The sequence below is a fragment of the Adiantum capillus-veneris genome, chromosome 11 (genome assembly GCF_014529385.1).
Source record: "Adiantum capillus-veneris isolate H3 chromosome 11, ASM1452938v2, whole genome shotgun sequence".
NCBI classification, from domain to species: domain Eukaryota; kingdom Viridiplantae; phylum Streptophyta; class Polypodiopsida; order Polypodiales; family Pteridaceae; genus Adiantum; species Adiantum capillus-veneris.
Genome location: NC_140941.1, coordinates 55,087,984 through 55,151,618, shown reverse-complemented (window position 1 = coordinate 55,151,618; position 63,635 = coordinate 55,087,984). Strand labels below are relative to the sequence as shown.

At 44.0% G+C, this 63,635-nt stretch overlaps 1 protein-coding gene across 1 annotated transcript; it reads right to left on the bottom strand.

The window, feature by feature from the left end:
- Window positions 1–2,894: 2,894 nt before the first annotated feature.
- Window positions 2,895–57,267, bottom strand: LOC147447258 (protein CHLORORESPIRATORY REDUCTION 6, chloroplastic-like). The gene is made up of 4 exons (XM_086523105.1): window positions 56,939–57,267; window positions 3,808–3,939; window positions 3,451–3,674; window positions 2,895–3,322 (listed from the first exon to the last, which is right to left on the bottom strand). The coding sequence occupies exons 1-4, from the start codon at window positions 57,210–57,212 to the stop codon at window positions 3,131–3,133; spliced, it is 822 nt and encodes a 273-aa protein (XP_086379231.1). The 5' UTR covers window positions 57,213–57,267; the 3' UTR covers window positions 2,895–3,130.
- Between the last annotated feature and the right edge of the window lie 6,368 nt (window positions 57,268–63,635).

Sequence of the window (63,635 nt, the reverse complement as noted above, 5' to 3'; positions counted from 1 at the left end):
TAGAGGAATAACAAATCATTGACAATGGTCTAGTCATAATCTACAGTCTACAGTAGACCATCTTCTTGCACTGTGGTCTTCAAGTCTTGTCTCCAAATCACTATGCTGATTCTAAAGCTGAGATTGCTCTAAAGTCTAGTACGTTGTTGTATTTGATACAAAGTATGGACTCTTGAGGTTCAACCACTTGCTCTCCTGCTACTTTCTACGGGGTTATGTTTGTTTTCATTGCATTCTATTGTTACACTATTGTCTTCTGTAGTCTATTTGTATTCAAGTCTATTGTTACCCTATTTTTCCTTCTTTTTTTTGGGCGGGGGGGGGGGGGGGGGGGGGGGGGATTAACTACAACAAAAAATTCCTATCACGTGGGACACTAAGAGCACAATACACATATTTCAGCCACAAGTCTCAGTGGCTATTTCCTTGCTTTTGTATGTTTTAGCCGCTCGCACATTAAACTGGGGACTAGTGAGCCTCTTTAAGTGTTTCATGATAGCAAAAACTCCTTTACTAACAATAACATGGATGGTGGTCTTTTTTGTAGGCAAACGTGCTAACATGCTTGGTAAATCTCAGTGTGAACACCATCTTTGTTTCTGCAAGTGCTGCATACGGTATACTAGTACTCTATTCAGTGACTTTGGTGGTTGATATGGCTCTCATAAGGATCCTTCGCCTAAAGATCAAGCTTTGATGGCATTCACATTTGATTCGTTGTGTGAAATTTGCGGAATTGAGTCGGCATGCACATGAAGGGTGTTTGCATGAACTGCATTTATGGCTTTTATGGCATCTTAAGGTTGAAAGCTTATGTTGCATCTGTTGGATGCTAGAGCTCTAGAAATTATCAATGGTAGAGACATAGTTGTGAAGAAACTAATGCTCATCTAAATCTGTTAACCATGCAAATGTAATGTAGTTCTTGGTGGTTGAGCTACTAGGTAGTTAAAGCTTTCAAGAGGCACCTTTTTGCAATTGAATTTTATCAGTGCAATAATCAGACAAAGAAGTAAAGAAATTTTAGGGAGCGCAAATGCTTGATATGGTGTGGTCAAAACTTGCTCCTTGCTCTTGTCCTTGAAAGTATTCAAGAGAGATAGAGTTATTGTAAACCATTGATTGTTCCTCACTTTCCACAAACTCTTTTTAGGTAGTGGTAGTGTACCCACAAACTTTGATATCAAATAGCCTCACACCAATGTCTCATCAAGCAAATACCTACCCAATTTTCCCAAAGAGCGTCTCTCTAAACAGATCGATAATTTGGTCTATTGAAAACTTATAGGTTTATTCAAATCTTCAACACAAGTTTTTATGAAAATCTAGCTAAACTACGAAAGTTTTGTAATTTTTCCGAAAGTTATATTTCTCAACACACAAAACAAATGTGAACATTGTATCTTTTGGATCTACAATTTGATACCAATATAAGGATGATACAAATACTAACAAGCGCAAAAAAGTGGCTCTAATGCAAACTGCTTTTTGTTTCCATCTTTGTTATTGCAAATTGCTGCTATAATAGCTATATTAGTTCCCATCTTTGCCTTTACTAGTCTCTAAAAATAAAATCATCCCTTGATGTCAATGAACAACTTGGGAGCACTCAACAACACAACAATGATGAGTATCCCCAGCAATGTGCCCAGCTCGCTCACATGGAATCGGTGGTTAGTCCTTGTGCAACTAGGGACAAGTGGAAGGGGCTCAAGGTTGTGAGCCAAGGTACCATGTGGACCTAGTGTACAAGTGTACTAGACCAAAGTGTCCGTCACTTTGGTCCTAAGTGTTGTGTGGGCGAAACCATACCAACGATACTGTGTGGACCATGATTTGCCAATGCAACTATGTGGGACAAAAGAGTGTACCTATAGAACCCAATATCTTTGGTGGGTAGTAGCTAACAATTCAACTAGCATTTCAGTAGTATGCATCTTTTGATGTCTAGAATTGTCTCTTCTTGTGTCTCAATGGTCTATGGTGAATATTATGATGACGTGCAACACTGCACTTACTATAATGACTCCTCACTGCTGTATAGCATTATTTGGCAAAGCACAATCTCTGCACAAACTGAGTTGGATACTAAAAAAGGGCTTCCTCTTACATTACAAAGAGGACCAAAACTGTCATATGTTGGAACGAGGTACTCCTGTTGTCGAAGATAATTTTGTTTCCAACAAATCCCATATTCAGACGAGGTGTAATCTCCCTGGCAACACATAAAAGCACAAAACCACCACCGGCTCTATTTGCACACTTGCCCCATTTTGAGAGCAAACAAATCAGCCCTGCATCTAGCTATAAAACTATGTGATAATATTTCCATCAATGCAAACACTCAGAAAATATATTGAATGGACTTCCATCCCCTCAAGAGTTGAACATGCAATGGTACTAGTCACAATACTCATTATTTCAACCCCACCAATGCAACATTGTCCCCAGTCTACTTCCCCCTTCCATATATCCCATTGATGGCTCTCCACACTGTTCAATCTTAAACGTCACGTGCCAAGACAGTTTAGTTAAATTAGACCAGAAATTTTCAGAAGAGCCCAAGCTTGCAGCAAAATCCCCTCTGAGCTCTCCCTGACACGCAGCAGCCACACCATGACCATTGTCTCCACCTCGTCACCCATGAATACTGAATACTAACCTTAAAAAGCTTTGTCCAGAGCTATAAGTGGTCAAGACGCAGATAACTTTACTTTCTTGGTTGACAGGTCTAAAATTTAGTCACCAAGTGCCTCGGCCAGCACACACCTTCTATAGTGTGCAATCAAGAGCATCAACAGACTCAATTTAGAATTGTCAAAGTAAATGCAGAAAGTTATAAGATCTCATTTCATGGGTGCCAGCCACAATCATTCTCTCTTGAAAGACGAGCATAGCAATATCACTTTAAATTGTGCCACAGCATGCACTGATGTACAATGTCCACAGCATGCACTGATGTACAATGTCGAAATAGCGCATAGCAACATTACGTTAGAGTGTGCTACAGCATACGCCGAGTCTGCTCAATGAAACATTTTGATGACAGCAATTTCAACTTAAAATCTTTACAAGGGGCCCAAATCTTTCGAGAAAGAGCCAATAAGGTCACTTTCCTTTCATCACCGTTTTATCCTGATTCGAGAAGCTGGAAAAGCTCTGCATCAATCGTGTAACCCAAAATTCGCAACATGTCATTCACCTTGGCATCAGGCTTTGCCACCTTTATGGTCTGTAGCCATGGATATACGGTAAACAATTTGCTCATTACAAACAGTTCCAGTGCTTCTGGATTGAACGCAAGACCCTCTCTCCTCTTCATCTGCCACATAAACACAATATAAACTTATCAAAATCAACTTCCACTTGGTGTACAAGTTAAGTTTTGATTGCAAACGAGCCTCTTCGCCACTCGGGAATGAAACTCTTGAGATGGGTGATGAGGACAACCTGATGTGGCACCAACATGGCAGTATACCGGGCTAGTTCACCAGCTCTCCAATCCAGTACAACTGGGAGCCACGGGTACATGGAATCTAGGAGAACAAACCACAGCCTTACATCTGGCATTTCCGATAGCTCCCGCATATCGTTAGGATCATCCCATTCGTAATTAATCACAAATCCCACCGTTCGACGAAGTAACTCTTTCGGATCTTGCAGGGTCTTATCACCTGCAAGTCAGTGGCATACCTGCAATGAGAACCAAAAGAAGACTCAATCCTACACCCTAAAAAAAATTGTCCGCACTTTACAAAAAGTTCTTAAAAACCCATTAAATAAAACAGCATTCATCAAAGATGTCACCTTTTCGATGTGCATAGCCCCTAAGCATTGCATGAGCGGGTGACAAGTCCAACTGCTGAATTATAGACTTGTTGATGACGATGTCAATGCGACCATCTGTCGGAGGCGGTGCCGGTTCCATTGTATAATCAGCTACAATGCAAAAGAATGTACTTTCTTCTGTTAATGTAACTCAAAGATCGACTTTACGGACAATGAGTCTTATCAAGAGTATGGAAAGCACCTTCATAGGTCTAGAAATTAATAACGTGACAACAAAATGATGCACAGTATTGCTATGGCCCAGCATGCACTCAATCGAGTTTGCAGCTTCACAAAAAAAAAAACCAAGCTACAAGATAGGAAGCTGCCATATCCAGCTAGTTCCAATGACAACATTTATAAATACAACCCCCAGACAACAAAATGATGCACATTTATAACGTGACAACAAAATGATGCACAGTAATGCTATGGCCCAGCATGCACTCAATCGAGTTTGCAGCTTCACAAAAAAAAATCAAGCTAGTTCCAATGACAACATTTATAAATACAACCCCCAGACAAAACCGCCAAAGAGACGTGCGGTGACTCCTCACATAAACAATTACCTGTTTGTTGAACAAAATTCGGCATCTGTTAAAAGCATGAAATTGAAGTTGAATTCTTGTACAAAGCTTCATTTGGCTAGCTTTTCCCATTGCTCTACCCAACTTCTTTTTATCCCAGCCAACTTTATCTAGCTGTTGTTTTGTTCACAGGATTTTGTTATTCTTGATTGTGTATTTGGGTAGCACATATAAGAAACAGTGATGATGTTCTTTACATCCTCTCCCTACAAGCCTCACTCCAGAGAAAAGTATTCGGATTGCTTGTGTAACAGGAGAGTTGAAGTTCACCAGAAATCATATTGGAAATCTCAATCCCCAGCTACAGGAGTTATGCAAGTGGAAGAAACCCAGATCCAACATCAGCCCAACCAATCCATATTTCAATACAACATTCTCTCTCTCACACACAAATTCTGGGTATTACAAAGTCACATGGGAAAACAGTAGGGACAGAAATAGAAATGGCTAAGGCCTGCCCCAAAGACAGTTTTTAAAAAAGAACAGATAAAACACGGTCAGTTTTAATTTTTAATGATTACACTTCGTCTACTATGAGAGGTAACACTTCGAGCACAAATTTGCACCAGACATAAGAGAATATAGTAAATATTAATGGCAGAATATTACAATCACGCACCAACTATCAAAGGTGCAGCAAAAAAATGAATCGGATGACAATTGTCACAAAGTGATGACGTGGCATGACCTGAAGGACAGACTCCGGATAGAGAGGCGTCAAAGCCCTACTGAAAGATGTAGAAGACGTTGTATCAACTTACAGAATCAATCCAAGGGGCCAAAAATGAAAGGACACCAATTTTTATAAGTTGCACCAACTTATGGGGTCTTGTCCGATGGGGCCCAAGGGACAAAAGGCTAAATGAAGCGTGAAGGGCTGATGATGTGGCAGCTCTACCGAACCCGCAAATGCGCTGTTGATGTGGTACCTGTACGGATTTCCACAAAACGCACTGACAGCCCCTAGTGCTAGCTTTTGGGCTAAGATGCTTTTAAACCTGATGCTTTTGGGGCTCAGCTTTTGGGCATCCCTTGTAATGTTTATAAGGACCCTTGGGGCCTCACTCTGTAGAGCATTTGGACGCGGAGTCTGAGAGCAGAGGACCCTCGGGAGTTATACTTTGCAGTGATCAATAATAGAAATAACGAAAGGGGCGCCAGTCTTTGGGGCCAGTTCTTTTGGGCGTGGAACTCCCTCATGTAGTGTAGACTCTCTCTCTCTCAGCAAAGAAGCCCTTTGTGAAAACTGCTCTAGAAGCGTCACAGGGGTCAGAAAAGGACAACAAGGATAAGGACTCAGCCGGGACTTCTGGAGCGCAGGCAAAGAAGCCAAAAAGGAAGCCGTTTGTGTGCAAGTCGCTCAAGGAAAAGAAGGTCTTGATGGGTGAAACTAAATGCTTTATATGCGAGCAGCCTGGTCACTTTGCTACAGATTGTCCACAAAGGAAAAGGCCAGCTGATTCGGATGATAAAGAAGATAAGAAAGGAAAGAAACCTAAGCCCACGACAGGTTTGGTGCCAGATATGGTGGGTGACAAGCCAAATACAGATGCTAGCGAGTTATGCAGAGCATGGGGTAAAGTCAGAGATCAAACGGCACTCGTCTTCTTTGATCCAGGTGCCAAAGAAGTTGGGCATCAAAGCTGAAGAGATGGGGTACACGACAGAGGAGGGTTTGCATGTCTTGGCCACTCAGAGTGTATTATTCCCATTATTGGAAAGTTGTGTCTACATATTCAATCATATGTAGACACAAAAGAATTTTATATCATGCCAGTGGAAGGATGCCATGCGCTACTTGGAATTCCGAGGATGTTCAGAGTACACGAAGTGCTGGATGCCTTCAATAAGACGATCACCCTTCAACATCGGGGCAAAACTCGTGTTTTGGATGTAAAGCTCAAAGGGGAGTCTATCCCTATTGTATCTGCTTCGGCTATCACTTCTGTAATAAAGAATCATCTTTCCGTGTACTTGATTTTTGCATGTGATGTCTCAGATAATTGTCAGTCAAATTTATCTGTTTTAGATAAAGAAAGGTCAGCATTTTTGCGAGAGTTTACTGATTGTTTTTCTGATTCATTACCGTCGCAATTGCCGCCGGAGAGATCTTAGGACCATCGGATAGATTTGGTGCCAAGGTGTAGCCCACCAAATAGACCTCCTACAGGGTTAACGCGGTGCAACAGAAAGAGATTATGGGCCAGGTTGAGGAGTTATTAGAGAAGGGATCCAACCTAGTTCTTCACCCTTTTGCTACCCAGTGCTCCTAGTACAGAAAAAGGATAAAGGATGGCTCATGGCACATGTGTATTGATTACCGTGCGTTGAATAAGAATACCATCAAGAATAGGTTTCCTATTCCAAGGATTAATGATATTCTTGATCGTTTAGAGGGTGCTGCAATTTTCAACAGGATAGACCTCAAGAGTGGGTACCATCAGATTTGTATAAGGCCAGAGGATGTGCACAAGACTGCGTTTAGAACGACATTTGCTCTTTATGAGTTCTTAGTGATGCCATTTCGTCTGACAAATGCTCCTGCCACGTTCAATAGAATGATGGACCGGATTTTCCGCTCGCAACAGAAGTTTGTTGGCACATTCTTTGACGACACGATAGTCTACTCGAAGAATGAAGAGGAGCATAGGCGCCACTTGACCATTGTGTTCGAAAAGTTGCGCAGTCAAAGGTTACTTGTCAATCCTAAGAAAAGTGAATTCTTCTTGGAAGAGATCCACTTTCTTGGCCACATAGTGTCAAAGGATGGTGTCAGAATGGATCCCGCAAAGGTCGAAGCTATTAAGACATGGCCAGACTTGAAGACTGTGCACGATGTCAGAAGCTTCTTGGGATTGTGTTTATCAGGACTTTTGCAGAGATAGCATCACCTCTTCACGCCTTGCAAAAGAAAGAGGTCACTTTCAGATGGATCCAAAAGGGATTTCAGCTTTTAGTCTCTTAAAGGAAAAGTTGACTTCAGATCCAGTAATTGTTTTGCCAAATCTCAAGAAGTCATTTGTGGTCCAGTGTGACGCGTGTGGCAGTAGCATCGAAGCAGTGCTAATGCAAGATGGACAGGTAGTAGCTTATGAAAGTCGAATTTTGCAAGGGCCGGAGAAGACTATGCAAGTATATGAGAAAGAGCTCTTGGCCGTGTATCATGCGCTTTCTAGTTGGAAGCACTACCTCTTAGGTGCTGATTTTGTTGTCCAAACAGACCATCAGACCTTGCAATACTTCTTGACACAATCAAAGCTATCCAAAAAACATATGCGATGGGCAAAACATTCTTTCTATGTTTCACTTCCAAAATATGCATGTGGAATGCAAGAAGAATGTTGTGGCTGATGCGTTATCAAGAAAGCCACAAATTTCAACTGTGTCAATTCCTTATCATCATGAGCTTGATGACATGAAGGAACAATATGCTACAGATGAAGACTTCACAAGGATTTTTGAAAGTTACAAGAGGGACAACGTAATGAGCACTACCTCCTCAGAGACGGTTTAATGATGATGCATGGTAGACTTTGTGTCACTAGGCCATTGCGACGTAAGGTCATGGTAGAAAGTCATGTCCCACCATATGCAGGGCATCGTGGTATTGATGCGACAGTTGAAGCGGTACAACATTCTCCTATAGACCTACCTTGAGGAGAGATGTGGATGCCTTTGTACGAGCATGCGTGATTTGCCAAAAGGTCAAGTTTGACAGGCAAAAGGCACCAGAGTTGTTACAACCACTGCCGATTCCGGCAAGTTCAGCAAGCAAGCCCATTTTATCACTGTTAGGAAGAAGATAAAATCTTATCAGATGGCACGCTTGTTCATGTACAATGTGTTTAAGTAACATGGTATGCCACAATCGATTGTCAGTGATCGTGATCCTCGCATGACGAGTTTGTTTTGGAGAGGATTGTTTGAGAACATGGGCACTACGCTCAGATTCTCTTCTTCGTTTCATCTGCAAACTGATGGACAATCAGAAGAGGCTAATTCTATTGTTTTGGATCTACTCAAATGCTATGTGTCAGATAATAAGGGCAAGTGGGAACAGTATTTGCCTCTGCTTGAGTATACGTACAACAATACAGTGCATTCGTCGACTGGCAAGGCACCTTTCTTTTTTACTTTTTACTTTTTTGGGCTAGAGCCGGCAAGCCAGCAAGGAACTGCCTTTGCTTCGCGTGCACGCAAACGAGTCAAAGACAAATTACCTTGCGGACTTGCCGACAAGGGGAAAAGCGCCTCCATGCCGTATCGTGGCATGTCAACGGGGAATGGAAGCAAGTTTCCCCCTCGGGGGAGTAAAAAGTCTTTTCATGCCATGTTAGTCAGTCCATGTTCCCTTGTTAGTCACGCCACCCGAGGGTAGCGTCGGGAAATCACCAAACGAATTCAGTGATGCATTTAAGGACCAAGGCTGAGAGAGAGGGACAAACCCTTGTAACTCACAGACCGTACTGAATCTTGCCCAGGTACTCCAGGATTTTCGCCTGGTAGAAAAAGGCCCCCGTCCAGCGGATGTCCGTTAGGACTGCCATACCCAAAGTGGGCGTCGGCTCAAAGGAGGCATCTTTCGAGATTGTTGAAGGCGGCAAGGTACCTTTCGAGATTGTTGAAGGCGGCAAAAAGGTTCCTCCCATTTTGCATACAAAGGACAAGATAATAAGGGCAAGTGGGAACATTATTTGCCTATGCTTGAGTATGCGTATAACAATACAGTGCATTCGTCAACTGGCAAGGCACCTTTCGAGATTGTTGAAGGCGGCAAAAAGGTTCCTCTCATTTTGCATACAACGGACAAGATCTTTGAGGCAGATCCATATGTTGAGAACATGGATGAAATGTACAAGAAAATTAAAATTGCATTGGAGAAGACTCAAGAAAAGCAGAAAAAGGATGTTGATCGTCACCGTCGTCAATTGTTGTTGTCACCTGGTGATTGGGTTCTCTTAAGGTTTGAGAAGGCAAGGTTAACGAAGATGAAGAGCAAGGAACAGCAATTTCCTAAGCTCAATATGAGTTATTATGGGCCTTTTCAAGTGCTTGATAAGATCAGCAATGTAACCGACTTGGACACTCCAAGTCAAGATTCTACCGCGACACGAGAGAGAATCACTTAAAATACTTCACAACTTTAAAATCACAATTCAATTTGGTCGACATGGCCTGACGTAGTTCCGTGCCAAGCGAGATTGGCCCCAAAAACTGATGCCCCTTTCGGTATTTCTTTTATATTAATCTTTGAGCAAAGTACAACTCCCGTAGGAACCTCTGCTCTTAGACTCTGCATCCAGATGCTCTGAAGAGTGAGGCCCTTAGCGCTCTTTTATTCTTACAAGGGATGCCAAAAGCAGAGCCCCAAAAGCAATTAAACTCAAAAACTTTCAAACTTTAAAATCTTTTAAAATAAAGCAATTGTTCCAAAAGCAACTAATCCCAAAATCTTTTTTAAAAAAAGGAACAACGTGATTTGCGGAAATCCGTACAGTGGCCAGCGTAATTTCCGGCCCTGCCACGTCAACATCGTACGAAATCTGCCACGTTAGCATGTCAACATAATTTTCGGGATTCTGCCACATCAGCAATGCAGTGCATAATGTGGGATTCTGCAACGTCATCCTATTGCCTGTGTGTCCGGGCATGCCACGTTACCAGTTTGTGACATACCCCCCTCTTGAAAGCATTGGAATCGCCCTCGATTACGCCTGGAAAACAGACAGAGGCCATAAACTGTCTTAGTAGACATTGATTCTTAGTACCGATGCACTAGACACGACACATCTAGCACATGTACAAAGACGACAGTCACATTACTGCACATAACATCACAGGACATCACATGACAAATCACATTCAACAATCATTCCAATCACAGAAACATTCATTCCAAATCTCAGACCATGACTGCCAGCAACATATTTAGTAACCACATCTAGATCCATTCCGGACCTCACTGATGTCGGGTTAACTAATCCCATATTGCGATCATGTCTATAGATATTTTTTTCGACTCAAGCATTGTCGTGTGCAAGTAGTCATTCGCCTCAAGAACTGTCGTGTGCGAGAAATTTTTCCCTCAAGCACTGTCATGTGCGAGAAATCTTTTCCGGGGATCCCAATCCATCACTAAGTTCATACTGAACAGAGTGGTCCAGTCATTCATTCCATTGAATCAGTCGTGATTCATGATTTGTTATCAGGGTCATTCAGGAGTTGTCACTGCTCCATCTCATTCTTAATCTTGCTCTTTTTTCCAGATTCTTTCAGAAAACATCAGTTTTATTCAAAATTCAAAATCATCTTTCAAAAAGTCTTGTTTCATAAATTCATAAAGCCAAATAATGCTAATTCAAAAACAACTCTTCCAGCTCATTCTGCTGTTCTGTCAATGTGCCAGTCATTCTAATTCTTGTGTCCGTTTGGGACACTTTGTAGCGATATGTCCTTGTTCTCCACATTCAAAACACTTCCCTGCTTTGAAATATTCATCTCTTTGATCTTCTGTCAGTGAAGGTCGTCTATCTCTTTGTCGATTGTTTCTGCTATGACTTGTTGAAGGTTCATTTGATGGGTAAGTCAATTTACCCGAATGTATAGCAAATCCCCGCTTCGCATGTCCCGCCAACTGTTGTATAGACTCGGACTTCTGTTCGATACAGTAGTCTCGAATTTCTTTGGGAAACCCACAACTAAATCGTTCAACTTGTTCCCCGAAACTGATCTTCTTAAAGGATGAAATAGGTAGAAAAATTTTCCAAAATCTTTCACAGTAAGAATCCAATGATTCCGTCTTGACCATCCGAACTCAGTAATCACGTCTCGTTCGTATTCTTGTGTGAGCATGATGAAATAAAGAGTTTCTTAAATTTCAACCACTTTGTCGGCGCTTGTTTCCTTAACAACAAAGTGGACCACCAAGTCCGTGCATTGCCTTCAGAAAGGGTGTCGCCCGTCTGATCTTGGAGTGCTCTGTATAGCGGCCTCCAGAGAATGCTATGTCAAACTGTTGGATAAAGGCTAAAGTCTTGGGAGCATCTCGAAACCCTGAAAAGTGCTCAAACTTTACTGCCTGTCCTCCCTCGAATTCTTTTGGGCTTTTTTCCCTTGTTGTCGAGAAAATCATATTGATTGGCTCTGTAAAAATGCTTTCCTTTGGCATAAAACCTGTGACCATCAGAGTCCGAACTGTCGGAGGACGAGTCCTCCGTAGAACTATCAAAAACTGGGCAAAATTTAGTCTTCTTTGCCCTTTTCGAAGCTTTGCTTTTTGCTTCCCTTTTTCCCTTTTCTGTCTTCTTCGCTCGAATCAAAAAAGCTAGAAGAACTGTCAAAAGAAGAAGAAGAAGAAGAAGAAGAACTGGGTAGTCCTTCAAATCGTACACGCTTCTTCTGCTTTTTCGCCGATGTAAACATAGATTGACGACCCAAATAGCCCGGGAAGTCAATTCCTTTCTTCTGCTTTTTGTCATGCTTTTTGGCTTTATTGTTCGCGTCCAAAAGCTAACTGATCCGTGTATCAACCACTGTCACGTGCACATCTAACCCTATGTGTACGTGACAAGCTACTTCATGGCAGGTTGCACACAGCATGATCATCAGATTTCCATCAAAACCCATCAGGAGCATTTTTACGATGCATAGACCTATTTTCCCTATTTTTGAAATTTTTCACTTATTATTTTTAAGTGACTTTTGTTGGGAACTGGATAGGGCAACTTGACTAAGAAAAGCTAGCGCTAGGTTTTCTAGCAGAAGAGCAAGGAGAGCACAGGCACCCGTTGCAGCAGGCATCTCCCTCTCTCTCTCTCAAGCAAGACCCCCTATGAAGCTCTGGCGTTTTCAGCCTAAACCTCAGCGTTTCAGCCCCTGATATCAGCGCCTGCAGACTCAACCAATTCAGCGTTTTTCAAGCCTCAAGACCAGCGTTTTCCTACAGCAGTATGTCAGCATTATACAACCAGCCAAAGAGCGTTTTTGGACAGCATTAAATCAGCGCTTTCCAGCCACATTTGCAGCAGATTCAGCAACCTACTTCAGCGTTTTTTCTCCGCCTAAGGCAGCGTTTTCAGCAAGGCACTAAGCACACAGATCAGCCCCGACTTGGTGCGACAAGAACCAACTCACAGCATTCAGTTTTCAGCCTTAGCTTCCTCATCATCGTCCGCACCGTCGACTTCGGCATAGCAGCACTTAGACTCATTGCATCAGCCCCTTGTATCAAATTGTGCAATCAGTAGCATAGACCTCTCTCGCCATCGAGAGAGGGGCCATTGGAGGAGGGTTTGACAACTTTCTGGTGTCGTATTCTTCTCTCTCTATCTCTCAATCTCAACACCTTCATTCACAGTGTTTATCCACTTTGTCTGTGATCACTTGCACTCTCATTAAAAAACGGAAGGCTCTCCCTTCCCTAAGTAAAAGGGAACCTTGAGCACAGTTCGGAGCACTCATCTTGAGCAAAGATCAACATTCACTTCCGCTGCACCTTACATTGGTATCAGAGCTTTGGGAGTGTTCTGTATCACTCAAGGAAAGAACCACATAATTTTTTTTTGCTTGTTGTGGTCGCACGTAACCCAAGTCCTCTTGGGCGTGTCGATTCCTAATCGTTTTTGAAGAGTAACAGGAAACCCAAGAAAGAAGGGCTTGTCCAACCTCCCCTTGTGCCTCTTTTCACTCATTGAGAGCGGACCGGGCACTTAGCGGCCAGCCAAGCGACGTGAGGTGGGGAAAAGAAACCTTGGTGTGAGCGCAAGGCCGCCAAGGGGTGCGCAGCGGAAAAGAGCAGAACTCGGGTGAAGAAAAGATCCTTCTCTAACACGGATTGCAAGCTAAAAAAGAACCTCACGACCCTCAAGAACCTCAAGACCCCAAAACCTCAAGAACCTCAAGAACCAAGACCCGCAAGAACCCAAGTTCCTCGTGAACTAAGAACCCAAGACTTCAGTGGATGGTCATCACCCGAAGCGGAATGGATACTTTGCATGAAGGTGATGGGCATGAAGAAGGAGAAGAAGAATTCTCTCCACCAGGAGGTTTTTCCAACCCTCCCCCTTCCCAATCTACGCCACGGATTGCACCAAATCCTATGGAGGCTTTGGTCAAGTCGATGATGGACATGATGGCAAAACAAGAAGCGACTCGCGTTGCCGTAGAGCGTGAACGCCAAGAAAGACAAGATCGCGAGCGTGAACAAGCGCGCTTGGCGGACGAGGAACGGAAAAAAAGAAAAGCAACAAGAAAGGCCGACTTGGAGCAAGCTCGCTTGGCGATCGAAGCAAGACAGGCCGACTTGGAGCAAGCTCGCTTGGCAGCCAAAGAAAGACAGGCTACTAGGAGCGTGAGCTTGTGCAAGCGCGCTTGGCGGCCGACGCAAGAAAGGAAGTGGCCGAAGAAAGAAAGGCGACTATTGAGCGTGAGCGTGAGCAAGCGCGCGAAGCGGCCGAAGTAAGACGAGCGGCCTTGGAGGCCGAGCGTGAGGTACAGAGAGACCTACGCATGCAAGAGTTGGTCCGACAGGTTCTCACCTCAAAACCCGAGCCGGCCAAAGATGTTGGTGGTTCATCAAGTGGCGCAAGCCGAGATTCGGACTCCAACAACCCAGTCTTGACTTTCAGTAAGTATGATGGTAAGATGGATGCTGCTGTTATTCATTCTTGGTTGCATCAATTTAATGCTTATTTTGCGACAACTAAGAAGACAGGCAATAGCAAGGTTTTGACGACAGCCATGTACCTTGTCGGTGATGCCATTAATTGGTACCACGCATAGCAAGAGGCACAGTTGGCCGGGCACCTAGAGGAAGCCGACAAAAACGTGCCCCTTTCTTTCAATTGGGCCAACTTCCAAGACAAGCTCAAGGCGCGGTTTATGCCACCCCAGTACCTCGCACGATTGAAGGACGATTGGCGCGATCTCAAGAAAAATGGTATGCCAGTTATGTCTTTCTCTAATCGTGTTTTGTAGCTCGGTACTCAATTATGCAAATCGAATGCGGAGCGCAAAGAGGCGTTCCTTTATGGATTGGACGAGTATATCAAGTTTGATGTGGAGGTACTTGATCCAATCAGTCTGAACAAGGCGGTAGCGATTGCTCTCATACAGGAGATGAAGCACAAGAAGGGAAAGCCTAAGGAAAACAAGACTTCGACAAGTACCTCTCAGACTTCTCACACTCCTCAGAACGTAAGAACGGTAAGACTAGGTCACGTGACACATCCAACCCAATGTGTCCGTGGACAAGCTACAGCACGACAAGGGTTCAATCAGTCCCGTCAGTCTAGATTTAGAAGTGTTCTGGCACTTTTGTGAGTCTGTTCGCAGACCGAGCATGCCCAGTCACTTAGTGTAGAAGCATATCCTTTGGTTGCGCACAACATGATCATAAGCATTCCCATCAGAATCCTTCAGGGGATTTTTCCAGTGCATTTAGCCTATTTTGCCTATTTTTGATATTTTTTACTTATTATTTTTAAGCGACTTTTGTTGGAAAGTAGGTAGGGCAAATTGAGTAAGTTTGTATATAATCAAACCTACACTAGCACTAATTTGCAGAAGAGGCAGCAGGAGCACCGCAGGAACCCCCAGCAAGGCCTAGCGTTTTTGCTACACAACAAAGAGGCTAGCGTTTTGCATCAAGACCCCAGATCAGCCAACGTTTTTGCATTTGCAGATTCCCGGCGTCAACAGAACCACAGATCAGCCTAGCGTTTTTCATTTGCAGGACATCCGGCGACAGTAGATCAATTTTCAGCCCTAGCGTTTTTGGTTTGCAGATCAGCCCCGGCGTTTTGCAGATTCACTGCGACGGAACATCAAGAAACCTCAGCGTTTTCAGTTTTCAGCCCTTAGACACCGCAGATCAAGTATTGAACCTCGCAGATCTCACCTTCCTACAGCAGTTCCTCGCAGCACGGTCAGTTTCCACAAGGTTTACAGTTTTAGCCCGGAAAACACAGATTTCAGCATCTGCGTTTTCAGCTCGTCTTTGTCACATCCTCGTCATCGACATCGTCATCGACATAGAGTCAGAATTCAGCAGATAAAGATTTGCAGATTTCAGCCCTTAGCGTTTTCAGTTTTCAGCCGTCTCGTCGTCGTCCTCATCGTCCTCGACATCGTCGGCAAGTCCAAGCATTGTAGAGATTTGTGCAATCATAAGTAGACCGCTCTCGCCATAGAGAGTGGGGCCTTCGGAGGAGGGTTTGACAACATTTCTGGTGTCGTATTCTCTTCTCTCTCTATCTCTCAGTCTCATACACTTGCGCGCACAGTGTCCATTCACTTTGTTTGTGATCATTGCACTCTCTCATTAAGAACGGAAGGCTCTCCCTTCCATAAGAACAAAAGGAACCTTGAGCACAATTCGGAGCACTCATCTTGAGCAAAGTGAAAACATTCATTCCGCTGCACCTTACATTGGTATCAAAGCTTTGGCAGTGTTTTGTATCACTCAAGGAAAGAACCACAAGAATCACAAGAATTTATTTTGCTTGTTGAGGTCGCACGAACCCAAGTTCGCTTGGGCGTGTCGATTCCTAATCGTGTTTTTGAATAGTGACAGGAATCCCAAGAAAGAAGGGCTTGTCAAGCCTCCCCTTGTGCCTCTTTTCACTCATTGAGAGCGGACCGTGCACTTAGCGACCGGCCAATCGACGTGAGGTGGGAAAAAGCAACCTTGGTGTGAGCGCAAGGCCGCTAAGGGGTGCGCCCACGAGAAAGAGTAGAACTCAGGTGAAGAGAAGATCCTTCGTAAACACAGATTGCAAGCGAAAAAAGAACCTCAAGAACTCAAGAACCTCAAGACCCCCAAGAACCCAAGTTCCGCGTGAACTTAAGAACCCAAAACCCCAAGAACCCACAAGAACCCTCAACTTCAGTGGATGGTCATCACTTGAAGCAGAATGGATACTTCGCTTTGAGGTGATGAGCATGAGAGAGGCGACGAAGAATTTTCCCCACTAGGAGGTTTTTCAGACCCTCCCCCTTCCCCATCCACGCCAAGGATTGCACCAGATCCTATGGAAGCTTGGAGCAAGACGATGATGGACATGATGACAACATGGCACGAAGCAAGAATGGCAACCATGGAGCGTGAGCACAAGCAATTACGCATGGAGGCCAAAGAATTTGATTGCAAGTACGAAGAAAGAAAAACAGACTTGGATCGCAAGAACGTCGTTCATTCTTCCTCTCTCATTTCTAATGTGCAGGCGAAGATTGCAAGGATTCAGGAGCCGAAGACTCTCTCAGTCTCGTCTTCTCCCAAGCATGACACACAGGATTTACATGATGATAAGCATGACGAATTGAATGACAATGACAAGCATGATGCATTGAATGACAATGACAAGCATGATGATTTGGATGACAATGACAAGCATGATGATCAAGATGTGATTTCTCACAAGCATGATGATTTGCATGAAGATGATGTGATTTTTCACAAGAATGATGGTTTAGTGGATGCTTTGTCTAATGAAGCTAACTTCATTGCAGATTCGATCAATCAGTAAGAACAAATCTTGGCTCTCGAGCCTAGATCTAGAGAACCTCCTCAGGAAGAACCGATCTTGGCTCTCGAGCCTAGGTCCCAAGAACCATCACAGGAAGTATTATGTGTTTGCATGATTAGTACGCACGCATTGTTCAAGTGTTTCATTCGTGATCGTTTCCTGTATTTTAGTCAATGTCTCTATGTGATCCCTTTTCCTAGGCATGACATATTGTACGTTGAGCACGTTTCACTCATGAATGAGCACCAATGTATGCGGATTGTTCATGAAAAGCTGAAAGGTATGCATTCAAGGAAGTCACATTCCATGTCTCTTCCTTGGCATGACACATTTGTAGAAAGAGCACAAGAAAGTATGAGCACCAAGCATGGGCATTTCCGTTGTGAATTGCCACAGTTGATTGCTTTAGATCATAAGAGAAAGATTCGATCTCATTGTTTGCGTGTATGTGGTGAACAGTTTGGCACTCCGTCTCTTTGTTCATCTACATTGCATGCACAATCTATTAGGACGACAAGATTTTTTCCACTCACTTTACATGGAATAGGTATGTTCATGGTTTTGTGTTGGAAATGGGTTCAGGAATTTTTAGCCATGGAGATTCTTGAAGAAGAAAGAAGCATGACTCTCGACGAAGTTGAAGCATCGAAGGAGCCACAAAAGACTTTGTGTCGCTTTCGGCGCGGCCCAAAGAAGCAAGCGATGCAGACCTTTATGAAGTTCAAGTATCGCACGACCCACACATCAAAGTGGGCCGGCGAAGAGTCCCTTCCAGGATTCCGGATGCTATTGGCGATCTCCCTCGACGCCATACAGTTCGGTACCAGTACCTCACTTTGAAAAGGAGGGGATGTCACATGACACATCCAACACTATGTGTCCGTAGACAAGCTACAACACGACAAGGGTTCAGTCAGTCCAGTCAGTCTAGATTTAGAAGTGTTCTAGCACTTTTGTGAGTCTATTCGCAGACCGTGCATGCCCAGTCACTTAGTGTAGATGCATATCCTCTAGTTGCACACAGCATGATCATAAGCATTCCCATCAGAATCCTTCGGGAGAATTTTCCAGTGCATTTAGCCTATTTTCCCTATTTTTGACATTTTTCACTTATTATTTTTAAGTGACTTTTGTTGGAAAGTAGGTAGGGCAAATTGAGTAAGTTTGAATATAAGCAAACCTAGACTATCACTAATTTGCAGAAGAGGCAGCAGGAGCACCGCTCAACAGGCACCTTCTCAACAGGAACCCCCTGCAGCAAGGCCTAGCGTTTTTGCTACACAGCAGAGAGGCTAGCGTTTTGCATCAAGACCCCAGATCAGCCAGTGTTTTTGCATTTGCAGATTCCTGGCGTCAACAGAACCACAGATCAGCCTAGCGTTTTGCATTTGCAGGACATCCGACGACAGTAGATCAATTTTCAGCCCTAGCGTTTTTGGTTTGCAGATCAGCCCCGGCATTTTGCAAATTCACAGTGACGGAACACCAAGAAACCTCAGCGTTTTCAGTTTTCAGCCCTTAGACACCGCAGATCAAGTCTCGAACCTCGCAGATCTCACCTTCCCGCAGCAGTTCCTCGCCGCACAGTCAGTTTCCACAAGGTTTACAGTTTTAGCCCGAAAAACGCAGATTTCAGCATCTGCGTTTTCAGCTCGTCGTCGTTCCATCGTCGCCATCGACATCGTCATCGACATAGAGTCAGAATTCAGCAGATAAAGATTTGCAGATTTCAGCCCTTAGCGTTTTCAGTTTTCAGCCGTCTCGTCGTCGTCCTCATCATCGTCGACATCATCGGCAAGTCCAAGCATTGTAGAGATTTGTGCAATCATAAGTAGACCTCTCTCGCCATAGAGAGTGGGGCCTTCGGCGGAGGGTTTGACAACATCTCTGATGTCGTATTCTCTTCTCTCTCTATCTCTCAGTCTCATACACTTGCAGGCACAGTGTCCATTCACTTTGTTTGTGATCATTGCACTCTCTCATTAAGAACGGAAGGCTCTCTCTTCCATAAGAACAAAAGGAACCTTGAGCACAGTTCGGAGCACTCGTCTTGAGCAAAGTTCAAACATTCATTCCGCTGCACCTTACAAACTGGTAAGAACGGTAACTCTTCTAACCAATCTTCCAATAGTCTCTCAGAAAAGAACTCTCCAAGTGAACCTAAGGGTAAAGCTAACACAATTGCTAAACCTAAGCTCACTCCATATGAAAAGGTAGAACAAGGAATTTTAGGTGGATACATCACACCGGAAGAGCAAAGCACTTATTCTAAGGAAGGTCGTTGTTTTCATTGTCGCATCAAGGGTCACATAAAAAGAACATGTCCTAAGCTTGAATCAAATGAATCTAAAGAAACCACAGAACCACTTCCTTTGTCGATGCGATAAATGAGAACACGAGTGTGACCCAAGTCTCTCATGAGCCTCCCATTGATGAGTCTCTCATTAAGTGTTATGGTCATGTGAATGGTCAACGTTTTGGCATATTCTTTGACCCAGGGAGTATGCATGATTGGATTAGTGACTCTCTTGTCGAAAGAGCCGGCTTGGAGGTTCGCAAGACATCTCCTTTCGAGGTGATTGGCTTCTCTCCCACTATGAACTCTCTCATCACGCAAGAGTGCCTTGATGTTTTGTTCACTGTTCAACAAGTGTCCTTCCGCAAAAAATTTGTAGTCTCTCCTCTTTCAGGATGTGATATGCTTTTGGGCATTCGATGGTTTCGTGAACATAACCCTCTCATTGATTGGGTAGAAAATACGTTCATTTTCAATGCCAAAAGTGACTCTCCCCTTGTCAATCGTGGAGAGCAAGTTGTTCATTCTTCATCTCTCATTTCTAATGTGCAGGCAAAGATTGAAAGGATTCCGGAGAAGGAGACTCTCAGTCTCGTCTTCTCCAAAGCATGGCACACATGATTTACATGATAATGACAAGCATGATGATAAGCATAATGATGAGCGTGATGATTTGCATGATCAAGATGTGATTTCTCACAAGCATGATGATTTGCAGGAAGATGATGTGATTGTTCACCAGGATGATAGTTTAGTTGATGCGAACCAATCTTGGCTTTCGAGTCGAGGCCTAAAGAACCCTCACAGGAAGTATTATGTGTTCGAATGATGAGTCAGCATGAATTGTTCGAGTGTTTCATTCGTGATGCTTTCTTGTATTTTAGTCACCGTCCTTATGTGATCCCTTTTCCTAGGCATGACATATTGTACGATGAACACGATTCACTCATGAATGAGCACGGATGTATGCGGATGATTCATAAAAATATGAAATGCTTGCACCCAAGGAATTCACATTCAATGTCTCTTCCTTGGTATGGCAAAGGTATCCAAAAGAGCACATGAAGGATTGAGCAGCAAGCATGGGCATTTCCGTTGTGATTTGCCACAGTTGATTGATGTAGATCAGAAAATCAAGATTCGCTCCATTGTTTGCGTGTGTTTGAAGAACGGTTTGGCACTCCGTCTCTATGTTCATCTACATTGCATGCACAGTCTTTCAAGAAGACTAGAATTTTTCCAGTCACTTTACATGGAATGGGTATGTTCATGTTTTTGTGTTAAAAGTGGTTTCAGGAATTTTCAGCTTCGGAGATTCTTGAAGAAGGTAGACGCATGACTCTAGACGAAGTTGAAGCATTGAAGGAGCTACAGATGACTTTGTGTCGCTTTCGGCGCGGCCCAGAGAAGCAAGCGTTGCACACCTTTATGAAGTTCAAGTATCGCATGACCCACGCATCAGAGTGGGCCGGTGAAGAGTCCTTTCCAGGATTCCAGACCCTATTGGCGATCTCCCTCGACGCCATGCAGTTTGGTACCAGTACCTCACTTTGAAAAGGAGGGGATGTCACGTGCACATCTAACCCTATGTGTACGTGGACGAGCTACTTCATGGCAAGGGTTCAGTTCAGTTCAGTTCAATTAGCCTAGCTTAGGAAGTGATCTGGCACTTTTGTGCGTCTGTTCGCAGACTGTGCATGTCCAGACACTTAGATTAGATGCATATCCTCTGGTTGCACACAGCATGATCATCAGCTTTCCCATCAGGAGCATTTTTACAGTGCATACACCTATTTTCCATATTTTTGACATTTTTCACTTATTATTTTTAAGTGACTTTTGTTGGGAACTGGATAGGGCAACTTGACTAAGATAATATATAAGGAAAAGCTAGCGCTAGGTTTTCTAGCAGAAGAGCCAGGAGAGCACAGGCACCCGTTGCAGCAGGCATCTCTCTCTCTCTCTCTCAAGCAAGACCCCCTTTGAAGCTCTGGCGTTTTCAGCCTAAACCTCAGCGTTTCAGCCCTTCATATCAGCGCCCGCAGACTCAGCCAATTCAGCGTTTTTCAAGCTCAAGATCAGCGTTTTCCTACAACAGTAAGTCAGCGTTTTACAACCAGCCAAAGAGCGTTATTGGACAGCATTAGACCAGCGTTTTTCAGCCAAATTTGCAGCAGATTCAGCAACCTACTTCAGCGTTTTTTTTCAGCCTAAGGCAGCATTTTCAGACAGGCACTAAGGACAATAGGCAAAATTGCATGTAGCATCGGAAAATGGCTTTGTAGTATTAGGCACACTCCGTATCAAACCCTCCTCTAAGGGTCCCCTTCTCTATGGCGAGAGGTCTATGCTATTCATTGCACAAATCTGGTACAATGGTCTAGATGCAATGGACTTGCCAACGATGTCGACGACAATGATGACAACGACGAGACGGGCTGAAATCTGAAAACGCTAGGGGCTGAAATCTGCTAGCTACTGAATTATGACACTGTGTCGGCGAGGACGGCGATGGCGAAGACGCGACGATGATGCGCTGAAAACGAAGATTCTGAAATCTGCGGACAGCGGGCTGAAATTGGAAACGCCGGCTGATCTAACCGTGCGGCGAGGAACTGCTGCGGGGTAGTGTGGAGTCTAAGTGCTGAAAACTGAAAACGCTGATGCTAAGGGCTGATCTGTCGCCGAGAATCTGCAAAACGCTGATGCTGTCAGCAAGGTGCAAAAACGCTAGGCCTAATCTGGGATTTGCAAAAACACTAGGCCTAATCTGGGATCTGCAAAACGCCAGGGCTGATCTGGTAAATCTGGAAATGCTAGACTAGACGATTGCCAAAACTCTGGTCTTGATCAGTTGTTGGCTGGAAACGCTAGGTCACCTGCCGCTCTTGCTGAGAAGGTGCACTGTAAGTTGGTAGACTTCTGCTGCCTCTTCTGCCAGAAGTGCTAGCGCTAGGTTTCTTTTTTAGAACTTAGCAAATTTGCCCTACCCACTTTCCCAACAAAGTCACTTATTAATAATAAGTGAAAAATGGATAAAATAGGGAAAATAGTTTCTGTGCACTGTAAAATGCTCATGATGGGTACTGACTGTCATGTTGATGATCATGCTGTGTGCAACCAGAGGATATGCAACTACTCTAAGTGCCTGGACATGCACGGCTTGCGCACAGGCTCACAAAAATTCTAGAAGACTTCGTAAGCTGACCCGAACCCTAGACCTGAAGTAGCTTGTCCACATGCACATAGGGTTAGATGTGCACGTGACAGTTATCGTGTTTTGCAGCTTCACACCCAATTACGCAAATCGGATGATGAGCACAAAAAGGCATTCCTATACGGATTGGACGAGTATATCAAGTGTCATGTGACACATCCCAACCGTATGTGTCCGTGGACAAGCTACACCATAGCAGGGTTTCCGTCAAGTCCAGTCAAGTTAGATTAGAAGTGATCAGGCACTTTTGTGAGTCTATTCGTAGACCGTGCATGCCCAGTCACTCAGTATAGATGCATATCCTCTGGTTGCACACTGCATAAGCATAAGCATTTCCATCAGATTCCATCAGAGTCAGTTTGGGAATTTTTCAAGTGACTTTATCCCATTTCTCCCTATTTTTGACATTTTTCACTTATTTATTAAGTGACTTTTGTTGGGTACTCAGTAGGGCAAATTGGGTAAGTTAATATATAAGCAAACCCAAGTTAGCACAGATTGGCAGATGAGCAAAGGCACAGCAGGCTTCCCCAAGCAACAGGTGTCCCTCCCTCTCTCAGCAAGACCCTCCCCAAACCCTTGGCGAGGCCACTCCACCCAGAGCCAGCGTTTTCATCATAGCTTGCCTCTCCCTCCCTGGGCGCTTTCCAGAACCTGCCCATCGCCATCCAAGTCCACACTTTCCCTGGCGTTTTTACCACCATCTGGCAGCAGCATCAACAGTTTACTAACGCTAGCATTCCCTTGAAGTTCTGCAGCGATTTCAGCCATAAAAACGCTATTCAGCCTGCAGCAAACCCTGCGTTTTTACCATCAGTTCAGCCTTGGAAAACGCAGCAGATTCTCGGCGTTTTCAGCCGGCAGCAGTTCTTCAAAAACGCAGCCTTAACCTAGACACATCAGCGTTTTCTCCTCACCATTTCAGCCCGACAAAAGCAGTCAATTTCAGCCCCCAAAGTAGCACCGATTTTCAGCCTTGCCCCTTTGTGGACAGCAGATAAAGAAGCATCGAATTCAGCCCTAAAGTCTTCATCGTCTTCATCGACATAGTCCCCGTTTGCATCAGTCCATTGCATTCGCATTGTACACCTTTGTGCAATCAAGTTAGACCACTCTCGCCGACGAGAGTGGGGCCTTCGGAGGAGGGTTTTACAACCTCTCGGGTGTCGTATCTCTTCTCTCTCCTTCTCTTAGTCTCATTCACTTGCACGCACAATATCCACTCACTTTGTTCGTGATCATAGCACTCTCCATAAGATGGAAAGCTCTCTCTTTCCCTAAGAACTAAGAGAAACCTTGAGCAAATAAAGATCACTAATCTTGAGAAAATACAACATTCATTTCGTTGCACCTTACATTGGTATCAGAGCTTTGGAAGTGTTCTGCATTACTCAAGGAAAGAACCACAAGAATTGTTTTTGCTTGTTGCGGTCGCACGAACCCAAGTTTACTTGGGCGTGGCGATTCCTAATCGTGTTTTGTTGAAGAGTGACAGGAATCCCAAGAAAGAAGGGCTTGTCCAACCTCCCCTTGTGTCTCTTTTCACTCATTGAGAGCGGACCATGCACTTAGCGGCCGGCCAATCGACGTGAGGTGGGAAAAAGCAACCTTGGTGTGAGCGCAAGGCCGGCAAGGGGTGCGCCCGCAGAAAGGAGTAGAACTCGCGTGAAGAGAAGATCCTTCCCAAACGCGATTTGCAAGCAAAAGAACACCTCAAGAACCCAAGATTCTCACGAATCAAGGACCTCAAGAACCCAAATTCCTCGCGAGCTTAAGAACCCAAGATCATAGTGCATGGTGGTCACCCGAAGCGGAATGCATACTTCGCATACACGTGATGAGCATGAGAGAGGCGACGAAGACTCGTCCCCACCCTGAGATGATTTCTTCAACCCTCCCCCTTCGCCATCTACGCCACCAAGTGCTATGGAGGCAATGGTCAAGCAGATGATGGCCATGATGGATAGACAAGAAGCAAGTCGCCTTGCTCAAGAACGTGAGCGCGATGAAAGAAACGCAAGACTTTCCGCAAAACAAGAAGACAATCGCCTTGCTCAGGAGCGTGAGCGCGATGAAAGACACGCAAAACTTGTGGCACAACAAGAAGAAAATAGACTTACTCTCGAACGCGAGCGCGAGGAACGAAATGAACGAAAAGCAGAAAAGAACGCCGAGCGTGAAGCTCAAAGGGAGCTTCGCAATCAAGAATTTATTGCCCAATTGCTAGCCTCGAAGACCGAACCACCCAAAGATCGTGGGAGTTCCTCTGGTGGTGCAAGCCACGATGCGGATTCCAACAACCCAGTCACGGAAAAGTTGACTTTCAGTAAGTATGATGGTAAGATGGATGCTACTGTTATTCATTCTTGGTTGCATCAATTTAATGCTTATTTTGCGACAACTAAGAAGACCAGCAATAGCAAAGTTTTGACGGCAGCTATGTACCTTGCCGGTGATGCCATAAATTGGTACCATGCATGGCAAGAGGCACAGCTAGCCGCGCACCTAGAGACAGCCGACGATTTCACACCCCTCTCTTTTAGTTGGGCTGATTTCCAAGACAAGCTCAAGGCGCGGTTTATGCAACCTCAGTACCTCGCATGATTGAAAGAGGATTGGCGTAATCTCAAGCAACATGGTATGCCAATGATGTCTTTTTCTAACCGTGTTTTGCAGCTAGGCACTCAATTAGGCAAATCGGATGATGAGCGCAAAGAGGCTTTTCTCTTTGGGTTAGACGAATACATCAAGTTTGATGTCGAAGTCTTTGACCCCGCGGATCTCAACAAGGCGGTAGCAATCGCTCTCACCCAAGAGATGAAGCACAACAAGGGAAAGCCTAAGGAGAACATGTCTTCTCAAGGGACATCTCAGAATTCTCAGAACACAGAATGGTAAGAACGGTAAGAATGGTAATTCTTCTAGCCCTTCTTCCTCTAATTCCTCGGAAAAGAACTCTAACAATGAATCTAAGGGTAAAGCTAAAGCACCTGCAAAACCTAAGCTCACCCCTGATGAAAAAGCTTCTTAAGGAATTATAGGAGGATACATCACAGCTGAAGAACAAGTGATTTATACTAAAGAAGGTAGATGTTTTCAATGTCATGTCAAGGGTCACATTAAAAAGGCCTGTCTTAAGACAGTCCCACCTAGAGAACCAAAGGCACCCACAACTACCACAAACTCTGTCACAACACAACCTGTATCTTCTCATGACTCTGACACACACATTGATGAATCTCTCTTGAAGTGTTATGGTCATGTAAAAGGACAACGTTTTATTATATTGTTTGATCCAGGCAGTATGCATGATGTGATTAGTCCCCCTCTTGTTGAAAGAGCCCGCCTAGAGGTTAGTCCGAAATCTCCTCTCGAGGTTTCTGGCTTCGCTCTTGGTATGGACTCTGTCATCACGAAGGAGTGCCTTGATGTGCTTTTTACCGTTCAACAAGATTCTTTTCATAGGAAATTTCTTGTATCTCCTCTCTCCGGATGTGTGATGATTTTAGGCATTAAAAGGTTTCGTGAACTTGATGCTCACATTAAATTTGGTGCTAACACGATCACTTTACATTCCGATACTGATTCCCCTCTCATCATTCGTGCTAAGAAGGGCTTGCATTCTTTGCCTCTCATCTCGCGGGTACAGGTAAAGGGTGAATTATGACGAGGAGCACAAGCGGCATTCATTTATGTTGCTCCAGTTTCCCAGAGCATTCAGGCTCCAGGTAAGTATTCGGAGTTGTTTACGAAATATAAACATCTCTTTTTGCAGAATGATCTTCCACCTCGTCTCCCATCGGAGCGGCCGGAGGACCATCGCATCGAGCTTATGGAGGGAGCGCAGCCTGTCAGTAAGGCTCCCTACCGTTTGAACAAATCACAGGAGAAAGAGTTAGAGCGACAACTCACGGAGTTGGTGGCTAGAGGATTCATACGTCCTAGTGTAAGTCCTTTTGCTGCTCCTATTTTGTTCGTTCGCAAGAAGGATGGTTCGTCTCGTTTGTGTGTTGACTACAGGGCATTAAACAAGATGACCCTCAAGAACATGTTTCCGATGCCTCGCATTGAGTATATCTTGGATAGGCTCCAGGGGGCGAAGGTTTTCAGCAAGGTCGATCTCAAAAGTGGATACCATCAGGTACGGGTATTCAAAGGAGATATTTTCAAGACCGCCTTTCACACTGAGCGAGGGCAATGGGAGTATATTGTTATGCCTTTTGGATTGACAGGAGCCATGGGTACGTTCAATCGTCTCATGGTAGGTCGTTTCGGCGATATGGTAGGTGTATGTGTGTTCATCTTTTTAGATGATATTCTCATTTTTTTTGCATCGTGGGAGCAACATGAATTAGATGTTGAAAGGGTCCTAACTGACTTCAGTAAGAAAAAATTCCGACTTCTTAGCTGCAATATACAACTGACACTCATCCAAACGACTTATCTGGGTTATATCATTTCTGCAGAAGGCGTCAAGCTAGACCCCACGAAGATGGAACAGGTTTGTAATTTGGATTTGCCCAAAACTGCATATGATGTGCGTTCTTTTCTTGGTTTTTGTCAAGCATATAGTTCGCACATAGAGAATTTTGCACGCATTGCTGCACCTACGACTGATGTGTTGAAAGGGGTTAAGACTCGCCGTCAGCGCGTAGACTTGCCCGAAGCAGCCATTGAGGCTTTCGCAACTCTCAAGGTTGCGGTGACAGAAGCACCGTGTCTTATCCTTGCCTCTTGGGATGACACCTTTGAGGTATGGACGGATGCGAGCAATGTCGCCATAGACGCTGTGCTCCAGTAGCATGGTCGCCCAGTAGCTTTCCTTAGCCAGAAGCTCAATAGTGCGGAAAAGAATTATTCAGTTTATGATAAAGAACTTTTGTCTGTCATTCACTCTCTTAAGCATTGGAAGCATTTTTTGTATGGTAGAGAGTTTACAGTGCGCACAGATCATCAAGCCCTCAAGTGGCTCCAGTCTATGCCTAATGCACATTGGAGTGATCGCCAAGCGTGGTGGTCACAATTTTCTGAGCAGTCAAATGCCTGATGCCAATGCTGAGAGTCAATCATTGGATGAGATTTCTGAGAGTTGGAAGCTTCGGCTAAGCAAGGCTCAGGAATCTTATTCTCGACAGGCTAACAAGCATCGTCAGGAGGTCTCGACCAAGGAAGGAGATTTGGTGTATCTACAAATCATGAAACAGCGTCTTAAGCAAGTTGGAAAGAAATGTCCTAAGTTATCTTTTCATATGTATGGTCCATTTCCAATCATCAAAAAGATTAATGAGGTTTCAATGAACTTAAGTTGCCTAACTCATGGTCAATGCACAACATTTTCTATGTTTCTTGGTTGAAAGTGTTTCAGGGAACACCTCCAAAGGACGTTTCGGAAGAAGAAGAACCGGAGATCATCGATGAAGCAAAAGTCATGGAGCCGGAGCAAGTCTTGTTGCATCGGTTTCGCCATGGTTCGAAGAAACAAGTACGACAATATTTTTTGAAGTTCAAAGATCGAGGAACCCACGAAGCGGTGTGGGTAGACGAAAAGTTCTTCAAGGATTATCCAGAGTTGTTGGCACACTACAATGAAGCCATGCAGCTCGGTAGCAGTACCTCACTTTAAAAAGGAGGGGATGTCACGTGACACATCCCAACCCTATGTGTCCGTGGACAAGCTACACCATAGCAAGGTTTCCGTCAAGTCCAGTCAAGTTAGATTAGAAGTAATCTGGCACTTTTGTGAGTCTACTCGTAGACCGTGCATGCCCAGTCACTCAGTATAGATGCATATCCTTTGGTTGCACACTGCATAAGCATAAGCATTTCCATCAGATTCTATCAGAGTCAATTCGGGGATTTTTCAAGTGACTTTATCCCATTTTTCCCTATTTTTGACATTTTCCACTTATTTATTAAGTGACTTTTGTTGGATACTCAGTAGGGCAAATGGGGTAAGTTAATATATAAGCAAAACCCAAGTTAGCACAGATTGGCAGATGAGCAAAGGCACAGCAGGCTTCCCCAAGCAACAAGTGTCCCGACTCCCTCCCTCTCTCAGCAAGACCCTCCCCAAACCCTTGGCGATGCCACTCCACCCAGAGCCAGCGTTTTCATCATAGCTTGCCTCTCCCTCCTTGGGCGCTTTCCAGAACCTGCCCATCGCCATCCAAGTCCACACTTGCCCTGGCGTTTTTACCATCTGGCAGCAGCATCAACAGTTTACTAACGCTAGCATTCCCTTGAAGTTCTGCAGCGATTTCAGCCATACAAACGCTATTCAGCCTGCAGCAAACCCTGCGTTTTTACCATCAGTTCAGCCTTGGAAAACGCAGCAGATTCTCAGCGTTTTCAGCCGGCAGCAGTTCTTCAAAAACGCAGCCTTAACCTAGACACATCAGCGTTTTCTCCTCACCATTTCAGCCCGACAAAAGCAGTCAATTTCAGCCCCCAAAGTAGCACCGATTTTCAGCCTTGCCCCTTTGTGGACAGCAGATAAAGAAGCATCGAATTCAGCCCTAAAGTCTTCATCGTCTTCATCGACATAGTCTCCGTTTGCATCAGTCCATTGCATTCGCATTGTACACCTTTGTGCAATCAAGTTAGACCACTCTCGCCGACGAGAGTGGGGCCTGAGGAGGAGGGTTTTACAACCTCTCGGGTGTCGTATCTCTTCTCTCTCCTTCTCTCAGTCTCATTCACTTGCACGCACAATATCACTCACTTTGTTCGTGATCATAGCACTCCATAAGACGGAAAGCTCTCTCTTTCCCTGAGAACTAAAAGGAACCTTGAGCAAATAAAGATCACTAATCTTGAGAAAATACAACATTCATTCCGTTGCACCTTACATCAAGTTTGATGTCAAAGTACTCGATCCAATAGATCTCAACAAGGCGGTAGGGATTGCTCTCGCAGAGGAGATGACAAAGGAAAGCCTAAGGAGAACAAGTCTTCACATATTACCTCTCAGACTCCTCCGAACCCACCGAATGGTAAGAACAGTAACTCTTCTAGCCAATCTTTCTCTACTCCTTCGGAAAAAAACTCTCACAATGAATCTAAGGGTAAAGCTAACACACCTGCTAAACCTAAGCTCACCCCATATGAAAAAGTCACACAAGGAATTGTAGGAGGATACATAACGTCAGAAGAACAAGTCATTTATTCTAAAGAAGGAAGATGTTATCAATGTCACACTAAGGGTCATATAAGACGAGATTGTCCTAAGAACAAACCTAAAGAACCCACAAAGGAACCCACAGAATTCACATCTTCTATAAATGCAATCAGAGAGCACACTAATGTGTCCCAAGTTTTCTCACGATCATGCCGATGCATCTCTCATACATTGTTACGGTTATGTGAATGGTCAACACATTTTGGTCTTCATTGATTCTGGTATTATGTATGATGTGATTAGCGACTGTCATGAAGAGCGCACGTCTAGAAGCTCGACCCATTGATCCCATTGTGGCCTCTGGGTTTGCTCCCGGCATGCACTCTTCGTTTATGCATGACTGTCTTGATGTGACCGTGTCCATTCAAAATATCCGTTTTCATCGAAAGTTTGTGATATCTCCTCTTTCAAGATATGATGTGATTTTTGCATTGAACAGTTTAAAGGTCATAATCCACAAGTTTGTTGGAAAGAAAACACTCTCAGTCTCGCACTTGAAGGAGCACCTCTCGTGGTTCTTCAATGTGACACTAAGATTCCATCTATGTCACTAATCTCTCACTCTCATGTTTTGGACGAGGATAAAACACGTAGTCTCATTCTAGCGAAGCATGATTTGTTGCATGACAACGAACAAGAAAAGACACATGAAACCCTTTTCCGAAGCACGACACACATGTTTTGCATGATAGAGATGTGATTGTTTACAAGCATGATGGTTTAGATGATGCTTTTACTAGTGAAGCTAACCTCATTGCAAATACGATCAATCACGCAGAACCGATCTTGGCTCTCGAGTCGAGGTCCAAAGAACCCACTCAGAAAGTATTGTGTGTTCGCATGATTACTCAGCACGCATTGTTCGAGTGTTTCATTCGTGACGATTTCTTGTATTTTCGTTACTGTCTTTACGTGTTCCCTTTTCATAGGCCTGTCGTATTGTACGATGCACATGACTCACTCACGGATGAGCACGGATGTTTGCGGATCTCTCTTGAAAAGAACAAAATTTTGCATTCAAGGAATTCACATTCCTCGTCTCTTCCTTGGCATGACAATCTTAGAAAGAGCACAAGAAAGATTGTCAATCAAGCATCGGCATTCCCGTTATGATTTGACATAGTTGATAGGTGTAGGTCGAAAAGTCAAGTTTCGATCCCACTTTTTGCGTGTGTTTAGTGAACGGCTTGGTACTCTGCCACTTTGTTCATCTGCATTGCATTCACAGTCATTTAGGAAGAAAAGTATTTTTCCAATCACTCTACATGGAATGGGCATGTTCATGATTTTATGTTGGAAATGGTTTCAGGAATTTTCGTCCTCAGAGATTCTTGAAGAAGGTAGATCCACGACCATAGCCGAAGTTGGAGCATTCAAGCCACAACAGATCACTTAGTGTCGCTTTCGGCGCGGCCCATAGAAGCAAGCATTGCAGAACTTCACGAAGTTCAAGTATCGCATGACCCATGCATCAGAGTGGGCCGGCGAAGAGTTCTTCGCAGCATTCCAGATACCATTGGCGCACTCCCTCAACGCCATACAGTTAGGTACCAGTACCTCACTTTGAAAATGAGGGGATGTCAAGTGCACATCTAACCCTATGTGCATGTGGACAAGCTACTTCACGTCTAGGGTTTAGGTCAGCTTAGGAAGTGTTCTGGCACCTTTGTGAGCCGGTGCGCAGGCCGTGCATGTCCAGGCACTTAAGAGTGGTTGCATATCCTCTGGTTGCACACAGCATGATCATCACAATGACAGTCAGTATGTCACGTGCACATCTAACCCTATGTGTACATGGACAAGCTACTTCATGTCTAGGGTTCAGTTCAACTAGCTTAGGAAGTGTTCTGGCACTTTTGTAAGTTTGTTCACAGACCGTGCATGTCCAGGCACTTAAGAGTAGATACATATCCTCTGGTTGCAAACAACATGATCATCAGTAGTACCATCACATTCCATCAGGAGCATTTTACAGTGCAGAAAACCTATTTTCCCTATTTTAGCCATTTTCACTTATTATTAATAAGTGACTTTGTTGGGAAACTGGGTAGGGCAATTCTAGTGTAAGATGCAACGGAAGTGAATGTTGAACTTTGCTCAAGATGAGTGCTCCGAACTGTGCTCAAGGATTCCTTTTACTTACGGAAGGGAGAGCCTTCCGTTCTTTAATGAGAGAGTGCAATGGACACAAACAAAGTGAATGGACACTGTGAGTGAAGGTGCTGAGATTGAGAGATAGAGAGAGAAGAGAATACGACACCAGAATGTTATCAAACCCTCCTCTGAAGGCCCCACTCTCTATGGCGAGAGCGGTCTACTTATGATTGCACAAATCTCTACAATGCTTGGACTTGCCGACGATGCCGACGACGATGAGGACGACGAGACGGGCTGAAATCAGAAAATGCTAAGGGCTGAAATCTGCAAATCTTTATCTGCTGAATTCCGACTCTATGTCGATGGCGATGTCGATGGCGACGAGGCAACGACAACGCGCTGAAAACGCAGATGCTGAAATCTGGGTTTTCTGGGCTGAAACTGCAAACTTCGCGGGATCTGACCGTGCGGCGAGAATCTGCTGCGGGAAGGTGAGATCTGTGAGGTTGGGGGGTTCTACTGTGGTGTCTGACTGCTGAAAACTGAAAACGCTGATGCTTCTTGGGTCTTGTCGCGATGAATCTACAAAACGCTGAAGTTGCTACCTGATCCAAAAACGCTAGGGGCTGAATTGTCTTCTGTTGGCAAAACGTTGGGGGTTCTGTTGTCTTGCTGCTGCCGGGGCTGATCTGCTGTGCAAAAACACCAGGCTCCTTGTCTTCATCCAAAAACGCTGGCTGATCTGGTCCAAAAACGCTAGGTTTATACTGTGGAGCAAAAACGCTAGGCTTCTTGGGTTCTCCTGAGAAGTTGCCTGTTGAGCGTGTGCTCCTACTGCCTCTTCTGCCAGAACGTGCTAGCGCTAAGGTTTCTACTTATACAAACTTAGCAAAATTGCCCTGCCTACTTTCCAACAAAAGTCACTTAATAAATAAGTGAAAAATGTCAAAAATAGGGAAAATAGGTCTATGCATTGTAAAAATGGTCCTAATGGGTTCTGATGGAAATCTGATGATCATGCTGTGTGCAACCAGAGGATATGCAAGTAATCTAAGTGTCTGGACATGCACAGTTCGTGAACAGACTCACAAAAGTGCAAGATCACTTCCTATTCTAGACTAACTTGACTGAACTGAACCCTAGTCATGCTGTAGCTTGTCCACAGACACATAGTACTGGATGTGTCACATGACATCCCCTCCTTTTCAAAGTGAGGTACTAGTACCGAATTGTATGGCGTAGAGGGAAATCGCCAATAACATACAGAATCCTCGAAAGGACTCTTCGCCAGACCACTTTGATGTGCGGATCGTACGATACTTGAACTTCATAAAGGTCTGCAATGCCTTTTTCTTTGAGCCGCGCCGAAAGCGAGACAAAGTCATCTTCAATGCTTCCACTTCGTCTAGAGGATGCGTCTACCTTCTTCAAGAATCTCCGAGGCTTAAAATTCCTGAAACCACTTCCAACACAAAAACTTAAACATACCCATTCTATGTAAAGTGACTGGAAAAATTCTAGTCCTTCGAACAAACTGTGCATGCAATGGAGATGAACATAAAGACAGAGTGCCAAACCGTTCATCAAACACATGCAAACAATCGATTCGAAACTTGTCTTTCTAATCTAAATCAATCAATTGTGGCAAATCACAATGGAAATGCCGATGCTTGATGCTCAATCTTGCTTGTGCTCTTTCTACGATTGAGTCGTGCCAAGAAAGAGACATGGAATGTGACTTCCTTGAATGCAAACATTTCATCTTTTCATGAGAAATCCGCGTACATCTGTGCTCATCCATGAGTAAAACGTGCTCAACGTACAATTTGTCATGCCTAGAAAAAGGGATCACATAAAGACGCTGACTAAAATACAAGAAACGATCACGAATGAAACACTCGTACAATGTGTGCTGACTAATCATGCGAACACATAGTACTTCCTGTGGGGGTTCTTTGAACCTAGGCTCGAAAGCCAAGATCGGTTCTTCATGATTGATTGAATCTTCCTGTGGGGGTTCTGTGGACCTCGACTCGAAAGCCAAGATCGGTTCTTTGTGATTGATCGAATCTGCAACGAGGTTAGCTTTGCTAGAAAAAGCATCAACTAAACCATCATCCTTGTGAACAATCACATCTTTTTCGTGCAAATCATCATGCTTGTGAGTAATCACATCTTTTTTCTGCAAATCATCATGCTTGTGAGTAATCACATCTTGATCATGCAAACCATCATGCTTGTCATAGTCATGCAATTCTTCATGCAAATCCTGTGTGTCATGCTTTGGAGAAGAAGAGACTAAGAGAGTCTCCTTTTCCCAAATCTCTTGCATCTGTGCCTGCACTTGAGAAAAGAATCGTAACAAGTCGGCTTTCTTTTCATTGTGCTCATGCTGTATGGCTGCCATTCTCTCTTCGTGTTCACGCTCTATTTCTGATTTTCTTTCTGCATTTCTTGCTTCTCGTTCTAACTTCGTCCATAAACATTCGCTCCAACTCCTCCATAGGAGTTAGTGCAATCGTTGGCGTAGATTGGGAAGGGTCAGAAAAACCTCCTGGTGAGGAAAACTCTTCTTCGCCACTCCCATGCTCACCACCTCCAAGCGAAGTATCCATTGCGATTCGAGTGATGACCATCCACTGAAGTCTTGGGTTCTTAAGTTCAAGAGGAACTTGGGTTCTTGTGGGTCTTGGGTTCTTGGGTTCTTAGGTTCTTAGGGGTCTTGAGTTCTTGAGCTTCTTGAGGGTCTTGAGGTTCTTGAGGTTCTTCTTTCGCTTGCAATCTGTGTTAGAGAAGGATCTTTTCTTCACCCCTTGGCGGCCTGGCGCTCACACCAAGGTTGCTTTTTCCCACCTCACGTCGATTGGCCGGCCGCTAAGTGCACGGTCCGCTCTCAATGAGTGAAAAGAGGTACAAGGGGAGGCTGGACAAGCCCTTCTTTCTTGGGTTTCCTGTCACTCTTCATAAACACGATTAGGAATCGACACGCCCAAGCGAACTTGGGTTCGAGCGACCACGACAAGCAAAAAAAAATTATGTGGTTCTTGTGGTTCTTTCCTTGAGTGATACAGAACACTGCCAAAGCTCTGATACCAAAGTAAGGTGCAACCGAAGTGAATGTTGAACTTTGCTCAAGATGAGTGCTTCGAATTGAGCTCAAGGATTCCTTTTACTTACGGAAGGGAGAGCCTTCCGTTCTTTAATGAGAGAGTGCAATGGACACAAAAAAAGTGAATGGACGCTGTGAGTGAAGGTGCTGAGACTGAGAGAGAGAGAGAGAGAGAGAGAGAGAGAGAGAGAGAGAAGAGAATACCACACCAGAATGTTGTCAAACCCTCCTCCGAAGGCCCCACTCTCTATGGCGAGAGCGGTCTACTTATGATTGCACAAATCTCTACAATGCTTGGACTTGCTGACGATGTCGACGACAATGAGGACAACGACGAGACGGGCTGAAATCTGAAAATGCTAAGGGCTGAAATCTGCAAATCTTTATCTGCTGAATTCTGACTCTATGTCGATGGCGACGAGGCGACGACAACGCGCTGAAAACGCAGATGCTGAAATCTGCGTTTTCCGGGCTGAAACTGCAAACTTCGCGGGATCTGACCGTGCGGCAAGGATCTGCTGCGGGAAGGTGAGATCTGCGAGGTTTGGGGGTTCTACTACGGAGTCTGACTGCTGAAAACTGAAAACGTTGATGCTTCTTGGGTCTTGTCGCGATGAATCTGCAAAACGCTGAGGTTGCTGCCTGATCTAAAAACGCTAGGGGCTGAATTGTCTTCTGTTGCAAAAACGCTAGGGGTTCTGTTGTCTTGTTGCTGCCGGGGCTGATCTGCTATGCAAAAACACCCGGCTGCTTGTCTTGATCCAAAAACGCTGGCTGATCTGGTCCAAAAACGCTAGGTTTATACTGTGGAGCAAAAACGCTAGGCCTCTTGGGTTCTGCTGAGAAGTTGCCTGTTGAGCGTGTGCTCCTGCTGCCTCTTCTGCCAGAAAGTGCTAGCACTAGGTTTCTACTTATACAAACTTAGCAAAATTGCCCTACCTACTCTCCAACAAAAGTCACTTAATAAATAAGTGAAAAATGTCAAAAATAGGGAAAATAGGTCTATGCATTGTAAAAATGCGCGTGATGGGTTCTGATGGAAATATGATGATCATGTTGTGTGCAACCAGAGAATATGCATCTAATCTAAGTGTCTCGACATGCACGGTCTGCGAACAGACTCACAAAAGTGCTAGATCACTTCCTATTCTAGACTGACTGAACTGAACCCTGATCATACTGTAGCTTGTCCACGGACACATAGGGTTGGATGTGTCACGTGACATCTAGTAAGTCAGTATGTAAGAAAAGCGAGCGCTAGCACTTTCTAGCAGAAGAGGCAGCAAGGACCAAGTGTCTAACAGAGCACCTTCTCAGCAAGACTCCCCGACACGCAACCTAGCGTTTTCAGCCACCAAGAACCAACGTTTTCTTCAGGTGCAGATCAGCCCCAACGTTTTGCAGTTGGCGAAAGCAGACCACAGCAGATCCCTTAGCGTTTTTACAACAGGACATCAATTCAGCCTAGTGTTTTTGCACCAGCAAGTCAGCCTAGCTTTTTGCAGATTCCAGGCAACAAGCCCCTTTTCTACATCAGCGTTTTCAGTTTTCAGCATATAGACTCCGTACCACAGCCCCCAAACCTCGCAGATCTCACCTTCCCTCAGCAGATCCTCGCCGCACGGTCACATCAGCCAACGTTTGCAGATTCAGCCCGCTATTCGCAGATTTCAGCATCTGCGTTTTCAGCGCGTCATCGTCGCATCGTCGTCATCGTTGTCATCACCGACATAGAGTCAGAATTCAGCAGATACAAGATTTGCAGATTTCAGCCCGCCTCGTCGTCGTCGACATCGTCGACAACTCCATTGCATTGTAGAGATTTGTGCAATCAATAGTAGACCGCTCTCGCCATAGAGAGTGGGGCCTTCGGAGGAGGGTTTAAAAACATTTTGGTGTCCTATTCTTCTCTCTATCTCTCTGTCTCAATACCTTCATGCACAGTGTTTACCCACTTTGTTTGTGATCATTTGCACTCTCTCACTAAAGGAACAGAAGGCTCTCCCTACAATTAAGAGCACTCATCTTGAGCAAAGTTCAACATTGACTTCTGCTGCACCTTACATTGGTATCAGAGCTTTGGTACTATTTTGTGTCACTCAACAAAAGAACCACAAGAATTTTTTTGCTTGTTGCGGTAGCACGTAACCCAAGTCCACTTGGGCGTGTCGATTCCTAATCGTGTTTTTGAAGAGTGACAGGAAACCCAAGAAAGAAGGGCTTGTCCAACCTCCCCTTGTTTCTCTTTTCACTCATTGAAAGCAAACCGTGCACTTAGCGGCCGACCAATCGAGGTGAGGTGGGAAAAAGCAACCTTGGTGTGCGCGCAAGGCCGCCAAGGGGTGCACCTGCGGGAAAGAGAAGAGCTCGGGTAAGAAAAGATCCTTCTCTAACACACATTGCAAGCTAAAGAAGAACCTCAAGAACCTCAAGAACTCAAGACCTCGAGAATTCAAGGCCATCAAGAACCCAAGAACCCAAGAACCCAAGTTCCTCGTGAACTTAAGAACCCAAGACTTCAGTGTATGTTCATCACCCAAAGCGGAACGGATACTTCGCATGGAGGTGATGAGCATGGAGGTGGCGAAGAAGAACTTTCCCCACCAGGAGGTTTTTCTGACCCTCGCTCCCTCCCCATCTACGCCAAGGATTGCACCAAATCCTATGGAGGCGACAATGATGGACATGATGAGACAACAAGAAGCGTGGTGCGAAGAAAGAACGACAAAATTGGATCGTGAGCACACAGAAAGAAAGGCAAAATTGGATCGTGAACACGAAGAAAGAATGGCAGCCTTAGAGCATGAGCACGAGCAACAGCCGAAGACAGAAGGGTATAGCCTTGGAGCGCGAGCGTGAGCAAGCGCGCTTGGTGGCCGAAGATAGACAGCGGCCTTGGAGTTAAGAGCGTGAAGCGCAGAGAGACCGACACATGCAAGAGTTGGTCCTACTATTTTCTAATGTGCAGGCGCAAATTGAAAAGAATCAGGAGAAGGAGACTCTCTCAGTCTTTTCTTCTCCAAAACACGACACACATGCTTTGTATGATCAAGAAGTGATTATTCACAAGCATGATGATTTGCAGGATAATAATGTGATTGTTCACAACAATCATGGTTTAGTTGATGCTTTTTCTAGTCAAGCTAACCTCATTACAGATTCGATCAATCACGAAGAACCGATCTTGGCTCTCGAGTCAAGATCTAAGGAACCCCCACAGGAAGTATTATGTGTGCATATGATTAGTCAGCACGCATTGTTCGAGTGTTTCATTCGTGATGGTTTCCTATATATTAGTCACCGTCCTTATGTGATCCCTTTTCATAGGCATGCCATATTGTACGCTGAACACGATTCACTCATGAATGAGCACGGATGTATGCGGATTACACTCATGAAAAGATGAAATGTTTGCACCCAAGGAATTCACATTCCATGTCTCTTCCTTGGCATGACACAATATCCGAAAGAGCACAAGAAGAATTGAGCATCAAGCATTGGCATTTCCATTGTGATTTGCCACAGTTAATAGATTTAGATCAGAAAGACAAGTTTCGATTCCATTGTTTGTGTGTGTTTGGTGAACGGTTTGGCACTCAGTCTATACGGTCATCTACATTGCATGCACAATCTTTAAAGAAGACTAAAATTTTTCCAATCACTTTACATGGAATGGGTATGTTCATGTTTTTGTGTTGGAAGTGGTTTCAGGAATTTTCATCCTCGGAGATTCTTGAAAAAGGTAGACGCATAACTATAGACGAAGTTGAAGCATTGAAGGAGCCACAGATGACTTTGTGTCGCTTTCGGCACGGCCAAAAGAAGCAAGCCTTGCAAACCTTTATGAAGTTCAAGTATCGCATGACCCACGCATCAGAGTGGGCCGACAAAGAGTCCTTTCCAGCATTCCAGACGCTGTTGGCAATCTCCATCGACGCCATACAGTTCGGTACCGATACCTCGCTTTGAAAAGGAGGGAATGTCACATGCACATCTAACTCTATGTGTACGTGGACAAGCTACTTCATGTCTAGGGTTCAGTTCAATTAGCTTAGGATCTGTTCTGGCACTTTTGTGAGTCTATTTGTAGTCGTGCATGTCCAGGCACTTAGAATAGATGCATATCCTCTGGTTCCACAGAGCATGATCATCAGCATGATCATCAGCAATACCATCAGATTCCATCAGGAGCATCTATTTTTCACTTATTATTAATAAGTGACTTTCGGGAAACTGGGTAGGGCAATTCTAGTAAGTCAGTATATAAGAAAAGCTAGCGCTAGCACCTTCTGGCAGAAGAGGCAGTAGGGACCAAGTGTCCAACAAAGCACCTTCTCAGCAAGACTCCCTGGCACGCAACCTAGCGTTTTCAGCCACCAAGAACCAGCGTTTTCTTCAGGTGCAGATCAGCCCCAGCGTTTTGCAGTTGCAGATCATCTTGGCGATAGTAGACCACAGCAGAACCCTTAGCGTTTTTGCAACACGACAACAATTCAGCCTAGCGTTTTTGCACCAGCAAGTCAGCCTAGAGTTTTGCAGATTCCCGGCAACAAGCCCCTTTTCTGCGTCAGTGTTTTCAGTTTTCAGCATATAGATTCCGTACCCAAACCTCGTAGATCTCACCTTCCCGCAACAGATCCTCGCCGCACGATCAGATCCGCCAACGTTTGCAGATTCCGCCCGCTATTTGCAGATTTCAGCATCTGCATTTTCAGCGCGTCGTCGTCGCATCATCGTCATCGCCATCTTTACCGACATAGAGTCAGAATTCAGCAGATACAAGATTTGCAGATTTTAGCCCATCTCGTCGTCGTCCTCATCGTCGTCGACATCGTCGGCAAATCCATTGCATTGTAGAGATTTGTGCAATCAATAGTATACCGCTGTCGCCATGGAGTGTGGGGCCTTCGGAGGAGGGTTTGACAACATTCTGGTGTCGTATTCTTCTCTCTCTATCTCTCAGTCTCAGTACCTTCATGCACAGAGTTTACCCACTTTGTTTGTAATCATTTGCACTCTCACTAAAGGAACGGAAGGCTCTCCCTTCAGTAAGTAAAAGGAACCCTTGAGCACAGTTCGGAGCACTCATCTTGAGCAAAGTTCAACATTCACTTCAACTACACCTTACATAGTACCCATCATGAGCATTTTACAGTGCACAGAACCCATTTTCCCTATTTTATCCAGTTTTCACTTATTATTAATAAGTGACTTTGTTGGGAAACTCGGTAGGGCGAATTTGCTAAGTTGGTATAAATAAACCTAGCGCTAGCACTTTCTGACAGAAGAGGCAGTAGAGTTCCAACAACTTGCAGTGCACCTTCTCAGCAAGACCAGCAGGTGGCCTAGCAGTTCCAGCCAACAGCAGAGCAGATAGCGTTTTTGGCTACAGATCAGCCTAGCATTTTCTGCCACACTTTCAGCCTAGCGTTTTCAGCAATACCAGATCAGTCCTGGCGTTCGCAGATAGCGATCAAGACCAACGTTTTTGCTACAGTTCTTATGGCGTTTTCAGTTGCAGACTCTACCTAGCGTTTTGCAGTTTCCGGCGTCAGATTAGCCCCTAGCATCAGCGTTTTCAGTTTTCAACACTTAGACACAGCAGATCAGCCCTTAGCCTCGCAAATCTCACCTACCCGCAGCAAATCCTCATCGTACCGTCAGATCAGCCAGCGTTTTCAGTTTCAGCCCGCTGTCCGCCGCAGATTTCAGCATCTGCATTTTCAACGCATCGTCGTCGCATCGTTGCCATTGCCGTCCTCGCCGACACAGAGTCAGTATACAACAAAAAGTCAGTATTTGCAAATTTCAGCCCATCCTTGTCGTCGTCATCATTGTCATCGACATCGTCGGCAAGTCCATTGCATCTAGACCATTGTACCAGATTTGTGCAATCAATAGCATAGACCTCTCTCGCCATAGAGAGGGGGGGCCTGGAGAAGGGTTTGAGAACTGTCTGGTGTCGTATTCTTCTCTCTCTCTCTCTCTCTCTCTCTCTCTCTCTCTCTCTCTCTCTCAGCACCTTCATTCACAGTGTCATTCACTTTGTTTGTGGTCATTGCACTCTCTCACTAAAGGAACGAAAGGCTCTCTCTTCCGTAAGTAAAAGGAACCCTTGAGCAGTGAGCACGGTTCGGAGCACTCATCTTGAGCAAAGTTCAACGTTCACTTCTGTTGCACCTTACAGGTAGTTACCTCTACCTCTTCCTCTTGCTCTACCTCTAAATGAATGGCTTCCTCTACCATATGCAAATGAGTTACCTCCAGAGGATTATTACTCTTGGTTGTTGTTGGGCTGATGTCGTTCTCTTCCTATTTGTGTGGTGACTCTTCCTCTTCCTCTTATTGCAAAGAGAGCCCTATCATTGGTGTTTGGAAGTGTTGCTCTTCCTCCATCATGTATTGTCCTCATGGCACCTTTGTGAGCCTCTAGCAAGACGTGCATGTCCAGGCTAGTCATAGTTGCATACCCTCTCTTGCACAGTTCAATCATTTCAGCATGTAGGTGTTTTGCCGCGTGTGAACCACCTCTAACTTGGCATGTTTTAATAAGTCATTTTCAGCTTATAATTCACCTGGTTGTGGGGCTACCCTTTTGCTTGCTCGACCCAGCATAATTCTCCTATAAGTGCAGCCCATGGGCAGCTCTAGATAGTAGAAGAGACAGCAGTAGCGAAAGACCTGCAGCGCCAGCATTTGCAGACCAGCCAGCCAGCATTTTTAGCCCTCTACTCAGCAGAGTTTTCAGCCAAGTGAAACCAGCGTTTTCAGATTTGAAGCACTTGCATATTTCAGCCCCTAGCCTCGTCGTGGTTGCAGACCCAAGCCATTGACAGTGCTAGCAGATCCGACATTCAACCATAGACCCGTCGTCGTCGTCGTCGAAGATCATCAAACCCGCAAAACCTCATCGTCAACTTCACCATCTTCGACATAAATCCATCAAGAACCTTGTCGTCGTCGACACACATCCAACAAGAACCTCGTCGTCGACATAGACCCATCAGTACCTCGTCGTCAACATCATCGTCCTCGACATAGAACCCAGCAATACCTCGTCGTCGACATCATCGTCGTCGGCATAGCACCCAGTAGTACCTCGTTGTCGACATCATCGTCATCGACATAGACCCATCAATACCTTGTCGTCGTCGTCGACATAGAACATCTCAATACCGGAGTACCTCAGTATCCCGTAGTACCCAGCAGTACCCAATATCAATAGCATCAGTACTAGTACCCAACATCAGTAGCATTAGTAACCACTAGCATCAGCATCTCAACATTTAGACATTGTATCAGCATTGTGCAAGAATATAAAAACATACTTGCTCTTGCAACAGAGCAAGGGGGCCCTTGAGGGTTTGGGACCTGACATTCGGTGTCGTCTCTTTTCTCTCTCTCTTGTGTCTCTCTCTTTAGTTCGGTCTTTCAAGTGAAGTAAAGTGTCCCTTGTATTTGTGCAGAGCACTAGATCCAAGCTAAATCCTTAACACTTCCGCTGCACTTGACACATGTCCAATTGACGAAACCCTAAAGTTATAAGTTGGTGGGTCCCATCCGATGGGGCCCTAGGGACACTAGACGAAATCAAAGAGAGAGAGACTCTCTCTGATGACAAGGCAATTGTACGGACGCTCCGTGTTCTACGTGATGACTTGGTAGGCCGTACGGAACTCCATGTTTTACGACAGGACTGTACAGAATTTCTGCAAACAACGCTGGCAGCCTTTTCGGTCCACTGTTTTTTATTTTGAAGCTTTTCATGTAACTGCTTTTGAGAGCCCTCAAGGCTTTTAAATATGAACCTTGGGCCTCTCTGACTCAGTTTGATTGACGAGCTACAAAGTAGAGAGGACCCGCAGGCTTTGTAACTTTGCTCAAGCATTAACATACAAATAAATACTGAAAGGGACCCCAATCTTTAGGGCCAATCTCTCTGGGCATGGAACTACGCCGGGCCATGTCGACTCAATTGAACTGTGATTAAAATGTGAAGTATTTGTAAGTGATTCTCTCGTGTGTCGTGCCAAACTCCAGACGTGGGGTGCCCAAGACTGCTATAGTGGTATCAGAGCTCAATCGAATTTCCTTCCACCCGAAAATCCAATCCCTTTTTCTACGGCACACATGGATTCAAGTGATGACTCCCACAAGAATCAGCTGAACCCACCCGACAATTCCAGATCGGGTGAAAGCATGCGAAATTCGAATGGAACAGCATATGTAGAATACGGGCCACCTCGGCCTACGGAGTACGAATAAATGGAGATGCAACGTCAACATCAAGTTGATGCCTGTGGAAAGCAGATGCTTTAGTTTTCGAAAGATCCCCACTATGCAAAATTTTTGACCCGGCACTCGATCGATGAAGTGCATTCCTGATGGCAAACAACCATCGATTCCCCTTTAATGTCAACCCTCAATTCTCCCCCAGGCTTAATGGGGTTTTAACTTTTTTTTCAATACAGACTCTTTGGGGCTGGTTCTTCCTCTACTACTATTTTCCTTGGCTATTCTTTTGTATCAAGTGGCTTATTGTCACGTGACACATCCCAACCCTATGTGTCCGTGGACAAGCTACACCACAGCAAGGTTCAATCAGTCCAATCGAGTCTAGATTAGCAGTGATCTGGCACTTTTGTGAGTCTATTCGTAGACCGTGCATGCCCAGTCACTTAGCATAGATGCATATCCTCCGGTTGCACACAGCATGATCATCGGAATTCCCATCAAAATCCATTAGCATCAGTTAGGGGAATTTTCCAGTGCATTTAGCCCATTTTCCTATTTATTGGGATTTTCACTTATTATTTTTAAGTGACTTTCCTACAAAAGTAGGTAGGGCAATTTTGCTAAGTTAATATATAAGCAAACCAAAGTTCACACTTGAGGCAGCAGGAGCTTCTTGCTCAACAAGAAACTTCTCAACAGTACCCCCCCCCCCTCATGACCCCCCATCGCCATACCTCCCACTTCCTCTTGGCGTTTTGTCCAGGATCAGCCATCGCCAGATCAGCCATTGCCTAGCGACTTCTTACAGGGCATTCAGGCCAGCGTTTTTATTGCCAAGACAATCCACTTTCAGCCAGCGTTTTTTTATGCAAAAACGCCAGCAGACCTCAGTTCTTCCTAGCGTTTTTCAGCCCATCAAAAACGCCAGCAGATCCACAGTTTCAGCATAGAAGAAAACGCAGATTTCAGCCATAGATGAATGTATCTTCTCATCAGAGGAATAGTAGCAGATCAGCCCCCATTCAATTGTAGATGATCCCTGTTGCTAAATTGGCTTTATCTGACAAGAAAATAATTCTAAATGAATTATTGGATTTATAAGTGAGAGGGTTCTCGCTTGGAACACCAAGAAAAATAATTCTAAATGAATTATTGGAATTTTAAGTGAGAGGGTTTTTCTCACTGGAGACATCCGAGTACAGAGTATCCCTAGTGCGTCATTCAAAGTAATGACAGGAGCACTGTGAAAGGGAATACCTGTAAGGCCACCAGGAACGGATACTTCTGATGCGTCACATCGGATGGGTGACAGGGAGCATCAGTAAGAAGTATCCGACCATCCGGGAACGGACATCTCTGATGCGTCATAGGATGGGTGACATAGAGCATCGTGAAGGGGATTGTACCGTAAGTTCGGTAGGAAAGGACTAGGTGATGGGTATTCCTGATGCGTCACAAGGTGGGTGACGGGTGCATCGGAAAGGGGATATCCATAGTCGAGAGGAAATCCGAACTGGAAAAGAGGAATACGCGTAAAGACGCAAGCACAAGAATAAAGATGGGTTCTGAGAAGCTTTTCTTAAAAAGCGGAAAATTTGAACGAGTTTTCCGGGAAGAGCAAACGCTTTCCCGCGAGGAATCTATGTTTGCATTGCATTCGTGCATGTGGTTGCATCCAGGGACCCCTAGGAAGTGCTGTGAAAGCATTGTTTTTAACTTATAAGGTTTTATTGAGTTTTTGGGCAGATTTAGATTATTTTTAAAATACGCCGGCCGCCCATTTAATAAGTGGGCAACCATCTGATAAATAAGGCAACAGATCAGCCAGCGAATTCTCTCTCCCTATTTCGGGTAGAAAAGGGGAAAAAAAAAAACGGCCGCGATCTCTACGCAAGCAGCTATTCATGCCGTGGTCAAGGAGCTATAAAAGCACCACATGCCCTCACTGAAAAGAGGTTGCCAGCGCCAGCAAGAGAAGACTCTGCCACCAGAAGACGCGAGAGATCGCGCGAGACTACGAAGCACGGAAGTCGCTTTTCCCACGCAAGAGCGACAGGTATCTATTGTGGATTCGCCATACGAATTGTTGTCGCATGTTTGCATGTGTGTTTGCAGGTACTTCATCGCGAAGGGGAAGCGAGAAGGCTTCGGTCTACGCTTGGGAATTCCGGAAACGGAATTCGGAAATTGTCTGCAGAGTCTCAACTCCGAGTACAGACGGAAAAAGGATTGAGAGCTTGTCTCTCGGATTTCCCTTACGGGAAGGAACTACCATTGAGTCAGAGATTTAGAACGGAGGGGTTTTCTCCGGTTCTTGTGCTTGTAAAAAGATTCTCCCTAATAAAGAATACTCTTTAAGGGGGGGGACCAGCCCATCTTCTGGTCCAAGTACTGTGTCGATCTTCTCTCTCTCTCTCTCTCTCTCTCTCTCTCTCTCTCTCTCTCTCTCTCTCTCTCTCTCTCTCTCTCTCTCTCTCTATTTATTTCTCTCTATATCCTTTGGCTTCAGTATTAAGTGATAAATTCTATTTATCCGAGTATATTTTATATTGTTATGCGCTCCCATTTGTGACAATCCCCCAAGTTTAGCCCAAGAAAACACAGCCAAAACAGTCATTTTCAGCCACCGAAAGAGTCCCCGAATTCAGCGATTACAAGCCTACAGATTTTAGCCATCGAGTCGTCGTCATCATCACCGTCATCGTCGTCGGCATAGTCCCACTTGCATCTGTCCATTGCATACGCATTGTACACCTTTGTGCAATCAAAGAATAGACCACTCTCGTGGGCCTTCGGAGAAGGGTTTTACAACCTCTCGGTGTCGTATCTCTTCTCTCTCCTTCTCTCAGTCTCATTCACTTGCACGCACAACATCCACTCACATTGTTCGTGATCATACCACTCTCCATAAGACGGAAAGCTCTCTCTTTCCCTAAGAACTAAAAGGAACCTTGAGCAATAAAGATCACTAATCTTGAGAAAATACAACATTCATTCCGCTGCACCTAACATTGGTATCAGAGCTTTGGAAGTGTTTTGCATTACTCAAGGGAAGAACCACAAGAATTTTTTTTTGCTTCTTGTGATCTCACGAACCCAAGTTTACTTGGGCGTGGCGATTCCTAATCGTGTTTTGTTGAAGAGCGACAGGAATCCCAAGAAAGAAGGGCTTGTCCAGCCTCCCCTTGTGTCTCTTTTCACTCATTGAGAGCGGACCGTGCACTTAGCGGCCGGCCAATCGACGTGAGGTGGGAAAAAGCAACCTTGGTGTGAGCGCAAGGCCGCCAAGGGGTGAGCCCGCAGCAAAGGGTAGAACTCGGGTGAAGAGAAGATCCTTCTCCAACGCGATTTGCAAGCGAAAGAAAACTTCAAGAACCTCAAGAACCCTAGATTCTCACGAATCAAGGACCTCAAGAACCTCAAGACCCTCAAGAACCCAAGTTCCTCGCGAGCTTAAGACCCCAAGATCATAGTGCATGGTCGTCACCCGAAGCGGCATCGATACTTCGCATTCAGGTAATGAGCATGAGAGAGGCAACGAAGGATTTTCCCCACCAGGAGATTTTTCCAGCCCTCCCCCTTCGCCATCTACGCCAAACCCTATGGAGGCAATGATGAAGCAAATGATGGCCATGATGGATAGACAGGAAGACAAGCGCCTTGCATTAGAACGCGAGCGCGATGCAAGAAAAGAAAGAAAAGAACTCAGGAAGGAAGAAGCGGCAACAAGAAACGCAGCATTGGAGGCCGAGCGCGAAGCTCGACGAGAGCTACGCACTCAAGTATTGCTTGCCCAAGTTCTCACCTCGAAGACCGAACCACCCAAAGATCATGGGAGTTCCTCTCGTGGTGCAAGCCACGATGCGGATTCCAACAACCCAGTCACCGAAAAAGTGACTTTCAGTAAGTATGATGGTAAGATGGATGCTACTGTTATTCATTCTTGGTTGCATCAATTTAATGCTTATTTTGCGACAATTAAGAAGACAAGCAATAGCAAAGTTTAGACGGTAGCTATGTACCTTGCCGGTGATTCCATTAATTGGTACCACGCATGGCAAGAGGCACAGCTAGCCGCGCACCTAAAGACAGCCGACGATTTCACGCCCCTCTTTTAGTTAGGCTGATTTCCAAGACAAGCTCAAGGCGCGATTTATGCCACCTCAGTACCTTGCACGATTGAAGATTTAGGCCTTCAACCCCTTTTTGTACATCTTTATACTTTGTCCAGGTTCAATATACACATTTTTAAAGGTCGCTTATAATAAAAGTGGGAAAACCCAAAACTCACTTATTGAGTTTTCCCCAAAAACGTGAGCTCTCTCTCTCTCCCTCATCGTTCTGCTAGCGCTTTCTCTCCTGTTGGCTTTCACCACCCCTCTCTGCACACACTGCACTTCCTCGCGTGCTCTTTCACTTGCACACACCGTCGCGCGCTCAACAACTGGTATTAGAGCCAGATTAGGGTTTCAGAAGCTTTGCGCAAGAGGCTGGACAGCAGGCAAAAGGCTTCTCTCGCGTCAAATTTCCGCTTTCATCGCGAAGCCCCTTGCTTCCGGTGTCACCTAGGGTGATCAGGGTTTCCAAAACAGCCTAAAACAAGCTGAAATTAGGTCAAAACAGGTAAAAACCAGAAAATTACAGGTCAAAACAGCAAAACGCAAGTGTTCTAAATCGATTTCCATGAAAGCCCCTTGCTTTTCCCACTCAAAACAGGTCCATTTGATGCAAATTGATGCGCCAAAACAGTAAATTTGCAGAAAAATAAGAATTGGACTGTTTTTATGTACACAAATTGAGGTTTATGTACGCCTTTTGTTCGTTTATGCAAGTACGCATTGGGGATACTTATTAATTGCTGAAATTTTCAGCACATTGTATGCAACGTGCGGTACATTGTGATCACTGAAAATTTTCAGATTTTGTGTAGACACTTTCTGTTGCATTTTTATCCGTGCAAATGGCCTCTACTTCCTCGTCGTCTGATGCCAAGAGCTTGATGGAAAAGTGATTTGACGGTACAGGTTTCGACCTATGGCAGGACAGGATGCAGGGGATTTTGTTCTCAAAGATTGCGAGGACGCCCTTTTGGCTGTAAAGCCTGAGGATATGCCGGATGAGGATTGGGCCAAGCTCAACAAGAGGGAGAAGGCCTATATCAAAATGGTTGTGACCGATGACATTCTGGTGGACATAAAGGACTCGGACATTGCACATGCAATTTGGCATAAGTTGAAGGCCACTTATGAGAATGCCACCCCTGTAAATCAGGTGTATTTGATGCGCAAACTGGTGAACATGATGCTTGACGAAGCCAAGTCGGCTTCTGAGCACTTAAGTGCTTTCACCAGTGTTATGAGTCAGCTATAGGATACTGGGCTTCAACCTTTTGATGACAAGTTGAAAGCCATATTTTTGTTGATGACTTTGTCAGACTCTTGGGAAACGCTTGTGGTTTCTTTGAGTAATAGCCCCAACCTCACATATGATGGAGTGCGAGGCTCCATCTTAAATGAGGAAATTAGACGCAAGTCTAGTGGTGGGGAAGATGGCAATTCTGCTTACAATGCGAGAGGCAGAAATCAGAAGCAAAATACAGGTACCAAGACTCAAAACAGGAGCAAAAGCAAGTCTAGGGATAAGGATGTGACTTGTTACCAGTGTGGTAGAAAAGGCCATAAGAAGCCAGATTGCAAGTATTAGCAGGAAAGAAAGAAGGAATCACAGGAGAAGAAGAAGACAGAGGATAAGAAAGGGGAAAAATCAATAGGTACCTCCTCCAAGGATTCGGAGACTGTCAATGTATCCTCTAGTGTGGTTATCACAGAGTTATCCGACAGTGAGGAGATCTTGGTTGCAGCTTCATGCCCCTCAGATTTTGTTGTAGCAAATGCAGAAGACATGCTTATCTCACGTAGAGATGTCATTGATGCATTGCTAAGTGCAAATGATGGCCTTACACAGTCTTGGATAGTAGACTCGGGTGCCTCATTTCATGTGACTCCATCTGTGGAGTGTTTTGCTTCTTATCATGCAGGCAAGTATAGCAAGGTTTACCTTGGGGATAACCATGCTTGTGACATTGAAGGAATGGGCGCTGTGCGCTTGGCATTAAACAATGGCCAAGAGTTTATGCTTAAAGATGTAAGGTATGTACCACGCATCAAGAAGAGTCTATTGTCTGTTGGCCAGATGGATGCACAGGGTTATACAACCATTTTTGTTGGGGGTTCATGGAAGTTGCTTAAGGGATAAATGCTCATTGTCAAGGGATGCAAGAGTGGTACATTGTACTATTTACATGGCAAAGCTTTGCCTGGCAAGTTTCTTACAATGGCCAAAGTTGCTTCTCATTTGGAGTTGTGGCACAAAAGACTTGGCCATATGAGCCAGAAGGGACTTGATGTGCTCTCCTCTTTGAAGAGGGTTTATATAAAGGGCACCAAGTTAGATTTTTGTAATGACTGTTTGTATGGTAAACAAAAGAAGTCTTCTTATTATTCTAGTGTCTCGCGCAAAGCTAATGCTCTTGATTTAATTCACTCCGATGTATATTCAATGCCCGTTAAGTCTTTTGGTGGTGCATCATACTTTGTTACATTCATTGATGATTGCACTAGGAAAGGCTTGGCATATTTGTTAAAGAATAAGAGTGAAACATTTAATGCATTTAAGAGGTTTCATGCTTTTGTGACCACGCAAAAGGGTAGTAAGCTTAAATGTCTGAGATCTGAAAATGGGGGGGAGTACACGTCTACTGAATTTCAGCGTTATTGCGAAGAATATGGGATTTAAAGGGAGTTGACAGCCCCTTATAATCCATCTTCTAATGGTGTGGCTGAGAGGTATAACCGTACTTTATGTGAGAGAGTGCGTTGCATGTTGTCCACGGCTAATCTCCCTCATGGGTTTTGGGGAGAGGCTTTGAAAACTGCAGTTCATGTATGCAATCGCTCTCCTAACAGTACGCTAAAAAATGACATTCCAGAGGAGGTTTGGTCTGGCAAACCTGCCTCTTATGATCATTTGAGAGTGTTTGGCTGCGAGGCTTTTGTCCATGTTCGTAATGACTTGAGGACAAAGCTAGATGCCAAGTCCATCCAAGGACTCTTCCTAGATTATGGGGAAGAGGGTGAAATGGGCTACAGGATATGGTTGCCTCAGTTTAAGAGGGTTATACGCAGCCGAGATGTAGTGTTCAATGAGGCTAAATTGCTGAAAAATGCTACATCTTATGAAATTGACAAGAAATCGGTCAAATTTCAGCCTCTCTTGCCACCTATTGATGTTGAAAAAGAGCCTCAGGATGCATTACCGCAAGCTGTAATTGATAATCAGACGGTTAACCTTGAGCCAGAAGAGGTAGGACATGATTTAGATGCTCCAAATGAGGATGGCCAGCCACCTGTCATGGCTAAAAATGATTTTCAGCAGCATGAGCATGCTGAAAATGAGTTGTCTCCTGATGTAGAACCTGTGCCTGAGAATGTAGATCATTGGGTACGCAGGTCTACTCGTGTCAGAAGGTTGATACAGCGCTTTGACCCCTCTTTGCATCATGTTATGTTGACAGATGAGGGTGAGCCTCTTACATATAAAGAGGCAAAATCATGTGAGTTAAGCAGTAAGTGGGAGCTTGCGATGCAAGAGGAAATCAAATCTTTGCATGCAAACAATACTTGGGATCTTGTGCCATTGCCTAAAGGAAGAAAGGCTCTTCCTAACAAATGGGTTTACAAGGTCAAATGTGTTGATGGAAAGCCCAAGTATAAAGCAAGGTTAGTTGCCAAAGGGTATGCACAGAAAGAGGGGATTGACTTTCAAGAGATCTTTTCTCCTGTTGTAAAGCTTACGACATTGCGTGTCCTTTTTGCTCTCGCTGCAGTGCTTGACTTAGAATTGAATCAAATGGATGTAAAAACAGCTTTTCTTCATGGTGACATTGATGAAGATATCTACATGAAGCAACCTCAGGGTTTTGTAGTTCCTGATAGAAAGGAACTTGTATGCACATTGCAAACTAAGAAGGGCACTGTATGCTTTGAGGGAGTCATCACGTCGGTGGTACAAAAAGTTTGATACTTTTATGTTGTCTCAAGGCTTTAAACGCAGCCATTCAGACCATTGTTTGTATACAAAGAAGGATAATGATGAAAGTCCTATAATCCTTGTGCTATATGTAGATGATATGTTGATTGCTGGGAAGCATAAGTCTACCATTAATGCTCTTAAACGTCAGCTGAATTCAGCTTTTGCAATGAAGGATTTAGGTGATGCTGAGCACATCTTGGGCATGAGAATCAAGAGAGATAGAAAGCTGAAATTGCTCTTCTTATCTCAAGAAAAGTACATTGCTAAAGTACTTGACAGGTTTAACATGGCTGAAGCTAAGTCACTTGGAGTACCTTTACCTCCACACACAAAACTTAGCAAAGCTGATTGCCCAAAGGATGACGTGGCAATGAATGCTATGAAGGGAATCCCTTATGTATCAGCTTGTGGTTCTCTTATGTATGCTATGGTTGCCACTCGTCCTGACATTGCCCATGCAGTGGGAGTTGTTAGTAGATACATGTCCAATCCCGGCAAAGCACATTGGGAAGCTATGAAATGCATTATGAGATACTTGTCAGGTACACAATCTAGGTGTATATGCTATGGCAAAAGTGACCTGAAGTTGCAGGGCTATTGTGATGCAGATATGGCAGGTGACTTGGATACCAGGAAGTCCACTGGTGGCTATGTGTTTGCTATTGCTGGTGGTGCTATCTCTTGGTGTTCACGACTGCAAAAAATTGTGGCATTGACTACTGAGGCTGAATATATTTCAGCCACTGAGGCTTCTAAAGAGGCCATATGGTTGGGCAGACTTGTCAAAGAGCTCGGTATGCCTGATAGTACTCCTGTCTTGGGATGTGATAGCCAGAGTGCTGTCTATTTGGACAAGAATGCCATGTTTCATGCACGGACAAAGCACATTGATGTGCGATACCACTTCATACGACAGGTATTGGAGGATGGTCTAGTCACCTTGACTAAGATTCACTCACAAGATAACCCTGCAGATGTTCTCACCTAGAGTCTTGCTAAGGCTCAACATGAGCATTGCATACAGCTGGTGGGAATTGGTTAACTTAAAGGCGTCATTTATGCCTTTAAGTGGGAGATTGTTGGGTTAAAGGCCTAAATAACCCCTTTTTGTACATTTTTATACTTTGTCCAGGTTCATATACACATTTTTTAAAGGTCACTTATAATAAAAGTGGGAAAACCCAAAACTCACTTATTGAGTTTTCCCCAAAAACGTGAGCTCTCTCTCTCTCCCTCATCGTTCTGCTAGCGCTTCCTCTCCTGCTGGCTTTCGCCACCCCTCTCTGCACACACACTGCACTTCCTCGCGTGCTCTTTCACTTGCATACACCGTCGCGCGCTCAACATGAAGGACAATTGGTGCGCTCTCAAGCAAAATGGTATGCCTGTCATGTCTTTTTCTAATCGTGTTTTACAGCTAGGTACCCAATTACGCATGTCGGATAAAGAGCGCAAAGAGGCTTTTCTCTTTGGATTGGACGAGTATATCAAGCACGATGTCGAGGTACTCGATCCAATCGATCTCAACAAGGCGGTAGCGATTGCTCTCGCACAGGAGATGAAGCACAACAAGGGAAAGCCTAAGGAGAACAAGACTTCCACAAGTACCTCGCAGACTCCTCACAACGGTAAGAACGGTAAGAATGGTAAGAATGATCACTCTTCTAACCAATCTACCAACAATATCTCATCAAAGAATTCTTCCAATGAATCTAAGGGTAAGGCTAACACAACTGCTAAACCTGAGCTTACTCCAGATGAAAAGGTAGCACAAGGAATTGTAGGAGGATATATCACTTAGGAAGAACAAAGCACTTATTCTAAGGAAGGTCGTTGTTTTCATTGTCACATTAAGGGTCACATAAAAAGAACATGTCCTAAGCTTGAATCGAATGAATCTAAAGAACCCACAGCACCCACTACATCTGTCAATGCAATGAATGATAACACGATTGTGCCCAAAGTTTCTCAGGACCCTCCCATTGATGATTCTCTCATTAAATGTTATGGTCGTACGTCGGGGCACCGTTTTGTCATATTGTTTGACCCAGGTAGTATGCATGATGTGATCAGTTCCTCTCTTGTTGAGAAAGCCCGCCTCGAAGTTAGTCCGAGATCTCCTATCGAGGTCTCTGGCTTTTGTCCTGGTATGGATGCTCTCATCACCGAGAAATGCCGTGATGTGTTGTTTGAAATCCAACAGACTGCCTTCACTAGAAGATTTGTCGTTTCTCCTGTCTCAGGATGTGATATGATTTTAGGCATTAAGTGGTTTTGTGAGACTGATACTGTCATAAAATTTGCGGCTAACACTATAACTCTCAATGCCGAGAGTGATTCTCCTACTGTCTTTCATGGAGTGGATACTTCTCCTTCTCCATCTCTCATTGCTAATATGTAGGACAAGATTGAAGGATTCGGGATAAGGAGATTCTCTCGGTCTCTCTTTCTCCACAGCATGACACACTGGATTTGCATGATTGTGTGAAGCATGATGATGATTTGATTGACAATGATTTGCATGATAATTTGAATGACCATGATAAGCATGATGATTTGGATGCCAATGATTTGCATAATGATTTGGATGACAATGACAAGCTTGATGATTTGCATGATCAAGATGTGATTTCTCACAAGCATGATGAGCTGCATGAAGATGATGTGACTGTTCACAAGGATGATGTGTTAGTTGATGCTTTTTCTAGCGAAGCTAACCTCGTTGTAGATTCGATCAATCACCAAGAATTGATCTTGGCTTTCGAGTCAAGGTCCACAGATCCCCCACACGAAGATTCGATAGATCCGGAAGAACTGATCTTGGCTCTCAAGCCTTGGTTCAAAGAACCATCACAAGAAGTCTTATGTGTTCGCATGATTGATACGCACGTATTGTTCGAGTGTTTCATTCATGAAGGTTTCCTGTATTTTAGTCAGCATCGTTATGTGATCCCTTTTCCTAGGCATAACATAGTGTATGTTGAGCACGTTTCTCTCATGGATGAGCACGAATGTATGCGGATTGTTCATGAAAAGCTGAAAAGTTTGTATATCAGGAAGTCACATTCCATGTCTCTTCTTTGGCATGACACAGTTTCCGAAAGAGCACATGATAGTATGAGCACCACACATGGGCATTTCCATTGTGATTTGCCACAGTTGATTGATTTCGATCAAACAGAAAAACTTCAATCGCATTGTTTGCATGTGTTTGATGAACGGGTTGTCACTCCGTCTCTATGTTCATCTACATTGCATACACACTCTTTAGAGAAGACAAGTTTTTTTTCCTTCACTTTACATGGAATGGGTATGTTCATGGTTTTGTGTTGGAGATGGTTTCAGGAATTTTCAGCCATGGAGATTCTTGAAGACGAAAGACGCGGGACTCTAGACGAAGTTGAAGCATCAAAAGAGCCAAAGAAGACTTTGAGTCGCTTTCGGCGCGGCCCAAAGAAGCAAGCATTGCAGACATTCATGAAGTTCAAGTACCGCTCGACCCACCCAGCAGAGTGGGCCGGCGAAGAGTCCTTTCCAGGATTCCGGATGCTGTTGGCGATCTCCCTCGACGCCATACAATTCGGTACCAGTACCTCACTTTGAAAAGGAGGGGATGTCACGAGACACATCCCAACCCTATGTGTCCGTGGACAATCTACACCACAGCAGGGTTCAGTCAGTCCAGTCGAGTCTATATTAGCAATGATCTGGCACTTTTGTGAGTCTATTCATAGACCGTGCATGCCCAGTCACTTAGCATAGATGCATATCCTCCGGTTGCACACAGCATGATCATCGGAATTCCCATCAGAATCCATTAGCATCATTTAGCGGAATTTCCAGTGCATTTAGCCTATTTTCCTATTTATTGGGATTTTCACTTATTATTTTTAAGTGACTTTCCTACAAAAGTAGGTAGGGCAATTTTGCTAAGTTAATCTATAAGCAAACCAAAGTTCACACTTTCTGGCAGAAGAGGCAGCAGGAGCTTCCCGCTCAACAAGCAACTTCTCAGCAGTACCCCCCCTCATGACCCCCCATCACCATACCTCCCACTTCCTCTTGGCGTTTTGTCCAAGATCAGCCATTGCCTAGCGACTTCGCACAGGGCATTCAGGCCAGCGTTTTGATTGCTAAGACAATCCACTTTCAGCCAGCGTTTTTTCATGCAAAAACGCCAACAGACCTCAGTTCTTCCTAGCGTTTTTCAGCCCATCAAAAACGCCAACAGATCCACAGTTTCAGTATAGAAGAAAACGCAGATTTCAGCCATAGATGAACACAACTTCTCATCAGAGGAATAGTAGCAGATCAGCCCCCATTCAGTTGCAGATGATCCCCCAAGTTTAGCCCAAGAAAACGCAGCCAAAACAGTCATTTTCAGCCACCGAAACAGTCCCCGAATTCAGCGATTAGAGGCCTACAGATTTCAGCCATCGAGTCGTCATCATCATCACCGTCATCGTGATCGGCATAGTCCCACTTGCATCTGTCCATTGCATACGCATTGTACACCTTTGTGCAATCAAAGAATAGACCACTCTCGCCGACGAGAGTGGGGCCTTCGGAGGAGGGTTTTACAACCTCTCGGTGTCGTATCTCTTCTCTCTCCTTCTCTCAGTCTCGTTCACTTGCACGCACAACATCCACTCACTTTGTTCGTGATCATAGCACTCTCCATAAGACGGAAAGCTCTCTTTCCCTAAGAACTAAAAGGAACCTTGAGCAATAAAGATCACTAATCTTGAGAAAATACAACATTCATTCCGCTGCACCTAACACTTATCCAAATCCCCTGAACCCTCTTTTTGTCGTTTTTCTGAGCCTAATACAAAAATGAGCCCTGGATCACTTATACATGAGTTGGGGCAAAGATAAAGACTACAACAATGCAAAATTGGGGAGCCCACCTTTGGGGCTAGGAGTAAGTAAGTCCTCATAATAAAAATGGTGTCATCATAAAAAAGACTAAAATCGACTAATAAGGTAAGCGCCATAAATAATGGATAAAATAGGCTAAAACGCATATACAAGGCCAAAGTTGATGGCATAGAACCATGAGATGTAGCCTACTAAAAGAACGGCCACATACACCAGATAGTGGTACATTTGAATTTTAAAGGGCCCTCCGAATAAGAAATTGCGTTCCCATACACCACATTAAAGTGTTAGAAGCACCTCCAATGTAAAGGGCCTTTGAACCACCCTCTAGATTTTAGAAGGCAATGACCTACTAGTCCAAGTCAACTAGACCTTTCCACTTTCAGTCACAAGTTTCTTTTTTTCCTTACTTGGAATTTGAAAAGTGAGCCGACCCACCTACTAGCTAGAGGCTGCCGGTGGGGCTGCTTTGCTTGTGAATAGACTATCTTCCAATTTGGATGGCCCTCCATTTTGGAAGGCCATCACTACGAAAGGATTTGATGTCCATCCTTCTTCAGACATTTTTTCCATCATATGACAATCAAATTTTTCAGGAGTCTATCATTAGAAGGGCTTGATTGGACATTGCCCTTCTATAGGGAGGGGAGTAAAATAGGGTACTTGTCAATAGAAGAGGAGTACGTTAAGATGCCCATCTTTCTAATCTAAAAAAAACACAAACATGCTACAGCATTGAAAACGGGAAAGCAGTTTGTAAAATAGAGTCTTTTCTGGGCTTCATGTAATTTCAAAGCTCTAGTCGAGAATGTTTTGACCTACACTAAGGATTTTATTAGAAGGGTCCTTTCTGACAAGACCTCTCACACACATCATAAAGAGTTAAAACTACTTACCGTCTTCCTCATCAACAATGGCTCGACAGGGCTGCAGGTCCTTCGAATCTTTCCCTATTTTTGAAGAGCTCCGGCCGTGCAGAGGAGGGTCCAAGCTGCTGAAGCTTAGCGCAGTCGTTGTCTCCGAGGGAAGAGACAATGTTGTTGAGCGCAAGCAGTAGAGACGAAGCCGAAGCCTTTCATAGCTGGACTTGATGCGAGTAAAAGAAGGATGACGAGCGTTAAGGCTAGCGTCTGCGCACAAATTCTGTAGTGTTGAGCACACCTCCGGCATCGTCTCAAAAAGCGCCTATCGATAGCCACACGTTTTTTAAACGAGTGGCCGATGTATCACTAGCCTACCAACCCTGACACTAAAAAGTGACACATAGCATTATAGAGGGGAGCTAAGGGATTGACGGAAGACCAAGGCGGATTAAACTTGGATGCTAAAGAATCGAGGCAAAATGAGGCTCGACCAACGTGAAAAAATGGCCCGTCTGTCAACCAAATTTGAACTCGAGACCTTGCTGACAAATTGAGACGCATGGGCTAATCGTCTCACCCGTTTGCACATGTTGTAGCTTTGGGTCGTTTTTATAAGTTTTTATTTTTAAAACACAGGCACTACACGCATTTAATTCGAGGTCGGGTTTAGTTTTTAAGTTTACATCTACGGCTACGATCTCTTCGATTTTTGTGCACGAACTTCCCCGCCCTTGATCCCCTTAACCCCCCCCCCCCCTTTTTAATGTTATGTGTTACTTCACCAACACCTCCCCCAAGGCCCCCACCCCGCACCCAAGAGTGACTCCCAGCTGTTAAAATAGTGCACCTCCTTCCTTCAAGAGTCGGTGTTTTTGGTGGGAGTCGGTGTTTCAGGTGGCAACAGAATTGCGTCTCGGTGTCATCGAAGCGAGGTACTAGATGGGGTGTGGCTCCCCGGTTAGCTTGGTTTCATTGAACATTGTTATGTTGTGGTGCTTTGCTCTTCCTCTTCGGGTATGTAGTTGGTCTCGTCCTAGTTCTTGCTTTCTATTGGGCCATGGCTTGGCTTGGTGGAAACTTGCTTACCATGGTGGCTCCGGTGCAGTTTATGTAATGTGGGTGGCTCCATGTAAAGCCTCATGGTGATCTTGCTTTTATTTGTGTGATGGTATACTTGTTTGGGCACCCTTGGCACTCGTAGTGCAAAGGTTTTTATGTTGTAATTTTTTTGATTTTCAATACAAATATAGCTCACTAAGTAAGCATTGCTAAAAAAATTGAAAATATTAGAAAGGAAGTGGGAGTGGTGGGACACACAACGACGAAACTCAGAAGCCCTCTTATTCTGCACCATTCAAAGCTTTTTTAGTGCCCTACAAGCATGCTTCGACCCTTTTAAAAGCACTCTCCAAGCTCCATCTGTGTGTTGTTCTCTCTTATAGTGTGTCCACATGCTACCATCTATCGTCACAAAGAAGAATCAACAAAATTCAGATCCTCTCTCTATGACTTTTGTTGCAACAATTGAGATGCCAACTTTCTATTTTAGCTTCACACTCACTGCTCTCCTTCTCTTGGTAGCCAATGGCCCTTAGAGTGGGAAGCCTGATTTTTTTCTTCTATCTTTTTTATGAGTAATTAACGTGTTGAATTGAGAAGAATCCAACATGGTTTTCAATGCACTCATACATGATTGAAATCAACTAAAATCCTTTGGAGGGGGATAGTCTCATCAAGTATTCCCTCCAACATGTGTTCTTCTCTCTATTAGGTTTTCTTCCGATTAGTATCACAAACACAAATATTGCAAGTGTTCCCAATTTTCATAATAGTTAGCTGCCACAAAATTGATCACAAAGTGAGTAGATAATTATTATTTATCTAATGGTTGTATGAAATCACAAAGGTAGTCTGTTTTTTGTTTTAAGAAGGGAGCAATCATATGATGCATCATAAATGATTAAGACCAACTTGCTCATTGGGATGAGGAAGACTAGCGTATATTATCCATATCAAGAAAACTTGGCATTGAAAGAGCTCCTACCTTTTCTATACACCCTTGTAATAGGTATTTATAGTTTGAGCTTGGGAAGTCTTCAAGGATGGCTAGAACTAACAATGAACTATTATACCCAACCACTCTAATCGATTTAATTTATGACATGGATAGATTAGCTATGTCCAAACAAATATGAAAAAGGGCGAAGGACATTAGCTTCCTCCCTCATGAATGTTCTTCCTCTCTTATGATGAAGCATATTTTTAGCTTTTATTCAACAATTTGAGATGGCTCTTTGAGGTGAGAAGTTTACAAAACAATGTAAGGTCTGCCATGTTTTTATATGTCTGCTAAAATTTTCCACAGTGGTTGCGAGCAAGTTTACAAGTTCATGGATTGAAGTCAAAAAAAAATGGAAGGAGTGCAAAAAATACGAAGCAATTTCTAGTAGACCACGCCTAAGAGATAACATTAGGAAGAAGAATGATAGCCTTTCATTGATTAGGTTAGTCACAAGAGGACGAGAAAGCTTAAGGACCCCATAGCTAGACCCCTTGTAATTAAGCATAGGGTGGATATTTACAAACTATGTTCACACTCTTACAAAGGTGCGCTTATTGCCCAGGGTTTCTAATTGATAATGTCTTGATGTACCTTAATCTTGTATTCACTAAGGCTTCACTAATTGCAATACAAATACAATTTGAAACTCTACAAGAGCCTAGATGACAAAATCCAACATCGCATTGTGAAAGAAATTTGGGGGGTTTTGGGCCATTTTAGGCTATTTTGACATATTTTTTATATATTTATCATTAAATATTCCATCATATTTGTGAAAAAATACTCCAAAATTTTAGAATAAGGGCTTCATGCAAAAAGAAACTATTCTTAACAACATCTAAGCCCTTGAGTGAAGAATCCACGCTCCCCAAAAATCCTAGCCTTTCACAAAATTTTGCATTGGCAAAAAGGTTGAAGAATTGTAATGTGAAATCACGTAAAAGTTATGAGTAGAAATGTTTACTTGGTTGGGATAAACATCATCTTTGATAAGTTAAATGTTGTTGAAGGGGGACCAAGGGGAGCCCACAAAAAAAGAATCAGGTGTGGTTAACGAGACACATGTTAGTAATGTGACAGAGACAACTGCCATTGTTAGTGGGGAGGCAAAAGATGAATGCAATAGAGAAAAAAGGTGCTACCAACATGAGGGCCAAAAGGTGTTTGGCTTAATCTTTCATAGTCTATTAAAAGCAATGTCCTAAAGAGTGTGCAAATCTGGTGTGTGTGCTAGGGACGAGAGAGAGACATAACACAAGATGTGGGTGGAGAAACTCACCACAATGTGTGTGAAAGAGCCCCTTATTCTTTTATCTAGTAGTGAATAAGGTGTGTACAAGTGAGGGGTGGTCGAACACTCTGGCGTGTATCCGATCGAGGTAAGAGGCACACCATCTTGACCTCAACAATCTCCCACTTAAAGACGAATGTGTCGATAAGTGGTAGTACTATAGGAACTAGCAGTATGTATAAGATGTATAGGGAGGAATCTCATCTCAACCTATACCCATTGGCTCTCTCAAAGTTGATGTGTGTCGTTGTATTGGCTCTAGCAGTGTGCAAAAGCATATATCCTTGCTAAAATCAGCATGCATACCATGCAGGTATCCTGTAATGACCTGCATTGCTCCATGATGCATCATGCTAGTGTCAATCATTGCTTGACTAACAACCTTAACTGCTAACGCTCCCATCACAACTGCTATGTCGGGTCTCGACACTAAGAGGTCGTACATGAGAGTCTCGAAGGCTGATAAAAAATGTGTAATCTCTGCCAGCATATCCGTGCCTATCGCATCAACGCCATGTGCAGTGACCTCTGTCAATCTATCTACATTAGGTATCTCAACCCTCACTGTATCACTATAAGAACTAGTCACGCATGGATGTGTCAATCCTAACTCCAAGATAGTTATCACTCCCTCATCATCCATAGGACTATATCCACATATCCTGCATCACCATATAAGCCTCTAGCATGAGCATGTCAAAGAACTCCATATCGCTCATCTCCATGGTAGGAGGCATCTCTGTCCTAAGAGGATCAATCTATTGTGACTCGCTAGAGTATGGCTGCTTTAGCTATGCATCTACAAACATGTCGTGCACAACACTTTGGAGCTAATACGTGAAAGATATGTGTCTAGTCTCTCTCTGATATGACTGTAATGTATTCAAAACTATGATGTCTTGCACCTCAGATACACACATAGGGTAGAACAAGCCAATCCTGGCTCCTTTTGCAATGACTAGTGAACCACAATTCCTTTGGGAAAACTGCTCTCTAAGCAATACTTAACATCCACAATCTGCTAACTATCTCACTGAGAAAAAACTCTATCTCAACCGAGGAACATAGCGTACATGTCATAGCGTATAGGATGCACCAATGGTAATGACAAGCATACATCTCGTGCACCCTCTATGTCATATGTTGATCCGTCAGCTAGACACAATACCAAATATGACAACCAACCACAAGGCTAAAATGGAGCCCAAAGAAGCATCAAACAGATAAGTAAGCCTTTAATAAAAAAATCTCTACAACCTTCAATCAAGCAAGCGACACAAGAGCTTCAAAAACCATCACATTGTTTAGAATAGGAAGCCTCGTCAGCAAATGCCAATAAGCAAATTTCTTATAACCACATCTTGCACATCATAAATCTTTTCCATGCATTGATTGTGTATGCATAATAGGGCTATATTACAAGGCTTGCATAGGCATAATTTTTTATTGCCCAAGCACAACACATACCCTTGGTGATACCTTGTCCCCAAGGAGGAGTCCAAATAGCAAGGGGGGAGGCATTCTAAATGCGTACCTAATATTATGAATATTAGAGGGCAATGTTTTGTGAATTGCATTGAATTTTTGTGTTTGATTATGTGATAATTTTTTTTGACAAAATTCAGAGTATATGCCCTCATAAAGCATTACAGGAGGAGTACGGAGACAAAAGCCATTTATGAACCTAGGGACATGCGTACAATGTACAAAGCGTTTAGAATTTTATTTGAATGATTTTGCTTTTTGCTGAGTTGTTTTTTGGTTTTATTTAGTTTTTTTTGAGATTTTCCACGCAAAATAAAAGTTAAAAAAATCCATAATCCAGGTGAAGAACACACGGAAGAGAGGCCGAGTAGTACAAAGAGAAGAAGGTCCAAGAAAATGACGACCCTTCACGATGTATGCCTCAAAAGCCATATGCACAATGGGTAATGTCAGAGGAAAGAAATCAGCCTTCAACAACAACATGCGGCCAAACATGACTGAGAATGGTCATAAAACTTCGGGATGGCCTACAAGGACATAGAAAATTGGTGATGCGACTAAAAGAAAGCACCCATTAAGTGTAAAATTGCCTATCAGACACTTCATGCAACTACAAGACCGTTATACTGTAAATCTTCTATCTTGTATGTGACTTAATGAAGCCTAACAAACAAAAGGGACTAACAAAACTGACAAGAACAAAAGGGGCAAAAATGACAACTCAATCATCTTCTGTGATAGATGTCTGCAGGAGCAACCAATGGTCAAGCCAAATTTTGGTTATCATCATTGGTTCTACACGTGTTTGGTAGCCAAAAGGTGCCAGCGATGCCCATCAGTCATTTTCGAGACTGAAATCGAAAAAGTTATCTTGGAAAGCCAAATCAAGCTAAACTTTGTCAGGAGGCTATGCATTGAGAGTACAAGCTAAGGGTTTCCAAAAAATAAAAAAGGTATAACCCCTAGCTAGCGAAAGATGCAAATTTTTCAAATTTGAAGCCATGATAGCCATCTACATACCCTGTGTATATGAATTTTGGGGACAAATGGACAATGATAGCTCATGCATGGTCATCTATCGCGAATGATGTCGGATAAGCCCTTTTCAAAGCAAGTTACTAACTTGGGGAATTAATTGGGGTTTGTCAGGCTTTAATTAAGTCATGTATCAAGCGATATAATGATTTACAAAGCACACAAAAGCTAACAGTGGAAAATGCAACTTTAATTCCCGTGATGTAGGAACAAAGAAGAGCAAACACAAATGAGTCTGCCTGACAGACAGACGTGGTATTGGAGTGCAACTTGGCCTAATGAAGTTGAAGGTTTAGCCAGACAATTTCCACAGAATCCTTACAAAGTTGTCATTGGCTCACAAGATCTGAAAGCCAATCATTCAATTCTAGAAAATATTGTAGAAATTGTTCCTGAGAATGCGACATACTCAGAATTGACAGATTTGCTAGAGCAAGCGATGGATGGAGCTTTATCTATCCACGATGACAAGAGTCAAACTAAACGAGATCAGGTTCTTTCAGAATTTTGATCTGGCAATAGCCCTATCATGACAACAAGATATATTTCAGCTCGGGGCATGGATGTGAAGGACAAAAGTTTGTCATCAATTATGATTTTCATGGATCATAGTTCTTATTGTGGTTTGACAAAAGTACAAGCAGTGGAGCACAAGAAAGCAAGACCGACAGCAAAGACCGCACCGACATTGACAACCAAGTCATGTCAAGGATGACATGAATTCGGAGGGACGGAGTGTTGACCCGTGGGTCAACAGCACGATGTAACTCAACAAAGCCTTATTTTTTGAGAGTTATGAAATGGTGCGGATTATGGTTTAAAAAATAATTTGTAATGAGTAGTTAGTCTAGTTGCAG

What these genes read in the sequence shown, in the direction of transcription:
- LOC147447258 (XM_086523105.1), bottom strand. Translation starts at nt 57,212, where the DNA reads ATGCCGGAGGTGTGCTCAACACTACAGAATTTGTGCGCAGACGCTAGC. An exon ending in GGGCTATGCACATCGAAAAG is followed by an intron (nt 3,675 to 3,807) that starts GTGACATCTTTG and finishes ACTGACTTGCAG; the next exon opens with GTGATAAGACCCTGCAAGAT. An exon ending in CCATGTTGGTGCCACATCAG is followed by an intron (nt 3,323 to 3,450) that starts GTTGTCCTCATC and finishes TTTATGTGGCAG; the next exon opens with ATGAAGAGGAGAGAGGGTCT.